We start from the raw sequence: 72,089 nt of genomic DNA, 5'->3' as shown, positions 1-72,089 counted from the left end.
AAGTTTGTATTGAAATACCTAAAAGATGGTAGTTTAAGGTTACTATTGCTGTAATGAAACACTATAACTAACCAACCATCCAACCAAGCGAACAAACAACATGAGAAGTACAGGGTTTATTTGGTTTACATATCCTGAATCACAGTTCACTGAGGTAAAGATCCAAGTAGGAACTCAAACTGGGTGGGAAGCAGGAGGCAGGAGCTGATGCAGAGGCCACGGAGGAGTGCTGCTTACTGGTTTAGTCCTCCTAGCTTGCTTAGCCTGCTTCCTTCTAGAATCCAGAATCATCAGCCCAGGGATGTGACACACGATCTGTAATGGGCTGGGCCCTCCCACAACAGTAACTAATTAAGAAAATGTCCTACAGGCTTGCCTACAGCCTGATCTTATGAAGCCATTTTTCTTAACTAAGGCTCCCTCCTCTCGGACGACTCTAGTTTGTGTCAAGTTGACATGAAAACTAGCCAGGACACATGGTCTAAGTGAACGTAGAGTCCTAGATTAGGATTTGGGAGCTTGAAAAAGGACAGGGCTTGCTTTTCTGTTAGTTTGACATGGACTCTAGAGGAAGGGCTATTGTGCGTGCATACCACTCTTCTCAGAGTAAAGAGCCATTGATGGTAACTGATCGTTCCAGCTGGAGGGGATTTCCACTTGCTCAGTCATCTAGAGCCCATGGTTCATAGCGCACACATAGTGTTGACACATGCTTTCTGGAGAGTGTTCTGGACGGTTGGTTGTCAGTGATTCTTCCTTCTCTAAGATCCTAGCTGAGGATGAGGCCATGAAGGCTGTATCTTTGACTTATTTCAAAATATCGTAACTTTCTTTTGCCTTTTTTAAAATTTATTTTTATTTTTTATTTTTTATTTTTTTTGGTGGAGGGCTGTCATACATTCTGGCAAATGACTCACACTGGATACCAGTATTGATAAGGTTTTGTTCATAAATTATGAAATAATAGCTTTGACTAAGTAAGCATCAAGGAAATATTTAAATGAGGGCTCTTAACTTGTTCCCTTATTTAAAATTTATGTGATCTGGGAGCCAGGCATCATGATGTACACCTTAAGTCCCAGCACTCAGGAAGCAGAGGCAGGTGGATCTCTATGAGTTTGAGGCCAGCCTGGTCTACAGAACGAGTTCTAGGACAACCAAGGTTATGCAGAGAAACCCTCAACAAAACAAAACACAACAAAACAAAACAAAACAAAACAACAAAACAAAACAAAATTATGCTTAGATAGATCCTTTCCCAAGCCTAATTGCCCCTTTTTCTTTTGGTACTTTCTTCAGTTGTAAATGTACACAATAAACTAGCTATCTGTGACTTCATTGTACTAAAAAGTTAGAGATACTTCTGAGACAAAACAGAAAGGTCTCTGACTCTACCACCAAAGCTTACTTCTCTGCCCTGCTTTGTTTCTACAGGACTTGTCCACAGGCAACCAGGTTTCAAAAGTACAAGATTCCTACAAAGAATTCAGAGACTTCCCCGCAACCATCATATGGACAGAAAAGCCTGGCTTACTCTGACTGTTACATGACCTTCTTGCTGGCAATGAAACCTCTGTCACTTCTTTACAAGTCAAGCCCAAACAGACTCAATATGCATATGCAAATCATTGCACCAAATACAGGCCACTAGCAGAGAGCTGGGATCAGATGTGAGATATTCAAAACTCCTGGACTAGCACCGTCCAAGATCACAAAGACTGTATCTGACACCCTCTCAGAGAACCCTTCCCTGTGCATTGCCTTCCTGTGTTCAAATTTAAGTCCAACAAAATTTGCTTTGATTGGTATTACTTGCCTCTTTACGAATTCTGCCTTAAATTAAGCAAAATTAATCCTGGGATGATTGACAACATTTTTGGTGACCCAAATGATACCCTCCATTTAGAAGGTCTTGAAGGGTAGACAGCAGTGGTGATTGGCACGGACTCACCTTGTTATCACAAAGTGGCATTCAAACCTCTGCGTCAGGGTCACCACAACTGTTAGGCTCTGCTCTGGCCATTTCCTGCTGTGCAGCATGTCCTGCAAGGCTTTCGTGTTTCCCCTACCTTTTATCCTGGAGTTAGTTTTAACGCCTTTCATTTTTAATAAACATTGCTTACCATTTAAACATTATGTATGTATGTATGTATGTATGTATGTATGTATGTATGTATTTAATTTCAAGTGTTTGAATGTCTTGTCTGTATGTATGTACGTGTGTATCATGTACCTATCTGGTTCATAGGGATGTCAGAAGAGGAAGATGGATCCCCTGGAACTGCAGTTACAGATGGTTGTCAGCCACCATGTCAGTGCTGAGAACTGAGCCTTGATCCTCTGCAAACACAAGCATTTTAAACTGCTGAGCCATTTTTCTAGCCTCTGGTTCACCATTTCAACTCTGGTGGTAATCTCTGATGCACCCCAGACACCTGTAGCAGGGAGAAATTGAGGCTCTGCAGGCCTGGCTTGAAGAGCCCTATGTTCTGGATTGCCAATCGGGTTGCATGCAGTCTCTTTGACAGTCTCTGTTTTGGTTTTGAAAATTTTACATTTTGGTATATCCCTTCTCTGGAATTATTTTCCTTCAGTTCTTTCTCTTGTCTTTTTTATATGCTCCCTGGCCAGTCACAGCCTCTTCCAGACCCCTTACTTTTGTCTCTATCTAGAATGTGTCTATACACTCTGGGAAGCGTCTCTTTATAACCTTAGGATTTCTACCTTTTCTATTTTACTTGCCTTATAAAGCACATTTACTGTGCTTTTTAGCTAAGCTGAATTTAGTAGAACATGAATTTGGTATAAAAAATTGAGATTATTAAAGGTTTCTAAAACGTTTGAAGATAGCACAGCATCCTGATGAGACATTTCTCCTCCTTCCTTTCTCTGATTTTGATCAATCAAGTTACCAACATCTCCACTCATGGGCTTTATGGAATCAGGAAAGGTTATATACCCCAGTAGGAGTCTCACGAGCTTTAGACCTATTACCCAGATCTCAAATTGTCACTTACCACCTCTCTAGACATGTGGTAGACCAAAAGACCCATCCAGTAGGGTATCTGATTACTTTGGGACCAATTTAAGCTTGGTGGTCTCAAGGAGAAAAGCACTAATTGTCCTTTTACAATATTGTCTTGCCTAAATGCAAGCTGGAAGACAAAGGGCATTGGTCCTAAACTCTGTGACATGTTATCTTCCAACCCAACCTGATCCCTTAGAAGAAATGAGAAGAAATCCTTCATTTTCATGAAGTTCTATCAGGAACCTGGGCTGCTGGACTTTGGCTGGGTTGGTGTGTCTACAGTTGCTAAGGCTCTAGCCCTATTGACCCTAACATTCTAATTGATTTCGACCTTTAATTCGCACTTTACTAGCAGCTTAAGCTTCAGAATCTCGGAACTTTTCCATTTCTGGCATAAAACCCCACTGAATTATCTTCAGTGGCATCTTCTAATCTTATACCAACCAACAGCTTTGCCTGTCTTGGCTCCTTTTCTGCTGTGTCTGAAGCAGAACCCTGCTCTTCCATGACCATTGGACTACTTACCCACTAATCCTGTTTTTAATGGGGCTGAGGTTATGAAACAAACTCGTGCTCTGTCTTAATCAAAGGGAACCATGTAGCTGTAGGAAGTATCAGCTGAAGGCAAAAAAGTCATTAGAGCATGTGTTCTCTTCTTAGTAATGGGCACAGCCAAGGGTAAGGAAACACTTGGCAACTTCTCATAGATTGTTTTCTGTATCTAACAATGAGATCCTTGAGTTGACTTGGAAGTATATTATTGTGCTACTAGCTCATTGTTGGATGACCAAAGAAGTAAAGAAAGATATATTAAAAGAAGCTCATGGACTAGAAGCTAGTGTCCAAGGCTGTAGTATTCATGATCCAAGGAAGATGTGGTCACTAACAGATATTTGCTGGATCCACAAATATTCCATCCTTAGGGCTAGAGTGGATTATCTTATAACTGTGTTTCTGAAGGAGTGGGAAGCTGCCTAATCAAACTTATCTCGTGATAAAGTAAAGGAGGTAACCCAAGAAAAGCAAGAAAATTATGTGGCATCCAACTGCTTTCCAGATGCTTTCTAAAGACATTTCCATTGTAATCATGGGGGAAAAAACCTTAAAAAGGTATAGACTAGAAAAAAAGAGATGTAGCTCTTGGAGGTGCTGATTTGACTATCACAATAGGGGAACCCAATATCCCCCAAAGATTACTCAGTGAGAACAACAATGCCTTCTCTGGGTCCAGTGTGAATACTGCCCAAAGGAAGGGCATAATAATAGGAACTTTCGCTGGTCCCAGCAAAGGCCAATGGAGCAACTCTGAGCCCAACACAAGCATGGCTCGTGGAGAGAGAAAGATCAGCACTGAGGATATATTGATGTCACATAGTAGAGCCCCAGGGACCCTTGGCATGGCAACAGGGAAGCATGATTTTTTCTGGGTAATGGGGATGCCTTTTGTCACCTGATCAGACTTGTTGGCCCTTTCTCTAATGTTGAATGCGTAGGTGTAGATGGGCAACCTAAAGTTCAAAATTTACCCATCCCCTTAGGTTTAAGATTGAGGCCACCACCACTACTCATTCCTTTCTCTGTGTTGCAAAATGACCTATGCTTTGCTAGGAAGGGATGTTTTTAGCAAACTGGGTCCCACCATCCTCTTCAAAGGAGAATATACATAGATCTTCATAAAGTCCAACCAAGAAAGATTCATTTGTCAGCTCTCCTTTGGTGAGTGTAGATGCCTTTACAAGATGTGAATGAAGATGGTTGAAGTTTAATTATATATATATATATATATATATATATATATATATATATATATATATATATATATGTATATATATATATCTATATGAAAATATCATAAACCCATTATTTGTATGCTTACTAAAAATTAATTTTAAAAAGAGGAACAAGAAGAATTATTTTGGCACCCAGAGTCTTTAGGAAAAGTCCAAAGGACAATTCAGAATATCAAAGATGTCTGACTAAACTGTCAGGAGACTCAATTTTTCTTGGTTCATTTGTTTCTCAGACCTCCGCATTGAAGTGGGATTAAAATGAACCCCTTTTGAGATAATCTATGGCAGGTCATTTGTCACTTATGACCTCTTAATAGATGACACCAGCTGGGTCCAAGGATGAATAATTAGTTGGAACCAAGTACAAAAAGCAATACAGGAAAGTGGGGGTGAACTACTCCTAGAAGGTACCATCCTCTTCCTAAATGCCTAGAAGTAAGGTCTTAGGACTTTGTGTATGAAAATGCCCCTCCCCCAGATCTGCCCTTAGACTTTAAATTCATCTAAGAGTATCAACCCAATAGCTCTACTTGCTTTCAGCCTCCTTCCTACTTACTGGGTCAAACCCTAGCAGCTCAGATTAGTGTTCCCTGTGGATGACAGAAGAGATAATTAAGTGGAGGCTCCCTCTACTGTTTTCTATGCCCTGCAGATCTAGGGTGATCATGGCATCTAAATATTCATTGCTAAGAGGAAGGCCCTCCATCTGCACTGTCTGCCCAGATCTTGGTTTGGGTAAAGTTTCTAATTAAAATGTTCAGTGGCATGTGTTCTCCTGGGATGTCCATATCTTTGTGGTCACTGTCTTAGTCAGGGTTTCTATTCCTACATAAACATCATGACCAAGAAGCAAGCTGGGAAAGGATTTATTCAGCTTACACTTCCCCATTGCTGTTCATCACCAAAGGAAGTCAGGAATGGAACTCAAGCAGGTCAGGAAGCAGGAGCTGATGCAGAGGCCATGGAGGGATGTTACTTACTGGCTTGCTTCCCCTGACTTGCTCAGCTTGTTTTCTTATAGAACCCAAGACTACCAGACCAGGGATGGCCTCACCTACAAGGGGCCTTATTTTATGATCACTAATTGAGAAATTGCTTTACAGCTGTATCTGATGGAGGCATTTCCTCAAGGGAGGCTCCTTTCTCTGTGATAACTCCAGCTTGTGTCAAGTTGACCCACAAAACCAGCCAGTGCAGTCTCTCATTAATCTTATTACTCTATGAGGAGAACTCCTGTTTTGTGTTTTTAACTCCTTACTAAGTATGAGCTTTCCACTACATAAATGACACAATTTTAGGAAAAAAAGCATTATTAATATGCTAGGACCCAAGGGAATAGATATCATTTGTCCTGTGACAAGAATGAAGAAGGTAACTGGGTTAATTCTAGCAGGAGTCAGGTACATTTGCTGAACCTATAGAGTTGCTTCATATATTATTAAGTCACTCTGAAAAAAAAAAATCTTAGTCCATAGCTAGCTATGTGGCCCAGATGACTGGAGAAACCCTCACTGAACTCTTTGAGTTACTAGAGGCTCTTGATTTGTTCTTGATAACCCTCTAGCTTTCGACTTTCTTTTAGTTTCACAGGGAAGACCCTTTGTTCTTATTAATATGACCTACTACACTTAGATAAACCATGTGGGATAAATGGAAGTAGGCAAATGGCTATATGCTTTTGGACAAGGCAACCCTATAGGCATGTCTTCCCAGGATACAGTCAGATTTTCCCTACCCTCTTTACCTCGATTCCTTATTTTCTTGGTTTCATTAGTAATTATACTATTGATAATGTTTTGTTGCTTCAGAATAGCATTTTGGTAATGTCTGTGTCTTCTAGGCTATAGTCCTTCCAAGCTAAAATGAGTGATTACACAATGCTTCCAATGCTTTTTTCCTGGAGAAAGTATGTTTATATAAGTCCCTAGAAAAGTCAGAGTTTTTCTTTTTCTTTTCAAATGTCTCCAAGAAATCATAATGTTGATATCCCTAATAGTTAGAAAAAAACCAGACTCTTACCCATGACCCCTTGAAATTAACAGGCATAAAATATTATATGCGGCAATGAGACACAATTCAGGTCTTGAATGTCTGACAAAGTTCACTTCCCTGATATAAGCTATTTTTACTGGATGTGTCCACAGGCAATCAGGCCCAGGAGCTGGTAGCTTCTTCCAGTGCTTGCCAAGAGACTTTTCCATGAGATTCATATTCACATAGGACCTGATTCAGCCACTAAATGACTTCTCAGGTGGGGTAGGTAATGAGTCTTCTGTCATTTATCTGTGACCCAAATATAAACAGGGTGAATACAACGAGAGACTTGGTGCTGAGAACAAAGATCAGATGAATCATGGGAAAGAATCCTAGTCTGTGTGTGGTGAGCTGTACTGTGCCCCTGCAGGCATGGCACCCAGACTATTAAACACCGTGTCTAAGGCCTCAGAGTGCCAATCTGAGAGCCAAACACAAGTTCCAGTAAAACCTTGTTTGGTTGGTACTGACTTCTCTTTTGCATTATGAGAAAAAAAGCCTTGGTCTGATTGGTAACACATTGCATCATATTTCGGTCGTTGCCTACATTCTGAATATCACTTGTCCTTATCATAACTTCTGAACAACAGAACAAATGAGTCTTGCCACTAGGTTTGCTTAATTCAGGGGGTATAGAGGTCATGCTACCATATATTGTTTTTTTTAAACAGTTATATTTCTATATAATTTGTTTCCTGTATATTTTATTTTATACAATAAAAAATTCTTTCCAGTTGTTACTAGTTCACTGAAGAGCTTATGCGTGTAAAAGATTAAGGCCTTGACCTGAAGGATATTAACTAGGTTACAATGGAATCGGCTACATAATTCTTAGAGGTCAAACAAAGAGAAAGTGCAAGGTCTCTTGGTCAACGAGTCTCAGGCAACAGCAGAACATTAAAACAAGCACAGAGCCCTGCTGAACCCGGGGCTTCATGTGACCCAGCGGGAGAGCATACTGGGAAGCTGGTCCTGCTTCCTGGAATTTCCAGAAGGCCAAAGGGCCTGGTTCAGTGACTGTACAATATTCAGATTGTGATGAAGAACTGTCTTGGTGGGTGCCCATGCCTCCCTGGCTGGGTACAGATGCTCCACTTTGTCCCTGTGCAAAGCTGACAGCAAATGCCAGACTTTCCACAGGCATATTCAGTGGACTTCACACAGTTGTGCCCAATGCCAGAATGAGCTATGTGCATCTCCTGGTTTTTTGAACCACTAGTTTCCAATCTAAACTTATGGGTTGTGTGCTTTTGATTGCTGAAGCCTGGTCCATAGCCAGGCTACCAGATGCAGGAGGCAGGGGAATGCTGGCCAAACATGCTTCTATTGTTGCTAACTTACATGGATGAAAATCTGTTCTGCATCACCAGGAAGGGAGTCCCTATGAAAGAGACCCAGCTGCTATGCATCCTGGGTGTATGAGAAATATCCCTGATGGATCCCACTCTCCGAGGGGGTCCTTTGGCTACTTTTGAAGAGTATGTATCTCCCTTTAGGTAGATGTAGACATTTGAGAGAAGACACCTTCTCTATGTGTGGAAATATTTTCTTTCTTTCTTTCTTTCTTTTTTTTTTCCAAGACAGGGTTTCTCTGTATAGCCCTGGCTGTCCTGGAACTCACTCTGTAGACCAGGCTGGCCTCAAACTCATAAATCTGCCTGCCTCTGCCTCCCAAGTGCTGGGATTAAAGGCATGCGCCACCACCACCTGGCAGAAATATTTTCAATTTCCAGAATATTTGGATGATTTTTAAGAACACTGAGAATACTTAGGGAGAAAAAAAAAGAAGAAGCTAAATTAAGAAAACTTGCAACCTGTGGGAACAGGACACTGAAACTTGATTTCTTTTTTATCTCCCACATCTCTGTGCAGAACACCAGGCAAAGCCTACACTGTCACAAACTGACAAGGTCTAATTACTACAACTGTTTTCTTGAAGCAAAGAATGTCAAGTTAATTTTCATGTCAGCAGTTTTGGTCAGCCAAAGGGAGCAAGGCTGGCTCTAGTTGTGAGCAGTTCTGCTCCAGAGGGTTCTGTGGATCAGAGGCTGGGTCTCTATCCTCAGCTGGTGACTTCAGGTTCTCTTGCACTTCAAACTGAAAAGCAGAGCAGCCAGGGTGACATTTGCTTCTCTCTCCCACAGTGGAGGACTGAGCAGTCCTTTAGAATGGAGTGCAGGGACCAAGCTGCCTGCAGGGGGCTGGGCAGAGTGCAAGCTCCCTTCTAAAAGTGGAGTGGAGAGGCCAGCGCTCACTGTCAGAGGCAGGAGGAGGGGCTCAGCCACCCAACTGCTCCTCAAAAGTTGGAAACACAGGGAGGCTATCTGAAGAAGTCAGACACATGCTGTCCTGTAGAGGTCCCACTGGCACCTTCTCAATGGGGTTGACTAAGCCGCCTGTGAAATGTCCTAAGAAGGAACCTACCGTGTACCAGATCCCTGAGGAGGTCCACTCTTTGCCTCACTGTCTCCTTTTCCCCACAGGACTGCTCAAGAGAGGCATCTTCATTCTCATCGTGTAGACTAGAGAGTACAATTCCCAGGTCTCACGTTCTCAGCATGTAGTGTGATGGGAGAGGAGCTGGCCACCACCTTTTGCTTGACCTCTCTTGGAAGGCTAGAAATAGTTATTTTTTCCCCATGTTCTTTTCTGGGGAGAGAAAAATAACAGTTATCCTCACCTGTGAAATAAAACCCTCTTCCCCAGCAGAAAAACCCATAAGAACTGTGACATATTATTTTTGCTTTTTAAAAAAAATAATACAAACTTGGGAATAATCTTAGACTTACAGAACAGCTGCACAGGCAAGTCCAGGAATCTTGTGTAACCTTCCCAAACATTCACAGCACAGAGTTGTTGTTTTTTTTAATGTAATGCCTCATAATTTTAGTTATCACTATTACAGTCATAATTTGTGTGAAGCAAATTATATTTAAAACTCAATTTCATTCACAGTAACATGATTAGGAAACAGTGAGGCCAGGAATCAAACTCAAAGGCGTCTGTCTTCAAATTCAGCAGTATTCTTTTGGCTACAGCAATGGAATGTACAGGTGGTTAATAAATACTTATTTACTTTCCAGGGCAAGAAGTCACTGTGCCCCTTTAAGCAGATATTCCTTTAGTTTCAGAAACCAATCACCTATACTATTTATTGAAATTTTTTTACACGTAAAAGTCTGTGCTTGATACAGAAAGAGGTGAGTAGAGATAAAAAGGAAATCTGAGTGCAAGAATGGGAAAAACTCCTGAGACCTGGAAGACCATTCCAAATTCATCTCACTGATTTGGCCACGACCGTGTGACCTCTTTGGGCATCAAATGACTTATATGGAAAGTGAGCAGGTGGGGATTAGCTGAACTCAAAGACTTCTGCCAGGTCTTTGATTCCCGGCCCAAAGCTTCATGTCAGAGATGGCACAGAATAAATGCCAGATGGCATCTCTACCCTCTAGGACCATGAAGCAAAACTTTCAAACCCATGAAGCAACAGGGGATGGCGGAGTGGTGAACCGTCTTCTCTGGGCTGTGGGCAATCTGCAGGCAAGTGTCTACTTGAACTTCTACATACTTGCCAGTTTCAAGGATAAAGACATATGTCATAAATTCTTTCATTAATGATTGTACAAATTAGTTGGGAAAAAAAAGGGCATAGAGAATTGGACCAATGACTAGTATAAGGCACTAGATAATTAAGGACCAGACTGTGATAGGCTTTCTGTGGTTTGCACATGTTCTGTGCAAACATGTTAGCAGCTTCTGGGCATGGTAAGGGCATGTCTACAATCCCAGCACTCTGAAGGTAGAGAGCAGGAGAATCAGTTGCTCAAGATCAGTGTGGGTTGTTTGAGAATCTTTTCCATAGCAAACAAACAAACAAACAAACAAACATTTAACACCTAATATAATTGACTTCGTTGGGTTTTTTTCTTTATTTTTATTTTTTATTTTTATTTTTTACTTTCTAATGGTAGAGATCAAACTCTGGGACCTAGGCTCATACTAGGTGATTTTTTTTCTAAGATTGAACTATATCCCCAGGCTTTGTACAATATATTTAAAAATCAGAATTAATGGGGCTGGAGAGATGGCTCAGAGAGGACTGGTTACTCTTTCTTTCAGAGGACTCAAATTCAGTTCTCAGGGACAACAGTACAACCTGGCAGTCCCAGGGGATGCCAACACCCTCTTCTGGACTCTTCTGGCATTGCATGCACGTGATGCACAGATATGCCTGCAGGCAAAAGCATCCTCACTTATAAAAATAGACACACATTTAAAAAGATCAGAACTGGTGCACAAAATTCACCCGAGAACAAATAATTAACCATAGAAGAAAAGACTGGATCATTATTACAGGGTTTTTTCTTTCGTTTCAAGCTCCAGTGAGGCTCAGTGCTGGAGGTATGCCAGCCATTTCACCTTAGTGTTCTGCATTATCTAACAGCCCTCTTGCCAACCGCTGTCATTCGAGCCTATTGTTAGTGTGATTTTTTTTATGTGTGAAGATGCTGAGGCTTGGAGAGCTCAAGTCAAAAGAGGGGCCAAAGGCAAGGCTCACTCCCTGGATCTTGCTCTCTGACACAAGCTATTAAACTCTGCCCTGTGATGGGGTCCCTGCTGACAGAAGGTGGTCCCTAAGTGCTGCTGCTTGGCTCAGGGGCCAGCTGGCTCACTCCCCACCCCATGGGTTCCACTGAGGCTTAAACCACGTCTGGGGTCCTACCCAAGCCACAGCTCTAGGGTGCTTCTCAGAATCTTGGGCCAGGGCTTCATTGATTGCAACAAGAGCTCTAGAGTGGAGAACATTCCAGCTTTGCTTTTTGCCTCATGGCACACACACAAAATCAGCCACTCTGTGGTGTTTACCGATATCTATAGCAAAGGAAACTGTACTGAATTCAGTGTATTTGCTATCCTGGGCCCCATCTGCAGTCCTGCGTGTTATTTCCGGAAGGAAGCAAAACCACAAAGAGAACAAAAGAGATGTTGATTTTCGAGTTAATTCTTTGTGAGACAGCCATTGTCTTGAGTGCAGTACATCTAATGAAATTACCAAATTAGGGTAGAGACACTGACCAGGGGCCCATCCAGCACTAAGCACTGCAACCACTCCTGTGCTCTGGGAGACTGGGAGTTAGATTTCTGAAGCCCAAGACAATTGATTATTAGTCAGAACAGGGGCTTGAGATAACTAGATATTTGACTTCAAAAAATATCAAGACATAATTATAAACAGAATGAGAACTGACTTTGGAGTTCATGTGGTTATTTCTTCATTTTATAGAAGAAACATTAAAAGCCCAGAGAAACTATGTGACCTCATGAAAGGACATGTGACTACTTTGTGGCAAGCATAAGACATGAAACGGACAAGAAATCATTGTGAAGTGGTCATTTTAACTCAGCTACCGGAAATTCCCACAATGCCTCAAACACATGCTTGTTTTATTGTTGTTGTTGTATATTAATTGTATAGAACAGTGAGCTTTGTTATGACACTTCACTGTACTGGTTAGTTTTTATGTTAACCTGACACAGGTTAGAGTCATTGGGAATGAGGTACCTTCAGTTGAGAAGGCATGTTCACCAAATTGGTAGGTAGGAAAAGCCTGGCGTACATTTTCTTGAGTGATGATTGATGTAGGGAATGGGACAGCTCATCTTGGGTTGGACCATCTCTAAGTCAGTGGTCCTGGGTGCTATAAGGAAGGCTGAGCAAGCCAAGGGGGAACAAATCAGCAAGCAGCACCCCTCTGCATCAGCTCCTGCCTTCAGGTTCCTGCCCTGTTTGAGTTCCTGTCCTGACTTTTCTCAGCAATGGAGTGTAACCTGAGAGTTGTAAGCTAAGTAAATCCTTTCAGCACTAGAAACCCTAACTATGATATGTGTATAAGATATTTTGATTATATTTGTCCCTCAGTTCTCCCCTTTCCCATCCTGATGGCTTCCTTCCCCCAAAATTCTCCTACCTCCATGCCTGTCTCCTTTTAAAACCAAGGTTTAATGTGATAGAAAACATGCTGAGTCTCTCTTATCTCACCTGATACAACGAACTCCAGTTCTGTCCATTTTCTTGCAAGTAACAAGAGTTAATTCTTCTTTACTGCTGAATAGTACTCCACTGTGCAGGTATGCAGTAGTTTCTTTATCTGTTCATCTGTTGATGGGCATGTAAGGCTGATTTGATAACCTGGTTATTGTGAACATTGTTTCAATAAATACGGTGTAAGTGTCTCTGGAAATAAAAAAAAGAGCATTCTTTTTAAGAGGACAATGAATAGTTTCACTCTTTTGTTTTGCTTATTTTATCCTGGGTTTCCTGGGAAAATTGTGGTCCCCTAGTAATACCTTCTGTGGAAGCCTGTATGTGTAATGATGACTATTTTTCCATGGCATAATATAATCTATGGTGTTGTAGATCTCTGCCTGAGTTGGCAATACTGCCCTTTTGTTTTATGAGAAAATTTCCTTTCTCATACTGTGGGAAAGGGAAACTATTTATTAAGCTTCATAAAATGCAGAGCTGGTGCATGCAGCATCTGAAGATCCCAGGTTTTCTGACAGTGTTGAAGGCTTTCTTCTTCCAGGATGGTGGTTATTTTTCTAGGCCATCAAGATGCTTATGATGGACAGTTGAACTTGTTCTCTCTGACCCTCATCTATTTCATTCATCTCCAAGATCTGAGTAATCTGGATGTCCTGTCTCATATGAATTGAAGAACCTAGAACAAGTGAGGAATTGATGAGAGAGGCCTATTTTGTGACCTATAACAAATACCATCCTTGGATATTTGATTGAAAAAATATTAGGTGAATCTAATGAACTTACAGAATAGAAACTGGAGGTTATAGGACTTTGGGGTCATGTATCAACTCCATTGTAGTAACTTTTCCATCATTTCTACAGGGAGTGTATGGTGTATTCATGCTACCCAATGTACACACTATATCTCCCTTGAAAACAATCCAGCACTTATGTGTTACTCTGATTTCATGCTGTTATTTGGGCCTGTGGCAGAGCTGTGTTCCTGCACAAACTTCTGTTACTGCTTTTAGCTTCACTAGCTTCTTAGGGTTCAGCTCAACTGTTTCCTATTTCTGGAAGTATTTCCTTAGAGCTTTAGGTAACCCAACTATTCTCTTTGCCATTGTGTGTCTGGGTCAATAACTCTAATATGGCTAGATACTCTTTGTTTACATCTTGTTACATGAGGACAGGATCATGTTGCATCTGGCTGGCTGTCCCAGAACCTTCTGCAGGGCCTAGAAGTTGAGCAGATACTCATAAGGTGAACTCTGTCTTCAGGATGCAGATGCTGTAGAAGATCTGCCATCATGGTCTTCAGTTATGGGATCCTAGGAGGGTCAGACTCTTTCTCTCTGTAATTTGGAAGGAGGTAGTTGTAGACACAACAAGCAGATTACACACACACACACACACACACACACACACACACACACACGTCTTGATACCTATAGCACCTTTTCTTCTAGCCTAGAAATTTTGTTAGCAAGACATCAGCACTTTGGACACTAAGCATTTGTGCCTATAGGCATTCATATCAACTTGCAGTTGCAAAAGAAAACTTGATTTTTAAAAAAATGACTTCCAGTTTCCTTTAATACTGTTCAAAAAAGTAAAATACTTATTGAGGTATAATCATTATCCTGTGTGGATTCCAAATTACCTTTTTATGCAGTTATCCCTTTCTATCTATATGATTTTATGCACTGACAACACATTTGTCAGTCCACAAGTATTTATTGAGAGCCCTGCAGGGTGTCTAACATAACATTTTTCATGCATATCATACTTTCTGTAAGTATTCTCCTGGTGTTATAACTCTGCTTCTAATGCAGTTTCAGAAAGAAGAATTATTTCACACGAAAGTATTTTGAAGTTTATAACCCAGAGATTGGTGACTTTGATGAGGAAAGGGCCAGCTATAATTTTTATGCCTACTGCATGCTGGGCATTATACCCTGAAATTGACAGGCATCGATCTCATTTGCTTCTTACAATCCTGCAGGCGCATGCTCTTATAACACACTTTAAAGATTAATTTTTCTATTGCTTCTAAAGCTTTTGTATCTGTGTAGATTTGTGTGGGGGTATATTCATGTGTGTGCAGGGTTCATGGAGACCAGAGGGACCAGCTCTCCTGAAATTGGAGTTAAACTGGTTGTGAGCCTCCTAATATGAGTGCTGGAATTTGAGCTAGGGCCATTCTACAAGAATAGTATGTACTTTTAACTGTCGGGTTGTCTTTCCAGTCCCTGATACTCAAGTCCCTTATACTCAAGGAAAGAAATTCAAAGCTTACAGTATCCTATGGTCTCAGAGGGTCAGGCCAGGGCTTGAACTCAGGCCTGTACAGCTAAAGCTTATACTCTCCACTATGTATTACCATCTCTTTATTTTAAACTACTCAAATGCTATTAAAAGCAAACATCTGGATGAATTAAATTGAAGGTATGTTATCAATTTCTCAAGGCTGAGATTTTGTAAAACTTAAATGTTCTGTTTGATGGCTCTGATATGTCTCTGTGTTTCTAGTTTTCTGTATTCATAAAGAGTTGGACTCACACTGAGACACTTCCTAGGCAAGTGAAAATGATGTGACGGTTTCACGCTCTCCCTCTTTCCATTAGTCACAAGGAACAATTTGCAGGACTGAATCCAGACTCAAAAGCTATGCAAAGACCTTGATGATTTTGGCCACATGCTAATTCTTTGTGCTTTTGCTTTGTGGAGTTGCCCTTTGTTTTATGAGTTTGGTGTGACTCTTTGTCTCTCTGTCTCAACATCTGTCTTTATTTCTCAAGGTCCTAGAGAAAAGCAAACACTGAATTTAATGTAATATCTGGGGTATGTGGTGGTCATCCATTTATTTGTTCATTCATTCATCAATCAGTTCTGAGTTCTTCCATGTCTAAAGGATGTGTGACAATGCACACCGCCCACCCCTGGGGGCCTGTTAGGCATGCATGCACACAGCTGACTGAAATGAGGTATGTATTCTACATATTTTGAGCAAAGGAATCCAAGAGATTTTAGGAAAGTAAGAAGTTAATTAAATGGGAGGAATGGTGAGAAGGAAAAGGACCAAAGAAGCCAATGGACCGAGAAATCTTAGGCTGGAGCTCAGTCAAGTCAGCAGCATTTGCTACTCTCGTCATGTGTGTCATTTGAAGCGTAGAAGTGCAAAGATGGAAATAAAGTCACACACCACACACCTCAAAGCGCTCATGGATATAAAGATGGGGGGAAGACCCAGAAGCAATCAAGGGGTTGGCACCAAGACCAAAATTTAACACCACAGCCACAGAGGCAAGGCGAAGACTCTTTGTGTTGGATCTTTGGGGAGGGTCAGATTGAGAAGGGTTGGAGATGGGTTTAGAGTGGTGAAAAGTTGCTTTTAGGGTATTTGTGAGGCAGAGTCAGCCAGCAGAGAAGCACAATCCAGCAGGAAACACTAAGCAAGTTCGAGGGTCAGGAATGAAGAGAGGGAGATGTGTGTGCAGGCAGCGGTGGAGGGTGGGTTAGGCTTGTGTGGAACAGGAATAATATTTGAATATATTTTCATCGAAGACATAAATAGAAGTAAAGGCTAACAATTGAAAATTTAACACTGTTTTTACGTATGTTATTAAGAAGTGTTCCTAAAGTATTTGTAATCACATATTTGAAAAGAAATACAAATGATAAATAAATGAATATAATTTACAGTTTGATGTGTTGGGATAATGATGCAGGTATAACAGCAACACAGAAAGAACTCACACATCCTTGTCCTGCTTTCTTCTGTCAGTAATATCTTATATAACTGATCAGGACAAAGACATTACTATAGCCAAGATAAGATTGCCATCAGTACAGGAGTCTTTATGTCAGCCTCTCGCATACAGATGCATGTTTCCTTCCAGGTCATGCCTTAATTTTGAAAAATCCGACTCTTTTTTGAGTGGCGCTTTTTGGTGTCCAGTCTAAGTGCAAGGCTATGGGACTAGAACTCCAGCCTAAGATGTCGTGTCTATTGGTTTCTTTGTTCCTCTTTTTTCTAACCATTCCTCCTGTTTAATTATTTTCTTTGCTTAGTCCTAGATCACATTTTCCATTCCCATTTTGTCCAAAAAATCTATAGGTTTATGTTTTTATTTAAGTCCAGAGTACGTTTTGAGTTGATTTTTGAACTAGGAGTGATAGGTGGGGTGAGGTTTTGTTTGTTTGCTTATGCATGTCTAGTTGCTCCTGGACCATCTGTACATGTTCCTTTTCTTTTCTTTTTATTGGTTATTTTATTTATTTCCATTTCAAATGTTATCCCCCTTCCAGTTTTCCCCTTCACAAAACTCCATCCCACCCCTCCCCCTGCTTCTATGATGGTGCTTCTCCACCTACCCACTCACTCACTACCACCTCATTACCCTAGCATCCCCCTATACTGGTCACTGAGACCCCCAGGACCAGGGGCTTCCCCTCCCACTAATGCCAGATAAAGCAATCCTCTGGTACATATGCAGCTGGGGCCATGTGTACTCTTTGGTTGGTGGTTTAGTCCCTGGGAGCTGAATATTGTTATTCTTCCTAGGGGTTGATTGCAAACCCCTTCAGCTCCTTCAGTCCTTCTCCTATCTCCTCCATTGGGGTCCCTGTGTTCAGTCCAATGGTTGCCTGAGAGCATCCGCCTCTGTATTAGCCAGGCTCACCCTTTTCTGAATTACTTTTGCAACTTTATCAAGTAGGAGTGGGCATGTTAGTGTACGCTTGTCTCTAGGTTCCTTGTCATGTACTTCCTCCCTCCAGCCCTCCCTCCTTCCCCCTCTCTGCGTCTGTCTGTCTGTCTGTCTGTCTGTCTGTCTGTGCCTGCCTGTCTGCCTGCCTGCCTGCCTGCCTGTCTGCCTGCCTGTTTGCCTGCCTGCCTGTCTGCCTGCCTGCCTGCCTGCTTGCTTGTCTGTCTGCCTGTTTGCCTGTCTGCCTGTCTGTCTGTCTGCCTGCCTGCCTGCCTGTCTGTCTGTCTGTCTCCATCAGTTGTCACTAACTTTGGTAGTTGTGTGATATTAGAATGAAGTAGATCGATTCTTCCTGCTTTATTATTTTATTTCAAAAGCAGTTTTAGTTATCGAATCTCCTCTGCCTTTCTCCTTTGGTTTTAGGATAATTTAGATATCATTTAAAATGTTGCTGAGATTTTGACAGGAGTTGTGCAAAGTCTATATATTTGGGAGAAATTGGAAGCTTCTTTTTTTTTTCTGAGTGTTCTAAACCACATATGTGTATATCTATTTATTTAAAAATTTTTTGATTACTTTAATCAGTATTTAAGCTTTAGGACACAAATCCTATACATGTTTTGTTTCATTGACATATGATTAGAACTAAGTGATTTGGGGGCTGGTGTAAATGGTGTGCTATTTTTAATCAAGATGTCCATGCATTCATTGCTAAGAAATGTAATGAAGTTGATCATGAGTCCTGTGGCATTTGTAAACACATGTTAGTTCTGGGATGCTTTTGTTTATTGGTTTCTGTAGTTTCCATGGAATAGTCTATGTAGGCAAAGATTTAATTAACAAATGGAGACAGTTTTATTTCACATTTCATCTTTTTTTCCTCTGTGTGCCTTTTATTTCCTTTGTCTTCTTACTTTCAAGAGTATGGTGAATAAGCATCGTGGGCAGACACCAGTCGGGCTTGAGATCTTAAGCTGGATTTTCACACTGAGTACAGTGTTTACTGTAGGGTGTTGGTAAGTTACTGAGCTGGGGTAGTGACTCTCTCTTCCCAGTTTCCTGAGAATCTTTGTCATACTACATGATTTTCTTCCTTCAAGTCCTTACACCCCCCCACCTCAAATCATTCCTGCCCTCTTCTTTAATTGTTGTTTAATGTGTATGTATGCATACACACATACACACACACATACATACATACACACATATGCATATGTGTGCACACACATGCCACACACCTGTAGGTGTTATTATACAATATAACATAATTAATGTAGAGATACAGCTTGCTGAGTTGTTGCTTGCAGGCACATATCAGGGCTGGCTACTTGCCATTGGATAACCAATTTAGAGGACTCTGTCCTGGAGGAAGATTACTTCTCATGCTCCCAGGATTCTTCAGTTACTGCAGTTCCTTGACTAGGAGTGGGTCCCAGTGAGATTTCCCCCTTCCATGATAGCATGTATAGCGGTACTGTCTTGTCCAGGTCTTGCTTAGGCAGCCATATTGTTGAAATATCATGGGTGTAGCTTCTGTGTCATTTCCAGGCAACACAAAAACACAACAGATATCCTGGTGCTTTACAATCTCTCTGCTTTATCTTTCACAATCTTTTCTAGTCCTTAGGCGCAGGAGTTATGTTGTAGCTGTATCCCCTGGGGTCGCACACCCTGCTGTCAATTTTTCTCCCCAGTTTGACCAGATGTAATTTTCTGTAGTAGTCCCAGTTGTAAAAGGAAGCTTCTTTGGTGGGAGTTAGGCACTATACTTATCTGTAGGTTTGAAGATAAGTGTTTAGAAAGCACTTAGAAATTACGATGGCTAAATAAAATGGCAGTTTTGTTACTTTCTAAATGTGGAAGAAGGCTTGCATCCCTAGAATAAACTCTACTTGGGTACAGTGTATAATGGGCTGTTATCTATTCATGAGTTCTGTTTTTTCAAGGGTTCTGTGTTTTTATCCACAAGGGACGGTGGTTTTCAGTTTCTCTTTTCTCAGTTTTTGTGCTCTCTTTATCTGGTGTTGGAATCAGGCTGCAGTGACTTCAGGGAATGAGCTGGAAAAGGCTTGCTTCTCTTCTATTTTCTGTGTAGAATTGGTATTGATCCGTTATCAAGCAGCTGGTACAATTCTCCTGTGAAATGATATGGGCTTGGAAAGTTCTCTTTTGGAAATTTTAAAATTATAGATTCAACTTCTTATAGAAGTCCACAGATAGGAAGTGACCTGCTTCATGTGGAGTGGGTTATGTATGGCAGGTTGTGTTTTGAAGAGTTGATTTATTTCTTAAATTTAAGCATATAGAATTATTTATGGGGTTTACTTATGACTTTTAATGTCTACTGGGTCTGTAGTAATATTCTATACCATCTGGACACTGTTAGTCATGTAAATGTATTAAAAGTTTTCCCTTCAAATTTCATCAGTGTTTGAAAAGTACCTGGTTTAATTTCTGAGTGTTCAGAAAAAAGTCCCCATCACTTTTTCTGTCATTAGAGTCCACTTAGAGACCACAGTGCTAAAAAATTCAGTGTGATTTTAATTCTTTGAAATGTGTCGGGATTTGTTTTTATGGCTCATGACCTGATCTTTGTTGCTGTGTGTTCTGTACACACTCACAAAAATTTCACACTTGGCTCTTTTTGGGTGTGTGCTTAAGCCATTGTTGTCTGATGGTCTAGATAAGCTTGTATGTGCTTGGTGGTCTCTAGGAGGCCTCTGAGCACTGCCGAGATGGAAGTGTGACTTTACAGTTATAGGTTCGCCTGGGTTATAGTTACAGGCTCTCCCGTTTAGCGAATATACGTTTAGGATTGTTCTGTCTTCTTAGAGAAATCACTCATTTTTATAATTATGCAGAGCCCTCTCTGGATCTGACATTCTTTTTTATTTTGTACTCTATTGGGCACCAACACAGCCACCCCGATTTTCATTTGGTTGATATTTGCATCACAGTTCTTTCCCCATCTTTTATGTTTCTGCTTGCATTGTGAAATTTGGAGTGAGATTTTGTACTTAGCACATACTTGAGTCACACTTTTAGTTACCTTTCCCAATATTTGTCTTATTGCCTATACATTTTGGCTGTCTATAGTTAGTATAATTATTGATAGCACCAAAGTATGATGTTACCTTTCTCTCTGTTCAACTTTAACATTTTTTCGGTTTTCTTTCCCTGCCTTCCTGTGAGTTAGTTGAACAATTTTAGAATTCCATTTTATTCTACTTGTTCATTGTGTATTTGAGTATATCACTTTGTGTAGCTTTAAATATAGTTGTGTTAGGATCATATTATATATACTATTCCTCTATTCCTTTTATCCATCCTTTTATATTTTGAGGCTTTGGTATACTTGTGATCAGCCACATTTGAAAATATCACATGGAAAAATTCCAGAAATAAGTGCTTCATAAGTTTTAAATTGCATGTTGTTCTTGATATCATGGTGAGATTCCCATGTATTTTTCTCTGTCATACTCAGAATACAGATTCCTCCATCTAATGTGTTTCTGTTGTGTGTGTTTCCTGTTAGTCACCTAATGGCTATCAGATTGACAGTTCCTGTTCGTTAATGCTTATGCTTAGGTAACTTTAACCTTGCACAACAATGGCCCCCAACACAAGACTAATGATGCTGACAGTTGCAATATATCTCCTTTAAGTGAAATATTGACTTAATAAGGGTAGAAAAGGGGTGTCGAGGTTAAGATCTTCACTAAGAACAAATATTCTGTGAAATATTAAAGAGGGAAAAGAAACTTGTGCTAGCTTTGCTGTTTTGTCTCTAACTGTGAAAGTTATGGCTGAAGCACAGCAAAGCTTAGATAAGATGGAAGTCATTGAAGTATAACCCAATGGTTAGCAATGTGTTTCACCCCAAAGGTTTTTATAAAACTTTCAGAAATGCATTTTCTGAAATGAAGGATACCAAACCACTTAATGCATATATATATATATATATATATATATATATATATATATATATATATATATGTATATATACATATATATATATACATATACATACATAGGATAGTCACACAGAGTCAGAAATAAGCTTGGACTGAAAAATGAAAATGAATGGAAAGTTGTAACTACCAATGAAGAAGCTGATGCACATTTCTAGGAATGTTGAAATTAATTATGGCCACAATATCATCCAAAACTACTCTTTAATTATTATTAAATTGAATTTCTTCAAAAGAAGATACCCTATAGATCTACATTCATTAAACTGTAAAAGAGGCTCCAGGGAGCTAAACTTGGAGGGACAGACTGACAGTAGTATGTAGCAACATTTCAAGACACAATAAAACCAGCTATAATACAGGGAGGAGATACCACACACACACATACACACTAAAACCCACTAAAATTACTTTTCTGTGTTCTGGCTTCATAATCAGATAATGTGGGTAGTAAACATTTTGCTTATAGTGATTCTAACAGTGCTTCATTCCAGTGGAAAAAAAATACCCAGAAATCCTAGGAGGAATTGGACTTTAAATTCATATTCATAATGGATAATGCTTTTGGCCATTCTGAATCTGTGCTATGAAAATGAAAATGTAAAGGATGTATTTTATGTCTCCAAGCAGAACCTAATGGATTCATCCCCTTAACCAGAACATCATTTGGTATGTCAACACTACATGTGTCTGCCAGGTACTTGGGAACATTTGATATAGACCACTTCTCTGAATATATTACAGTTCTGAAAACCATTCATCATTTCTTAGCCAATCACATCCATCAAATGGGTGAGTTAGAAGCAGAAGAAGCAAACACCTTTTGGAAGGACCTATGAATTGGAGTCAAGGATGCTTTCAAAGCCTCCTAAGGATCCACGGAATATAAGGAAAATCTTTCATGAAGCAAGACAAGTTGGTAGGGAAGGATTTGCCAACATGCTTGACAAAGTGGAAGAATACATTGAAGGCAATCAAAAAGTGTTAAGAAGTGAGGAAATGGAGTACTTGTAGAGTCATCTGCAGAGAAAGAGGAAATGATGGTGAAGAAGAAACTGAAATAGAGCCAGTAATGTAAACATCACTGATATTAAAGAAGAAAACAGTGAAACAGGGTTCTTGGATAGAGGACAGCAAGCGCTAAAGTTACGTGTATGGTCTCTGAAAGATTACATCCTCTGCAACTGCACTCCAGTGGGTTACCAAGAGACAGCTTTTCATTATCATATTCTCCCAGTAGATTTTAGGAACATGCAAGCCAGTGAGCAAAGCAAACAAATCCCTTCAACTAACAATGATCCTAACCTATGACAAGCCTCCCTTTGATGCATTATCAGGAGCTTGACATAGCCTAACACTGCACCACACACAGACAACCCATTCCCAATGTTAACTCATCATGTAGGTATTGGATCATCTCACATCACAAGTAGGATGAGATGGTAAAATAAAATATTTAGGAAGAGACCTACATACACTTACATAGTTTTCCAGTATATTGGGATAATTGTTCTATTTTATTATGACTATTATTACTCTGCTATCCTATCTAACTCATAAATGAAAGGAGTTATGTACGTATAAAGAAAAACACATTGTAAATAGGGTTTAAACCTATTCACGATTTCAGGAATTTCTCAGAATGTTTCTCCAGCAGGTCAGAATAGGTCTAGAGTCTATATGGCTTACCAAAGTCAGTTAACTCTCCAGCTGGAGTGAAGCACGTGTGTCACCTTCTCCTTATCCCCTTGCTGTTCCTCACTTTTTTTTTTTTTTAAAAAAAAAATAAAGATGTATTTATTTTATGTATATGAGCACACTGTAGCTATCTTCAGACACACCAGAAGAGGGCATCAGAGCCCATTATGGATGATTGTGAGTCACCATGTGGTTGCTGGGAATAGAACTCAGAACCTCTGGAAGAGCAGCTGGTGTTCTTCACCACTGAGCCATCTCTCCAGCCCCAACCGTTGTTCCTCACTTGTAATGGTCATTAACAACCCCTCCCTGCATACATTTAGAGTCATATTGCAATAATAATGTCTACTGCTACTAATAGAAATAATTTAGAAATTCAACAACTAGAAGAGAGCTTATTCTATTTATGTTTCCTGAAACCTTTCAATAGTCCTCCTCTCCTCAGTTATTAGAGTTCAGTTAGGATGCCGTGAAACCCAGTCCTTTGTCATTGGTCATCAGAGCTTAGTTCCAATCCAGTCCTTTGGCATAACCTGCTTGAGGTTACTCAGCTTCTTGTATCTGTAAGTTTATGTCTCTTTCCAAACTTAAGACACTGCCAGCCATTATGAATAGCTTTTATTTGCATACTTGCTTAGGCTCATAATACTCCTCCTTCTTAATTCCACTGATAAAAATATTAGACCTTAGCTGGGTATAGTAGCATGCTTTTAAGTTGGAGGCTGGCAGATTTCTGTGAGTTTAAGGCCAGCCTGGTTCACATAGTGAGTTCCAGGCCATCTGAGGCTACAAAGCAAGATCTTTCTCAAAAAAATAAGAAAAATTAAAAATAAATTACATCTTTTATTTTGGTCCCACAGGTTTCTACACAATTACTTTCCTTCCCTAGTTAATTTTTTTCTGTTGCACAGTTTGGGTAATTTCTGTTGTTCTGTCTCCTGCATTAATATTTGTTCATTTATTGAGCATTTAACTTGAGTTACTGTGTTTTCCCCAAACATTTATTTATGTATGTTGTGTGAGAGGGAGGGGTACACAAGCCTCAGCATAAATGCAGAAGTCAGGGGACAACCTGAGGAGTTAGTTGCCTCTCTCCTTTGACCATGAGGGTTCTGGGAATTGAAACTATATCATCAGGTTCAGCAAAGACATCTATCTGGCTCATTTTTATTTTGAGTTCTGTGATTTGTTTGATTACTCTTTTTCAACCTTTTATTTCTTTACAGGCTCTTTCAGTGTTTTTGTTTGTTCCACATGCGCTTGTAGTTGCCCCAGGCACTTTGATCATAGCTGCTTTAAAATCCTTGTCAGGCCGTTGCGATAGCTCTTTCATCTCAGTATGAGCGTCTATTGATTGCTATTTTTTTCATTCAGTGGGAGATCTTGTTTGTATGATGACTGAAACCTGAACATTTTCATGGTTTGTTCATTTTTTTTGTTTACATCATTTGAACATTTTGTTTGCTTTTCTTGGGACCAGCGTGGTATGGTAGCCGTGATGGAGAGACATTTCATTCCTGCAAGGTAGAGGTGAGGCCCAGGTGCGTCTCTTGTGCTTTGCTGGTAATGGACGTCTAAAATGGCTGCTCCTCATTACTGACAGGTTGAAGTGGAGCTCAGGTTCCTTGTATGGTTCCCATTGACTTTACAGGAAGCGTGGCCTTGATATAGCTAGGGGATGGTCAAGGTCCAGACCTCTGCTGGCCTCTGCTCTTACTGTCCCAGAGCCTACGGACGAGGCCTTTAGTTTCTGCTGGATGGAGGTGGAAGTCTAGGGTCTCAGACTAGTACCTATAACACCATGATCAGAAGGCATAGGAAACTTATTAGTGGCCAGCTAGGCTGAAAGTCCAGGCTCCCTGTTTAACCATCTCTGCTACTCCTTTATGCATATGTTGGGCACCTTGTTACAATCCCTCAAGTATGGAGAGCCTGGCTTGCACTTGGCCTTTGCTGCCCCTGAATGGAAGTGAGACCAGCTTTGTTTTTCTAGTGTTTGGTAGGAACAGAGTGATGACCGTGTAAGGTTCCCGATGTGCTAAGAGCGTCCACTATTGAGGTTTGTCTATATAGAGAGAAGGGTTGGTTGAGGGTGCTTTGGTCTGAGACTGTTACGCTCCTGGTTGCTGGTGTCCTCAGCTCCAACTGTGAGACCTGTGAAGGGTAATGAAACCCCAGGGCAGGGGTTCTCAATCTTCTTGATGCGGAGATCCTTTAATACACTTCCTCATGCTTCCTGCAATGGTGAGCCCCAACCAGAGAATTATTTTTGTTACTACTCAATAACTCCAACAGCTCTGCTTTCTTCTCTTTAATCTTTAGTGTTTCATATTCATTTATGTATCATTCCCAAGGTCTTTAAGTTGCACTCGGGTAGATAGGTCTAAGCACATCTCCCGCAGCCCGGGAGAAGTATTGCTGTAAAGCACCCTACCATTAAGGTAGAGCCTAGCGCTTACCTGCAAGTATTTAACATAAAATTCTCGTATCTAGTTAAATTTCATCTAAAGTTTTTTGGAAACTTAACATATTTAAGCATTTTGACAATAATAAAATGATCTTTGGTTTCGGTACTCAGTATTGATAATGGATATCTCAGTTTACTCACAAATGCAAATGTAATAAGAACTGTTTGGTGTTGCAAAATGTTATTCAACTGTTACCTGGATCTGTTGCAAATGTTGGGATAACTGTGACTATTTCTGGAACCCCGCATTAGACCAGAAAGAGAAGAAAATAGACACCTGGCACTTCCTGGGAAACAGTACTCTCTCATGCAAAAACTTTCACACTTACACAGTAGGGAGGGATTTGATGAATTAATTTGTCTCTTTTGAACAGCAGAGTGCTTCCACTGGGCAGCTTCTCTCATGGCTTAATGTCAGAGGGTCAGAACCTTCAAACCTTCCTGGCATTCAGATGTAGCTGCCTTCTGTTTCAAAGATGTGGGCAAAAGATGTAAAGTGTTTCCCCAGGGAGTGTGGAGGGGAATTAGAAACAGGAGTGGGTGATCAGTCCAGAGCACAGTCCTGGGTGGTGGACGTGTTCCAACCATCTTCAAAAAAGAAGTGGTGTTTGTGAAACACATGAGACCTTCTAATGGATCAGTCCAGGGCAGGGTCCCTGTTGCCTGGAGCCTCACGGCTGTGTTGTTTTCTACTGTGTGAGTTACTCAGCATATTTTAAAAGATCTTTCTCATCTATTTTCCTGTAATCTGCTATAAAACCATTAACAATGTAAGTGAGGCAAAACTAAATATTTCCACAATCAATTGAGAATTAATAGGAGGTAAACACAGATCAGGAGACACTGAGACATCTTTCTGTACAATTTATAGTATACTTTGAATGGCTGTGCGCCACTGGATCTCTGTGTAGAGACAACACGTGGGCAGAAGGGTATTTTCCCCTCTGAATTATTGGTGAAAGTAGCCTTTTTTTCCCCTCACAGTCAATTTCATTTTTCTAAGTAGAGTCAAATGCTTGATATGATAATTAAAAATACATCAAGTCACCCAGAGCTGTGCAGTTTTGTGTTTGGTTAGATGGCAGGATAATTGCCAACCCTTATCTTCAATTTTCAGACTTAAATCTCTTTCCCATTTAGTTTTAATTGGCTCCAGGCTTCCATCCATACTTAACTCTGAGTTCATTTGTCGCAATTGTTTTATATGAACAAAATCCTTTTCCAGGGGATTCAATACATCTAGGTATCTGACTCATCTTTGTTTCTCTGGTTAATATTTTAGAAGTATAAGTCCGGGCTCTTCAGAATGTGAAGCCCAGCCATAAAGGTCTGTTTCAGAATGGCATTGCCTGTGACTGAGAATTATCTCCTAGGTATCAACTTATTGAATCACATTTGAAAAATCTCCCCTCTCTCTGAAAAGATTGCACACAACTTTATTTTCTGTGCTCTTAAAACTCCTGTTGTTTTTTCACAACTCTCCTAGCAGGTATTTTTGAACATTTAGATCTTTTCCCAGTGATTTCTTCAGTTTCCCAAGCTACTGATTACTTGATCTGGCTTAAGGTGAGCTTGCCACCTTGGGCAGTGATGTTGATCCAGAACTCAGCATGGCCCTGAGCATTGGTTACCAAACAGTGATTAAAACACTTTCAGGGGTGGGAGTGGAGGGGTTGGGAGGAAGTTAGAGATGCCTGTAAATGTTGTGTATGAGCTTTTTCAGAAAAATGGAAAAAGATGCAGGGGGTTTGGTGAGATTGACAGATAGCTTGCAGAGGTATGTAGCTTCTTTGTGCCTACCACCCCAGGCTAAAACTACCTGGGTTAGACCATTTGGTGGCAGAGGCCTTTGTAAGAGTTATAGTGTGGTCAGAGTCTGAATTATCTACAGGATGAGTGTTACTACCACTGCTTTGCAGCAAAGGTCCAGATGTGGCAGTTTGTGTGTTAAACTAGGGTTGTAAATGAAGGACTGCAAGACAGAATATGCACCAAATGAGTAAGTGACCTTATAAAGATAAACAAAAGTTTCTTCTGTTTTTTGATGAGTAAGAACTAAGGTTCTATATAATAGCATCGGTAAAACAAACCCAAAGAACCTCCCTTTAACAAGTCTGTCTTTGAAAGCTCTTGCCCAAGGATTTTGGCCCTACTGAACACCTAGCCAGGCAAAGCAGGAGAGAAAGGTAAATGCTGTGAGGGAAGAGTGCAGAGGATTCCTGTGGGACAGTGGGAGAGAGAAGCCTCGCTGTTGCACATGCAGGCCTGGCCAGTGAGAAATCCCTAGAGAATGTTTAGAAATGGGGCAGCTAGGATCAGATGTTAGGTTGTCTGCTGTGGGTGAGAGAATGTAAGTCGTCCTCCATGACCTAAAAACCATCAATAAAAATTCTGCTAACGTGCCATACTTGTAAAAATGATTGCTTTTAGGGGAAGAGGATAGGACTGGGTGAAGAAGGTGCGAAATTATGGAGAGCAGGGAATAAGAATTCAGGGACGGCAGGAAATTGGAGCCAGGGGTGAGAAAAGAATACAGGTTCCCTAGCAATTTTCAGAAATCTCAGGGCAGGCATTTGAATTTTTTTTCCTGAGGTCATAAAAATGGGGGTTTGTGCCAAACAGAAGTATATTTCAAGGAGTATAATGACCTCTGCTGATCCCCGAGCAACTCCATTCTGAAGCATTTGCCTTTCTAGAGCTTTTTTTCTTCTTCTTTTTTTCTTTTACTCTGTCCCCATTGTTTGTTCTCTGTTGACTCTGGGCACAAAGGCATTGTGACCTTCAGAGATGGAGAGTGCAGACCTTTCCTTAGGCTTCTGAGGCAGTGACTGCCCAAGGAAAGGGAGGTCAGAGAGCACATTTAGATAAAGGTGGGGAAGGAAGGAATTAATGCAGCACTAAGAGTAACAGCGAGTAAAATAAAAATTTTGGTCAGTTGAAAAGTGTTTATGAAACTTCATTATGAGTCCCCTACTTGGTCACATGTAGTTCCTAGGTATAACAATACTGCTCTTCTCTGGCAGACAAGAGCCTATCACAGGATGTTCGGGTGGGAGGGGGATTCAGTGAGAGATGGGAGAAAGGACTGAACAATGGATACTGTTATAGTCACATGAGAATGGAGAGTCCTTGCGTGCTGTTGAAGACCAGATGGGTATCAATAGCTGCAATGCACTCTACATTTCAAAAAGCCTGAAGAGAGTGGTGGAGATAGTTATCTATTCATAAGCTGTTTTGAACATCATGCACACACAGGGTATGCATCCAGATAACTCATGGTAACTCGCTGATACATATAATATCTGTTTGTATGTCTCATGTAAAGATAAATTTAAAAATAATTTGAGGCTCAGACAGGAACATCAGTGAGTTTGAGACCAGTCTGGGCTATGTTGTGAGACTCTTATCTTGAAAGCTAATTAATTAAAAATTTAAATATATATATATATTTTTAAATAAAGAATATCCTGAGCTGAGCTGAACCCTCGCTTCTTACAGGAATGTGAGGCTCTGATTTTCAGAGAATGTGAAACATGTTTTTGCCTAGTAATGTGACTGGGCAGAGGTGGCACAGGGGTGGGGCGGGGTGAGGCAGGGTTGGGGCAGGGAAGTGGCACTAGGTTAGTTCCTTCCTTTCACCTGGTGGCTAGCTAGGTTTGGCCCTGGGATTTAGTGTGTAGAGTTTCACTGTTTTAATTGAGAATAGGCCGAGGACAGCCGAGCCCCCTCACCTCCCACCCCCCACCTCCCCACCCCTGCTTACTAAGTATACTATATGTGTGTTTTGACTCTGCACAGAAATTCCTTCCTGAGGAGCTCTTTGGTGCTTGTTAACGGGACTGGGGGGAGGGAGGGGTAGACAGAGAAGGCTAATGCAGAGCCACAAAGGGAGGAATGAGTGTTTCCAGCTTAATTTGATCTTATAGACCAACATTCCCAGACTTTTGATATGAGGTGGACTCTGGAGGTATGTGGTGTCTCCCTGCAAGGTGGGAGAAGAGGGAGCTTTACGTGAAGACCATACCAAGTCTTATATTCCACTGGCAGTGTCTGTAGGGCTGGGGGATGCTGTGGGAGTTTAGGAGAGGGGAAGCAGCATCTGAAGGTGATGACTGTGTGTGGGAGCATCCTAATGAGAGCCTTCCGCCTGTAGTGACTCGTCTACCGAGCATTTATAGGGTGTAGGTAATATGCTAGGTATTGTGAATACAGAGATGAAAGTATGCAGACCCTGCAGGGATGGTGCTCACCACAGTTTTATTCTGACTGTTAGTAGATTACACATTCTGCAATGGCTTTTGATGTTCACGTGACTTGGTTTCATGACTTCTTCAGTGCATCAGTTACTTTTTCCAGTGCTCCTCTGCGCCTCAGACACGCTGGCCTCTTTGCTGTCATCAGAACACATCATCACGTGCTCCCTTCAGGGATTTTGGCAAAAATGGTCTTCCTCATGGCTTTCATTTACCCAAATATTACTCTATTCTGTTCTATTGAAGGTGCAACTGGCCCTCTTCCAGTGTTCCCGATCTTCATCTTACACTGTATTTTCTATACTAGCTTTGTTATCACCTGGTAGACTATAAGGCCCAAGAGCATAAGAAACATTTCAAGCACCTACCCCATGAAGTATAACTGACAATGGCATTGAATAAGTGAATTGACTAAAGTCATTTCACACAGCCCCATCCGTGTTCCAACAGGCCTTTGTCTGGCTTTGATTGAGCTGAGCTCTTCCACCCTGCCTTGAACATCGCCCTTAGCCTTGCATCAGGAAGCCCTGCCAGGGCCTCCAAGGGACCCTGCTGCAAGGGACCCTTCCTTCCTGTGCTGCTGCTGGCAGATCAGAGCAGCCAAGAAGGAGTCGGAGAGCGGACACGTGGCCTTGGTGGCAGATATTTCAGGAACATGATTGTCCTGGCTTTGTCACAACTGAGCAAAGGGAAGTTCTTAAGAGAGTCTTTGTCTTTTGTTTGGGATCCTGTTTGTAGTCTTCCAAATATGGCCTGAACTCCACCCAAGCATTTAGTTCTCCTGCTCCTTCTTGGCTTCTAGATACATGCATGTGGCCACCATCTGTGCAGTCCAACCATCTGGTTTCCCTGTCTTAATGGCTCAGGAATTCTGCCTCTCTCCTGGGTGTCTCTGCAAGTCCCCATGAATGATGAACACTTTGCATTTCACATCCTCAGGCCCTCTCCTGTCAGGTTTGGTTGTTTTGCTGGCCAACCACCTCTGGTCTTGTCCTAATAATTTCTCTAGAATTTCCACAGAGAAGCCACAGTCTGGACTTCCCTCAAACAGCTATTTCAGGGCCATATACATGTAACAAATTTTACTGAGGACCTGGTCTGATCACAGGAAAATTACAACCTAAAAGAGAGAAATGTAATGCATTAGTCCATCATCAGGGTCTATTGATTGTTCTTCTTCATGGGTGGGTGCTGCCTTTAGTTGGTCACCTGTCTTCTGAGGCCCAGCCTGATTCATTACTCCAAGACTGGATTCTCTGATCTAGTTTCTTCTCAAATCTCAGCATTATATGAAAGGATCTTGTTCTATTCCTTTATCATAAATTTCTATTTAGTTATATGAGTCCATGCCTCCAACATGACTGTGCTTCGATCACTCTGAGCTAACAAAAGTTGAAACCATGTCTGCATTATGGCTCTAAAGCCTTTAATATTATTGCTGGCACATAACTGTTTCCTAGTAGATACTGCAGGATGAGTGGATAACTCAGATTACATCTGAAGGACATGCTTTTCTATATTTTCTATATTTTATGAATTTTAAGAATCTAAGCCATGTATAATGGTGTACTTCTTTAATCCTAGCACCCATGAGGCAGAAGCAGGTAGATGTCTGTGAGTTTGGGGCCATCCTGGTCTACATAGCAAATTCCAGGACAGTCAGGGCTACATAGAGAGACTCTGTCTAAAGGAAAAAAAAATAAAACAAAACAAGAACAACAACAAAAATCACACAGAAAAGCAACAACAACAAAATAGGAAATAATCCAAAATAAAAACAAAAAATTTGTATGTTAAAGAACATTTCTCAATGTGACAACTAATTTAAAATTCTTAAGATGTTGTATGATTATATAAAACATACCTCAAGGATTCTGTGTGCTCCACTTCCAGCCTGGGGTCATCACTGTAGGCCCATCTCAGATACTATGCTAAGCATCTTGGAAGTGGAAAGAAGGAAAGACCTTTGAGGGGAAACTGATGCAACAGGAGAGAGGGCCATCTTTTGCTCACTCCCCCAACGAGCCTCTCTCCTTGATAATGTCTTGGAGACTGACCAGGATTTTAGGAGGGGATAGGGCACCAAGGAAGACAGAGCCCTAAATCAGCATTCTGGGGCTCTCATCCCCCTGTAACAACAAGTTGTTTCAGAAAGGTTAGAACCAAGAGGCCCTGGAAGAAGCAACTCCAGAGCCCCATGGACAGGTGTGCAGCTGTGACTGGAGGGAGGGGACTCATGGTCAGATTATTAAAAAAGTATACAGGAGTATTGAATTGTACTGCTTTTTGAGAGTTTGCACCCATGGCACTTGGCACATACCGCCCAGCATCAGGATGAAGCTAAGGTGTCAGGAGACTCCATGGGCCTGATGAGGGACTGTCAATGCCAACCTGATAGCCCCTCTGCTGTGACCTCAATACTAACAATGCTTGAAGGGAAGCTCCTGATATCTGGGCCACAGCACTTGACCCCTTTGTGCTCTGTGTGTCTGTTTCTCAGTCTTCCTCCTTTCTTGCCCTCCCTAGGGAGATGAAAACCAGTTGGTTCCAGCCAGCAGACAATTGGACCTTTCATGAAGAGGATGTCCCACAGACAGCAACCACGAACTACATGGGGATTACTGCTGCTATCTAGAAGTTTCTGGAGGAGCAGTCACAAATGCACCAGCCTTTTCCCTTGCTCTTCAGTCTTCCGGTCATAACTACAGAAATTCTAACTGCTTATGCTTGGGATTTCTCTGTGATGGAACAGTGTTCATTTTCCTGAGGGAGGTGCACGCATGCGCAGACTCTCCCTCTCCCTCTCCCTTACCTCTCTCCCTCAACCCTTCCCCTGTCCCCAGCAAAGCTCCTGCCATTGTCTGGGAACAAGCAAAATGGAAGGGTCATTGTCTACTTGAGCTGTCCCTTCTTCAGCATTTCAAAAGCCTTTCTCACTGTGCATCCTCTTCTTGGAATCACAGAGTGAGACAGGGTAGCAGGGAAGGACTCCCCCAGGTTTATTTAGAAATGGGCTGATAAGGAAACAGATCTGAGACCTTGAGGCCTTCTTTGTCTTAAACACCAGTGTAAGGCAAAGGACTTGAGACCTTATAAGGACTTGAGACCTGATCATGGCAATCACTGTTTTCAAGGTAAGGTGGACTATAATTTGGACACATCTGGACATCTCCTGCAAGTTGGTCCCATAAGCTAATTAGGGACTCAGAAACCCTAGCCCAATACCTCCTAAAGGAGCGGGAAGCAACTACCACCATCTTGGTCCAGAAATCAGCCTAAGACTTTGGAGTCAAAGTGTCTGTAGTATAGGTTTGCCCTTGTCCTGGCCTGGTATGTCAGAAGAGAGGAGAAACATCAAAAATGCATGTAAATTCCATAGGACATGAAGCATATGACAGTCTAGAAACACCTCATCTTACCATGTAGGGAAGGAGCCATCTCCATATTTTGTCACAGCCTCCAAATGCTCCTTGGTGGTGGTGGTGAATGGCACTGGAAGGAGCAATGGGTGCTGATTCTGGTGCTGGGGAGCACGTATAGGACAGCTCCTGAGGACTCCCAGTGCTCTGCTTGGTGGATTTTGGTGAGCTGGGCATCTGGAGCCTTCTAGCCATGAGCTTTACAACAGGTACAGTGGTAATCTCACCCCTCCTTTGTATGCTGGGATGGACTTTATAGGATTTGCTAAACATGTTCTTATTTGCTCCTCATAACCTCCCACAAACTAGAAGCAAGCACAGCGATGCTTTTCAGCACCAAGAGGGATTAGGCTTGCCGACTTCAAGGCCACTTCAGCTCTGTCATCCAGGTTTTGGAACTTAAAGGTCCAGTGTGGGCCGTTAGTTGGATATGCTTCTGAAACTGGCAAGTCAAGATGCATACATGGCCAGGGGCTTTTCCCTACCAATGGCCCTGAATAGGAAACAGGACAGTTAATATGGAGAAGAAAATCACCTTTGTTATTTTGTGGTACGAAGTCAGAGACATGGCTTATAGTGAGAGATGAACGGCCCTACTTTAGGAGCACAGAATTGGGTAAGCCTGCTGGTCTACTTCAAGATAGCATGGCTGAAAAATTTTCCAAATAAAACTTAGAGAATAAAATTACAAAAGAAAAAAGCAAAGGGAAGAAGCAAAGCCTGGATGACTGTTAGCAGCCAGGGGAGGTTTCACAGGGCAGGCTTTCATTTCTAAAACAAAATACTATTTTATTTTAAAGAAAAGAGATTTAGTTGACTCAGAATTTATGGGTTGAAATTCCAGATGATATCAGGGAGATTGTGGCAAGGGTTCTCTCTTAACCACATCTCCTCATGGTGACTGCAGTGGGGGCATGTCTGCAAGTGGGAACTAACATCATGCTGTGGACAGGAAGTCAGGGAGAGACTCCCATCTCTTTCAGTTAATTTTTTTTTTTTATTGCTGAGATGAGCCACCGTGACCAAGGTAAATTGTAAGAGAAATAATTTAATTTGAGGGCTCACAGTTCCAGGGGTTAAAGTCCATGACCATCACAGCAAGGAGCATGGCAGCAGCAGGCAGGCCTGGTGGTGGAGTGGTAACTGAGAATCCATGTCTGACCCTCAAAGCCAAAGCAGAGGGGGAGAGGGAGAGGGAGAGGGAGAGGGAGAGGGAGAGGGAGAGGGAGAGGGAGAGGGAGAGGGAGAGGGAGAGGGAGAGGGAGAGGGAGAGGGAGAGGGAGAGGGAGAGGGAGAGGGAGAGGGAGAGGGAGAGGGAGAGGGAGAGGGAGAGGGAGAGGGAGAGCCACAACTGGGAATGGCTTGGGCCTTTGAAACTTCAAAGCTCACTCCAAGTGTCTCCTCCAATAAGACTATATCACCTAATTCTTCCCAAACCATTCTATCAACTGCAGAACAAGCATTCAAACATGCCTTTGGGTTCCTTCTCCCTCCAACCACTAAGGTCTCACAATTCCTTTTGAGGGCGTAAGCTCAATGACGCTAAGACCTAACTCATCAGATATATTTCTTAGAGACTCACCACCTCAGCAATGATACAGGGAGGACTAGGTCTGTGACATCCTCGTGGGCATCCAAGAGCTATATCAGGTGTAAAACAGCTGCCCTTGTAAGGGCCACAGGTTTGCCCTCCAGAGTTCAGGTATCCACTGCCAACTGATATATGAAAACTTCAATGGCAATTCCTCAAATAAACAACTCATCGGTTATAAATAACTTACATTTCAATGTAGTTCTCTACTTCACTATGTTACTGTTGTTACCCTATTACTGTGTCTGATTTGTCAATGTAACTTTATTGTGGATATTTATAAATATGAGAAACAGTATATGTAGGCTTCAATACTGTAGCAGTTTCAGGCATCACTGGGGGGGGGATCTAGGAATCCTAGTCCCTGTAGATGTGGAGGGAAGGTGGGGAGGGGAGAGAGAGAGAGAGAGAGAGAGAGAGAGAGAGAGAGAGAGAGAGAGAGAGAGAGAGAGAGAGAGAGAAAGAGGCTGTGTGTGTGGTGAGTATGTGTGGTGCGTATGTATGTGTATGTGGTGAGTGTGAGTGGGTATGTGGGTTTTTATGTGTGTGAAGTGTGCATGTGTGTGTGTGTGGGCACGCGCGCGCTGAAACCAAGACAAAGCTGGCATCTGATGTGGTTTTTGATTAGTTGCAAACAAGTATCCACCATCATGTGCAACAGTCTATGTGGTGGAGTGTATGCAGGAAATACCACATTGCACTTGTTTTCTAGTGGCTCAGGCATAGTATGATGAGTGAACTCAAGAAGACAGAAGCACAGCACTTCCAGTGTTTGCAGAAGGTTGCTCCTGGAGGCTCGGTTTAAATATACTTGAGTGAATAGAATTTTGACAAGCAAAGATTAAGAAAAAGATATGCTAGGCTGCGTTATATTTGAGATATGTTGATAAGTCTGGCCTTCCTAATGTTCTTTCTCTCCCTCCTCTTGACCCATCCCTCCCTTTTCTCTTTGTGTGTGTATGTGTGTGTGTGTGCACTTGAGCACGCGCATGAGGATGCCTGTAGGGGCTTTCTGGGGGACTTGGAGGAAATAAAGAAAAAAAAAGAGACAGATCAATTGAGCAAGATAAATTATGATTACCTTGGGAGAGGCATATGGCATTAGGACTTCACACAGAAGATAATGGTGGATGCCTGACTGCCTTTAAGGAAGGGAGGGGAAGCTTGGAGTTTGAAAAATCCTTCTGGCAATGCATGAAGAATGGACTGAAAAGCAGTCAGAGACTTGTGAAAGAGTCTTGGTTCTCGCTGGATGAGGACTGATCCGTTGCAGAAGAGCCGGAAATGAATGTAAGAGGATTCATTTAGGAGAGGCAGAACTGGATTCCAGGCAGCAGAAGTCATTTTGGCTGGGAAGGGAGAAGTCAATTGCATGTTTGCTTGCACTCCTCTATTGCAATAGCAACTTCCCTGCTGTGTCGGATGCTCATCTGTCTTCTGCTCACCTCTGGTTTGTTGAAAGCTGAGTGTCAGAGCTTTCATTTCTGCATGCTGGTAGATTTAGCCCTGCCATGCGAGGACAGTACTTAAATGTCTGTGACAAAGAAGTGATCCCTAGAGCGTGGGCTGTGGTATGCAAGCTGCAGGAGGGACTGTCAGTTGCTGTGTGGTTCTGCCTAGTTTAGAAGGGAAGCTGCAAAGTACGTGTGTGTGTGTGTGTGTGTGTGCGCGCGCGCGCGCGCGCGCGCGCGCGCACAGCTAGAGAACCTATGTGGGAACCTCAACTGAGAGCAAGATGTTGGTGAGCAGCATCAGTGCCAGCTACTTGCAGAGGGAACCCTGTGTAGTCCTGAGGTTGGGGAGGACAGGGGAGATCCTCTGCAGCTGAGGAGACATGAAGTTAAGGATTCATGTATCTGCTGCCTAGCGCAGGACTCCTACTGTCTCCTGCCATCACAAGAATCACAAAAGTATGCATGTAGAATTCATCATAGGTTAGGGTTATCAACAGGGGCACGTGTTAGACATGGGATATATATTCATATATATATATATATATATATATATATATATATATATATATATATATCCCATATATATATGTGTGTGTGTATGTATTATATATATGAAAACCAAACAACCCTATTAAAAAATGGGGGTACAGAGTTAAACAAAGAATTCTCACCTGAAGAACTTCGGATGGCGGAGAAGCATCTTAAAAAATGCTCAACTTCATTAGTCATTAGGGAAATGCAAATCAAAACAACCCTGAGATTTCACCTTACACCAGTCAGAATGGCTAAGATTAAAAATTCAGGAGACAGCAGGTGTTGGAGAGGGTGCGGAGAAAGATGAACACTCCTCCACTGCTGGTGGGGTTGCAAATTGGTACAACCACTCTGGAAATCAGTCTGGCGGTTCCTCCGAAAACTGGGCACCTCAATTCCAGAAGATCCTGCTATACCACTCCTGGGCATATACCCAGAGGATTCCCCACCATGTAATAAGGATACATGCTCTACTATGTTCATAGCAGCCCTATTTATAATTGCCAGATGCTGGAAAGAACCCAGGTATCCCTCAACAGAAGAGTGGATGCAAAAAATGTGGTATATTTACACAATGGAGTACTATTCAGCCATTAGAAACAATGAATTCATGAAATTCTTAGGCAAATGGATGGAGCTAGAGAACATCATACTAAGTGAGGTAACCCAGACTCAAAAGGTGAATCATGGTATGCACTCACTAATAAATGGATATTAACCTAGAAAACTGGAATACCCAAAACATAATCCACACATCAAATGAGGTACAAGAAGAAAGGAGGAATGGCCCGTGGTTCTGGAAAGACTCAGTGAAGCAGTATTCAGCAAAACCAGAACGGGGAAGTGGGAAGGGGTGGGTGGGAGAACAGGGGGAGAGAGGGGGCTTATGGGACTTTCGGGGAGTGGGGGGGCTAGAAAAGGGGAAATCATCTGAAATGTAAATAAAAAATATATCGAATAAAAAATCCAAAAAAAAAAAAGAAAAGGGAATTCCATGTAAAAACTATAGAGTATTTAAAAATCTACACAATTATGGAGAGATAAATAAAAACAGTTACCCTACCAGTAGAGACATACTGCCGTGTATTTTTGTGATTGGAAGGTAAACTGTTCTTTGCATGTATGTGTAAGGGGCACACATGAAAGTCGTGCTCTAGACACCATACCATCCCTCATCAAATGCCAAACACATGGTACTTTGTGATTCATTAGGTCATTAGGATTCCTATTTATATTAATTTGTAGATGTTCAGAATTTTTTCCAAGCCCTACTTCTTCCACCAGACCAGGACCAATAGGGATTCAGATCTATCTCTAACACAACAAGTGACAAAGTCCAAAGGGAGTCCTGTCTTTCTCTAACATAGCAGATGGGGCTGTACAATCTGGGCACTTGTTTCTCTGGTGACCACATAGTGTCACTTCTCAGGTCTAGACTGTCTTTATTTCCCTTAAAAGCAAGCAGGCTTGGCTGTAAGGGAACAGACCTCTCTCTTTGCACACTTGCTCTAAAGCACTGTTTCCAGGACACTGCTATTGTCCTTGTGGCCGCATTGTGAGGCGTGAGCTGCTTCATGAGCTGTCTCAGAACAGGTCTAGCTGTGAAAACCTTACACCCCAGTCAGGGCCCAGGTGACTCTGGAATATTCTATGGCCACAGAGTATGATCTTTAATTTCCTGTGACTTTTCATTTCATCAACTCAACTGGAGGAAGAAACTCCTATGACATTAAAAAATGGCACCTTTTGAGTATGTCTGAGGGTTGTTTCCAGAGAGGATTTAATTGAGGGAGGAAAACCTGTCCTTCAAACAGGTGGTGCCAATTTCCTATGCTGGAATCCTAGTCCTGATGGTGCAGCGGGGATGTAGAAATGACAGATAAATAACCATATTCTTCTTTGATTATTGATCCATCGAGATGTGAGTAAGCCTCTGCTGCACTGACAAGAGCTGGTCCCACTGGCATACCTTTCCCACCAATATTAACTCTATCTTTCATTTCTTTCTTTCTATTTCTTTCTTTTCTTTTCTTTTTTTGGAAGGTCTTTGTTCACAGCATCAAGAAAAGTAATTAATGCATTTTAGTTACTTTTTGACTGCTGTGACAAAACACCATGCCAAGGCAACTGTACTGGCTGGTTTTGTGTATCCACTTGACATAAACTGGAGTTATCACAGAGAAAGAAGACTCCCTTGAGGAAATGCCTCTATGAAATCCAGCTGTTAGGCATTTTCCCAATTAGTGATCAAGGATGGGAGGGCTCATTGTAGGTGGGGCCATCCCTGGGCTGGTAGTCCTGAGTTCTATAAGAAAGCAGGCTGAGCAAACCAGGGGAAGCAAGCCAGTAAGTAACATCCCTTCATGGCCTCTGCATCAGCTCCTGCTTCCTGACCTGCTTGAGTTCCAGTCCTGACTTCCTTTGATGATGCACAGCAGTGTGGAAGTGTAAGCTGAATAAATCCTCCCCTCTCCAACTTACTTCTTGGTCATGATGTTTGTGCAGGAATAGAAACTGACTAAGACAAATTGATAACAGCATAGTGGGGTATTCCTGTGACAACCTGACCATGTTTTAGGGGGGCTAGATGAGCCATTGGGTGTTAAGAGCTCTGGGGGATGTTTAGTTGGAGCTTGGAAGATAATGTTGAGAACAGTGCAAATGATGAAGGCCTGTCTTATAAAATTTCAGGGCCATTGCTATTTTGATTGTGAAGATTCTGTAGTTTTGGTTATCTGGGGCTGAAGAATCAGCTGTGATTAACAAGATACAAGAATTACTAAAGTGAAGCCTTTGCATTACTGGGACTATTGATGCTGGTTAGCTGGAGGTAAGAAAGTAGTGGTGATTAAGAAGAGATCAGTATCATTGAGGTGAAATCTTATGGGAAGTGTTTTCTGAGAGCACAAAGAAGCTATGTTCCAGAGATAGCCAAGATTGTATCTTGTGCTGAGGCTGGACTCGGTAATGTGTAAGAGTCACCCTGGTGGTACTGCTTTTGAAGGTATGAAGGGGTCATAAAGAGCAGCTGAGGCTCAGCTCTATGAGAGGCCATGGAAGACCTGGTGAAGGTGCAGCCTCAGTTGCAGTTGATGGTCCAGTACTGAAGGGATCATGCAAAAGATTTGAGGCCTGGCACCATGAAGAGAGGCTATTGGTGAAGCCTAGTTGCAGTGGAAGACTCCAGTATACTGTAGATGCTAGTACCAAGAATACCAAGTTCTCCAGTATACTGTAGATGCTAGTACCAAGATGATCACCAAGAATAGCAGCAGCAGCAGCAGCAGCAGCAATGGAATGGATTAACCTGAGCTTAGAGTGCTACAGAGGGCAGGGCTGGAGAAATGACCCAAGCCCTTGTAGGAGTCCAGGAGATTGTGAGTGTATCCTAGACACTGGATGGCTAGAGTTTGATTTTGCTTTTGATTGTGACTGTATCCTGATATTTTATTTTTTCTCTCTTGAAGGAAGAAAGTATTTTAGTGGAGCCCACAGTTCAGAGACTTTGAATTGTAAAAAGACTTTGAATTTCAAAAGAGATTGGATATTTAAAAGGGATTGAAATTTTAATATGTAAGAATTTGTAAAGACAGTGGGACTTTTAAAGTTATTTAGATCTTAGGGATGAATAAGAAAGTAAGGGTTGAAGCATGATAGTGATGTGTTTATGTGTCAGGTTGACAAGAGGTCAATTGTACTGGCTAGTTTTGTGTATCAACTTGACATAAGCTGGAGTTATCACAGAGAAAGGAGCCTCCCTTGAGGAAATGCCTCTATGAGATCCAGCTGTAGGGCATTTTTTTCAATTAGTGATCAAGGGTGGGAAGGCCCATTGTGGGTGGGGCCATTCCTGGGCTGGTATTCTTGGGTTCTATCAGAAAGTAAGCTGAGCAAGCCAGGGGAAGCAAGCCAGCAAGTAACATCCCTCCATGACCTCTGCATCAGCTCCTGCTTCCTGAACTGCTTGAGTTCCAGTCCTGACTTCCTTTGGTGATGAACAACAATGTAGAAGTGTAAATTAAACAAATCCTCTCCTCTCCAACTTGCCTGTTGGAGTTGCACAACTTGATGTTTGTACAAGAATAGAAACTCTAAGACAACATCTTATGAAAGAAACCAATTAACTTGGAGCAAATAGTTCCAGAGGCTTAGAATCTATGATCATCCTAGTGGGAGCATGGCAGCAGGCAGGCAGGCATGGTGTTGGAGTGGTAGTTGAGAGCTCACATCTCCATCCACAAGTACAAGGCAGAGAACTAATATGGGCTTTCTTAAGTCTCAAAGCCTACCCCATGATACACCTCCTGATCATTCTCAAATCTTTGTATGCTCTTTCTAATAACTGCGAACTATGCATTAAAATATAGGAGCTTATGGGAAACACTCTCATTCAGACCACCAGGTAATACATGTTCCTTCATTTACATATTGGGAGAATACTTATAAAAGTGTATGTACTTCCTCCCTAGGAGATTCTGGTTTCCTTCCATGAATTGGTTCTACTTCCTGATCCTTAGCAGATCTTTAGCAAGTGCTACATGTGAACTATAGATGACTTGATTACATTGCTCCTCAAGAAACACATCAGAAAACCAGGATCTTCTGCAAGATAGTGAGAAGGGCAAACCCTGCAGAGAGCAGTATGGATGAGTAAAGTTATTGAGTATGTCCACCTAGGTGGAGAAATGGGAGGCAGATTTAAAAGGCCAAGCATTGCCTCTCAGGGCATTGATGAAGACCCCCAACTTAGTTCTTTTTTTTTTTGGACCAATTAGATTTAACAGATATATATAGAACATTCTATCCTAAAACAAAAGAATATACCCTTTTCTCAGCACCTCATGGCACCTTCTCCAAAATCGACCATATAATTCGTCACAAGACAGACCTCAACAAATATAAGAAGATCGAACTAATCCCATGCCTCCTATCAGATCACTATGGAGTAAAAGTGGTCTTCAATAGCAACAAAAACAATAGAAAACCCACATACACTTGGAAACTGAACAATATTCTACTCAATGATACCTTGGTCAAGGAAGAAATAAAGAAAGAAATTAAAGACTTTTTAGAACACAATGAAAATGAAAACACAACATACCCAAATCTATGGGACATAATGAAAGCAGTGCTAAGAGGAAAACTCATAGCCCTGAGTGCCTCCAAAAAGAAAATGGAGAGAGCATACATTACCAGCTTAATGACACACCTGAAAGCCCTGGAACAAAAAGAAGCTATTTCACCCAGGAGGAGTAGAAGGCAGGAAATCATCAAACTCAGGGCTGAAATCAATCAAGTAGAAACAAAGAGAACCATACAAAGAATCAACAAAACCAGGAGCTGGTTCTTTGAGAAAATCAACAAGATAGATAAACCCTTAGCCAGACTGACCAAAGGGCACAGAGAAAGTATCCAAATTAACAAACTTAGAAATGAAAAGGGAGATATAACAACGGAAACTGAGGAAATCCAAAAAATCATCAGATCCTACTACAAGAGACTGTACTCAACACAACTGGAGAATCTGGAGGAAATGGACAATTTCCTTGACAGATACCAAATACCAAAATTAAATCAGGACCAACTAGACCATCTAAACAGTCCCATAATGCCTAAAGAAATAGAAGGAGTCATAGAAAGTCTTCCAACCAAAAAAAGCACAGGACCAGATGGTTTCAGTGCAGAATTCTATCAGACCTTCAAAGAAGAGTTAACACCAATACTCTTCAAACTATTCCAACTTAGTTCTTTGAATCATCTGTTTTACAAGTGAAATGCTTCCAAATCTCAGAGCAAAGGACTGCATTTGAATAACAACTTTGTATATGTAGTAGAGCTATGGTCCTTTCACCCACATCTCTCAGCCCATCACTTCTCACCTCCCAGGCCCAGATCACCAGAATCTCATCCCGACATCTGTAATCACCTCAGCTGTCTTCTCTAGAGTCTCATCCTCGACCAGCATCCAAAGCCAATCACTCACAGTATTTCAATACCTTTGGAAAGCACACTGCAATGAAGTCCATGCTCCCTTCTGTGGATTCGAAGCACCTCACCTTGACCCCTAGGCATGTCTCCAATCTCACCCTTCTCTTCTCTACTCTACTCCAGCTACACTACCTCTCTTGGTCCTCCTCAAATGCCTGCTTCTCCTTTCAGACCTTTACATAAGCTCTTTCCCCACCCCTATCTAGAACATCTCTCCTCCATTTCTTCACGAATTCATCTTCCTTCTTCCAAAACCCATGATTTTAGAAAGACTGTAAGAAATATAGACTGCTTGCTGCCTTCTCCTCCCCATCATATTTTATCCCTGAATCTTACTAATTCCTTCTATTTACATCTGACATTTTATACATTAGTTTTGGAGACAATCTCACTACCCAGTGAGGCTGGCTTTGAATGCCCAAGTCTTCTGCCACAGTTTTCCAAGAATTATAGACATGTGTCATCACTCCTGACTCAAATGTTTATTTTTTGTTGAATTGTTTCTTTGTATGCTCTTTCTTGTTCTAAGATCATCATGCCAGCAGGGACAGGTCTTCCTTTTCTGTGGCAGAATCCCCTGGACTCATAATGGTGTCTGTGAATGCAGTGAGTGAATGTTGTATTTATGCATGGATGAACAAATGAATGAATGAATTAGGTTGTTTCTCAAATTCATGGAGATGGAACACAAGATGTAAAATTGCTCTTTGTCTTATAGAGTTGGATCTTTCCACTACTGGGTACTTCTTGGTTATTTTCTGAAGTTTCTAGCACTGAATTTAAAGAAGACATTAAGCATACACACAAACTCTCTCTCTCTCTCTCTTTCTCTCTCTCTCTCTCTCTCTCTCTCTCTCTCACACACACACACACACACACACACACACACACACACACACGACCACCACCACCACCACCACCACCACCAGCAATGGCATCATGAGTATAAAGAGACATAAGTAGTTTTTTTTTATTGTAACATTTAGTAATCCTAGTAGTGTTTGGCCAGATGGTTTTGTTCCCTGTGACATGGGGTGCGCCCATTCTGTCACCCACATTCATCAGGTACCTATGAGAGGCTGAGCTAAGCAAGGCTTCACTCACTGGTCTGGTTCCTCCTCTCTCTCTCTCTCTCTCTCTCTCTCTCTCTCTCTCTCTCTCTCTCTCTCTCTCTCTCTCTCCCTGAAACATTCCCAGTTCCATACAGTTAGCTGAGCTTCCTCTCAGCATGGTGGCCTCAAGGCAGCTGGACTTTCTGTGTGGAAGCAGGCTTCTGGAGGAATCCATTAACTCAATCCCTGAGTTCTAATCTTGACACTACAACTCATTTTCTTTGTGATACTGGGCAAATTACTTCAGTTCCTCAGGCTAGCCTTCACTACTTGTAAAATGGCAACAATAATATACACTCCACAATGTCACTGTGAGATTTTAAAGTGACTCTTGTGTGGGCAGAGAATTAAATTCCAGCTTATATGACACATGCCAGGGACATAGGGAGAGTAACTTTTGACTCCTTCCCTTCCCACGTACAGTGGAGAGGAATAGCTGAAGAGAAATGTGATCTGGGAAAGATGCTGGAAAAAAAATCACCATATTGGCATCATTTCATAACACATTTCATATTGTTTAGGGTAGAATCCACATGAGCATTTCAAATTAAAGGGCTTTTAATGCCTGTTGCACGTAAAACCCAGGAGAGACAGTATGAGACAAAGAGACCTTCGAGTGTCCTGCATAATGAAGCAATAAAAAAGCATTCACTTTAGCCACAGAGTTCAGAGAAAATAGCAGGAGAGAAACTGTACTGTGAGAAGCTGCAATACCAGGGATACATCGATGTGAACTAGGACCTGGAAGAGAAGGGCCAGATATGCTTTATGTGACAGTAAATGTCAGTCAGCTTCCTCCTCTGCTGTCAGCAGACCTTTAAGAAAAGGAGTTATGTTGGTGTTACAAGGAGGCCTAATGAGAAAGCGCCATGTTTAACCTTTAGTGGGAGAGCAAAGATGGTACCACCGGGAAGAAGGTGGAGGAAGGAGCTGAGACATGAGAGGACCCCAAGGACTTGAAGAACATTTGAACCTACCTTAAGACACACAACTTGTTAGGGTGATTGGAGGGGTGGCTCAGGGGTTAAGAGTACATGTTGCTCTTGCAGAGGATCTAAATACAGTTCCCAACACATTCTAGTAGTTCAGAACCATCTGTGACTAACTCAGTTCCAGGAGATCCAACGCCATCTTCAGACCTCAGCAGACCCCAGGCATGCATGTGGAACATGTGTATACATGCCAGCAGCACACTCGTACACATAAAATAAAATTTAAAAATCTAAAACAAACCTCTTTTTAACTTAGTATGTTAGGTGTAGACTCCAATTATTTTGTGGAGTGAGGCTGACCCTGGGAGGTTGGTAGAATTGGGGTTTTTCTGGAGATGTGACAAAAGAAATCAACTCATTTACAGCTCTCCATAAATGTTACTGTCTACTGTCATTATTTGAAGTTCATGTACTCATCAAGGGAAATTAAGCCTAGCATGGCAACTAGTTTTGGAGCTCAGACTTGCCATGCTAGTTCTTAAGGTCTTTATTCCCAGAACACCACATTTCCTTCAAGTATGGAGTATTTGGTACTAATAGTTTGTTTAGAGTGTTAAAGTAAACCTGGAGGCAGCTTGCAGCCAAATTAAATGATCACCCACCTTAGGTCAGTCAAAGCAAACCAGGGGTAATTTTAGGGCTGGCTAAAGATTGCCCAAATGTCCTTTGCCTTGATTATTTTGGGGTCAAGTCTCTAGGCGTCAGCAGCCTGTAAAGTCTTTTTCTGTTCCAGTTCTTTAAAAAACCTGTTTATATGCTAATTGTTCTCCATCCTCAGCTGAGGTCCTATCATCTCTCAAGTAAATAGTGACCATAATGAGAAAAGAAAGCAGAAATGCAGATGAGAGGCAGCCAGGTACTGGTGAGCAGGAGCCAGCTGAGCAGAAACATAAATTCCTGCTCAGAGCCACGTTGTCTCATATCTCAGCTCACACCTTTATTTTTATTTGCTCAGGCATAAGAAGCTTTTCTTGCATTAGTAATGACATTGTTAATGTTTTATCAAGTGTAGAAGTCATGGTCACTTTGAAACTCCTCCCTGGATAGATGGAAGACTTGTAAGTCTAGCAAGGAGCCCTGAGTTTGAGACAGGCTACCATCTGTCATTGTCAAATGTGTTGAGAATCCCTTGGGGGTGTTGCTAAGTTAGTTGGTAACACCCAATCATCCGTGTCCTCAGAGAGCAGAAACCTCTCAATTCCCTTTTCTTAACTGAGACCTGAAATTCTCCCCCTCCTCTGCTGTCCTCACCAAAACGATGGCCATTCTTCCACACTGTGTGACACCTGCCCAGAAGAACACCTGCTGCTGTCCTGACGCTACTTGCAGACCCTCAACACCTCTTGTGGCAAAGGTCTTTGTCCCTCCAAGCCACATGGCCCACTTAACCCCATGTGTTACTCTCCTGGTCACTGACATCTGCTCATTTCCTGGTTGTTTCCCTCCCTTCCTTAGTCAGAAGACTGCTTTCCTTACCAAAATAGAGCCCCAAAGGTAGCTCTTTACTCTTAGTCTTCTGATATTGTTCTGTGTGAACTGGAGCTTCTCATCATGATGGGAGTAGAAGATTGGTTGAGGCTGCCAGGCATTTTGGAATGCACCTGAGTCTCAGAGTTGTAGCTAAGCCATCGGTAACTACTCCTTGACTTAGATGATGACTTAGTCTCCTTATTCTTCGTGTTACATTTTATGTTGCTCATCACAAAATTGTTCTAAACATTGCTGTAAGTTTTCCTCTAGACCTTGAGGGATCCCTCTACTCCAGGCTCTGGATCTTACTGCTTCCGACCTTCCTGGATCTTGTTGCATATTCACTCACCCCTCTCCAGCCTGGGTTTTCTACCTCTCCTGGAAGTCTTTGAACTTACTCAACTTGCCTTCAGGCCTGAAAGCTTTCCTTGAGCTTAAAACGTCTACAAATTTCAACAAGTGTCTCTTCTCCATTCCTCAAGTAAACTTTTTGAGCAGACCTTTCTGATTCTTTCTGATTCTACTTCATTTCGTTTTTTCTTTTCAACTCACTCTGTTTCTCTGACCAGTGATTTTTTTCACCGCTGCCTCAATCGGGATGTGTAAATCTTATTGTTACTGTACCTCTGCTCTTATGATGGAAGTCATCTGATATCCAGCAAGTAAACCTTCAAGCAGCATCCATGTTCTCCACATTCTTCATTATCCTCATCTTTGTAATTCTTTTTTTTTTTTTTCTGCTTTTCTTGTCTCTTAAATTTTGGGGTTGTTCAAGGTTACACCTTGAAGCTCAGTTGGCTTCTTCTCATTCTGAGTATTCACCTCACTGGCTTCAATTGCCCCTGGCTTGCTGATTATGATGTCCAAATTCCAGGCCTTTGGCCAGACTTGCAAATTCTCTGTGCAATGACTGAGCAAAAGCTTTACACCAGGAATTCACTCAGTTTCCTCAAACATAGTATGGCTTTCGCATCTTTCCCCCAAAACTTCTTCTTTTTAATTCTTCTATTTGTGGCCTAGTCACCTGCTAATCACTTAAGAAGGCACTTGAATGCTTGAGGGCCATTGTGAACATTAACTTTTCTTCCTGACTTCTCATTCAGCTCACTGCCACATGTGATTGTCTTTTCCTCATACATAGTTCTGAATTCTACTCACAGATCTTCATTCCCAGCTGCCCCTATCCTGTGGGCCCCCTTACCTGTCTCTTAATCACATGATGATGCCATTATCACTTTTTATATCTCCAGTCTCAAATGTCTCCAATGCATGTTCCACACAAACAATGGAGTGCTTCCCTTTCACAAGAAAAGTTGATAATGATATATCTATGGCTGAATTACAGCAATGGCTTTCCAGGTTTCTTTAAAGAGTGAGTGAGTGTATATTAATACAGCATAAGAGTTTTTCACCAGAAACAACCCTTCCCTCTAGTTTGGATATTTTATTTGTCTCACAGAGTTCATATGTTGCAAGTTTAATCCTCAAATTCGCATTGCTAGTGTTTGGAGGTAGAACCACTGGGAATTCGTGGAACCAAAAGGCATTTGTCTTCCTGAATTGATTAATTAGTAAATTAACGACTTACTGTGGGAATGGTTCTCCCATAAAAATGACCTCTCTGTGGCTTACTTTCTCTCTGTTTCACTATGCAATGCCTTCTGCTGAGCTGAAGTGTAGCAAGAAAGCCTTAACCGGATGCTAAACAAATTCTAGCACCATGCAAGTGAGACTCTCTGCCTTCAGGATGTTAACCAGAGATCAAGGGCAGAACCATGAACTAAATAAACCTCTATTCTTTATAAATGATTTGCTCTGTGGCATTCAGTACAGCAACATACAATGAATGAAGATATTCTGGTTGCTTATCTGTGTTCATCTGCTGTAATCTTGTCTCACAGTTTATTCTTCAGCAAAAAGTAGTGGGTTTTTGTTTGTTTCTTATGCCTACCATCTAATTCATTTATCAACACACAACCACACATACACACACTATTTGCTCGATCTAATTCTCTAAGTTGGATGCTGTTTCTTAATTCTATTACAATTCTCTGTCTTTTGAGAGACATCTTACGACTATTTGGCTGTCACTTATTAAGTCATTGTAGAGATGTATTTTTTAGGTGTGTGTGTTTGTGTGTGTGTGTCCTTGAGTGCATGTGCCTGTGGAGGCCAGCAGACTACGTTGATTCTTCTGAAGCTGATGTTTTAGATGGTTCTGAGCTGTCTGATAAGAAAACAAATTCCAGGTCTTCTATAAGAGCAACGAAGTAACTCCTAACCACTGAGCCATCTCTAGCCTGTTTTTCACATCCATTAAATGAATGAATCAATAAGATAAAACATTTTCTCAGGGGAACTCCAGATCCTGGATTTGTCTATAGACTGGGCCTCCTTTAATTTTTGAAGCAGGACCCATGTCTTATGCCTACAAAGTTCTGATGCTGTGTTTCCTATATTGTCATCATTCTCAACTTGTTTTTTTGTAGCTTCTGGTATGAAGGAAAGTCCCTGGTGGAAACCTCACCTCAAGTTGAACCTTCTGTAAGGCTGGTTTGCTGATTACAACATTGATGATTGTGGAGTGTTTGCAGTGCGGCCTGTCAAGGACCACATTAACTCGAGCAACCTTTGGTTCCCTTAACAGCTGTTGATTATCCTTCTCTATCTGCACACTAACATCTTCATGACTGTTGGATAGATCCTTTGAAATGCACAAACATAACCCCACCAACCAAAAGCTAAGAATCAAGTCAGATCACGTAGCATCTGAGGCTACAGCTGAGATTTCCCTAGTTGTCTGGAACCTACTTATCTGATATTTTCATCAAAGTATTTGAAATGTGTTGAGCAATAGCAATTGTTGTTGTTCTGCCATGTTAGAAACTTGATGAAACTGTTAATAAGTTGGAACATGAACTGTAAGATAACCCAAATCTGTCTGCTCAGGCCATGGTCATATCTGGTTTAAGACTAAACAATCTTTTATCCTTTTTGAGGTGAAAGTTGTATTTTTTTGTGTTGACACTGCCATGGGAGCCTAGACAGATTTCTTCACATGGAGGAGATAGTACAAGGTATTTGTGATTCTGAGGTTATTTGTCAAAAACCAAACATGTATAAACAAATTGTGCTATTTATTTTCAGGCCACCATGGATGTTGTTTCTAGTTGTCTTTTGTCTCCCTCCATACATTACCTATTCTCCCTCTCCTATTACTTATGGTTGCTGAATGGGAGCAATACCCCATCCACAGAAGAGAAGTTTTGGATCTGCAGGAGACTGCGAGATGAAGCAGTCACTGTGAACTTTGCTGCTTCTTGGATTTCAGAGAGTCTTGCATAAGAATAGAATCTTTTGTCTCCTGAGTTTTTAACTTTAGCCATTCTGACTGGTGTGAGGTGAAATCTTAGGGTTGTTTTGATTTGCATTTCCCTAATGACTAATGATGATGAGCATTTCTTAAGGTGCCTCTCAGCCATCCAAATTTCTTCAGGTGAAAATTTTTTGTTTAGATATGCACCCCATTTTTTGGATGTGGAGAAAGAGGAACACTTCTCCACTGCTGGTGGGATTGCAAGAAGGTACAACCACTCTGGAAATCAGTCTGGAGGTTCCTCAGAAAACTGAATGTGACACTACCGGAGGACCCTGCTATACCACTCCTGGGCATATACCCAGAGGATTCCCCGGCATGTAATAAGGACACATGCTCCACTATGTTCATAGCAGCCTTATTTATAATAGCCAGAAGCTGGAAAGAACCCAGATGTCCCTCAATGGAGGAATGGATACAGAAAATGTGGTATATTTACACAATGGAATACTACTCAGCAATTAAAAACAATGAATTCATGAAATTTGTAGGCAAATGGTTGGAACTGGAAAATATCATTCTAAATGAGGTAACCCAATCACAAAAGAATATACATGGAATGCAATCACTGATAAGTGGATATTAACTAGCCCAGAAGCTCTGAATACCCAAGACACAAGTAGCATATCAAATGACTCCCATGAAGAAGTAAGGAGAGGGTCCTGATCCTGGAAGGGCCTGATCCAGCATTGTAGGGAAACACCAGGACAGAGAAAAAGGATGGAGGTGATTGGAGTATGGGTGTAGAGAAGGCTTATGGGACATATGGGGAGGGGGGAACTGGGAAAAGGGAAAGCATTTTGGAATGTAAACAAAGAATTTAGAAAAAAAAAGGAATAGAATCTTTTCTGGTCTGGAGATGGTCCTACCTCTGTCCTTCCCTTTACTACATACAGCTGCCAGGCTTGCAACACCTAACTAGGACCCTCTCTATCCTTTTAAACACATGGGGAAAAGTGAAAGTACGCTTAGTTCTGGACAAAGTAGAATACATGGATTCATGTGCCTTGTCTTATGACCTCTTCATTCTCCCTGCAACAAGAACGCAGAAACTTCTACCAGTAAATTAGTCTCAGATTTTCAGATAAAGATGTGGGAAATAGGGGTCTGGTGAGATGGCTTAGCAGGTAAGAGCACTGACAGCTCTTTCGAAGGTCCTGAGTTCAAATCCCAGCACCCACATGGTGGCTTACAACCATCTGTAATGAGATCAAACACCTTCTTTGGGTGTGTCTAAAGACAGCTACAGTATACTTACATATAATAATAAATAAATCTTTAAAAAAAGAAGTGGAAAATATATGGGAAAGGGGCCTTTTGTTTGTAAATGACTTCAGGTTACATTAGAAAGCAATTTTCAACTTTCTTGTTTATTAGGACAGGGAAAAATTTGTCTCTAGAAGCAAGTTTCAAGAGTTTTCTGACATCTTGCATATTTCTTTGCTTTTCATGATCATGAAAATTTCTCAAAGCAAACAGAGATGGAGGGAGAGGTAGTGGGAAAAATTAGGGTTTTTGCTTGTTTGTTTCAGAAACATTCAAATGTAGCTGCTCATAAAGTTATGGAATAATTTAAACTGGAAATGACAGTGTCTGAGGACAGGGACACGAGGGATGCTCGCTAACCAGGGGTAGATGTCTCTTCCCCTTTTTGCTGAAGGCACATGAGTCAGAGCCATGCCTTTCAGAGAGGGCCTCAGAGTCACTTGCTCATGCCTTGTGTGCTTTATCAGGTGGCCTGAGTGTCTTCGTGTGCTGTCCATCTCCTTTCTCTCTACTTTGGGGACATTGAAATGCGAATGTACAAAAATGTACTGTTATAGACCCTAAGGGTCCTAGGCAAGGTTCTCTCAGCTACAGGTTAAAAGAGTCAGGGAAAAACCAGTACTGGAGACTGTGTAGGTAGGAGTGATGGGAAGAACAACATCCCAGATATACAAGGCTGTAGACATCAGAATGTAGCCAGGAGGTAAGGAGTGGGGTGGGTCTGAAGGTGATATTTCTTTTTTCCTACACTTCTTAATTTGTCTCATTCCTCTCAATGAGCTTTGGAAATTTCAAAGGTGAAAACATGGGGTATTCTGTCTTTGAAAGTAGGAAGTCATAATGATACAAAAGTGTTCAAAATCTGAGTAAGTCATAAGTAATAATTTCCTGTATCCCTGGCTTATGAGGTCCATAGGTTCTAAAATGGATTAGCAAACTCCCTATCCCGTAAAGCAATTATAATTTAAATTTCAGTATTTTAGCCAAGAACTAAAATAAAATCAAGTTGAGACTATTTTCATCTATTTCATTCCAGTCATTTATTCTAAATAAAATATTAGTACAAAGAGAGACTAGTTAATAATTAGCCAATGGCATTGTAGAAGGGAAATGGGAGAAGAAAATAAGACATGAAAGACAAGCTCTACTGAATTCATTCCTTGGAGGTCCTAGTGAGAAAATTGAATTGGAACATGAAAGGGAATAAAGCTGCAGAAAAATATGAAGCTATGTTAATAGACTGAGGTGGGCATAGTGGAATACACCTTTAAATACTAGTGCTTGAGAAACCACAAGGAGAACCACACGTTTGAGACCAGCCTGGTATATACAGTAAGACCATAATTAAAAAAAAAAGTCATAATCGATGAGACAAGATGAACCTGAAAACCAAATACTAGCTTTTATTGTGTTGGTGTCTACCAATTCACATGGAAGTAAAATCCCAACAAACTAGTTAAGCATAAAAATGAATCAAGAGTATTTAAGAGTTAAATTTCTACAAAGTTAGCTACTCAAGAGACCTGGGGTATAATCTGTCTCAACCACTCACTTTAGATATGCTGCTTCTCTGTGAAATGAAGTGGCATTTCTACAACATCTATTTTCAAAATCAAATGAATGTTCATCACCCTAGGGTTTTGTTGAAATTCGGGGGCTGGGGCAGGTTTGAGAGTCAGATTTCCAATAGGCAGGTAAAGCTAATCCAGTGTTACTAATCTATCAATTAGATTGTAGATTACTTTGTTTGTTACTTTATGTCACCATGATTGAATACCCAAGAAAGACAACTTAGAAAGAGGAGAGATTTATTTTGGCTCACTATTTCAGACGGATTAGTCCATGCTCATGTGGCTACACTGCTTTAGCCAATGGGAAGGCTGAACACCAAGGCAAAGTGTGCGATGGAGCATGACAGCTTAGCCCACAGTAGATGGGAAGCAGGGAGTCAAGAGACAAGATAAATCCTCTCAGGGCATGGCCCCAGTGATCTCCTTCATCTAGATGCAACTTACTAATGGCCCTTCCAGGTTTGAACTCATCAATTCGTTAACTCACTCAAGTCAGCATCTGTGTGTCCCAATCACCTTTTAATAGCACCCATTATCTGGGCACAAAGCCTTCAACACATGAACATTTCCCAAGGACACTTCATATCTGAACCATGCTGCACACTTTGAGTGGTAAGGGTCTAGGTCAGTGGTTCTCAACCTGTGAGTGTGTATGTGTGTGTGTGTGTGTGTGTGTGTGTGTGAGAGAGAGAGAGAGAGAGAGAGAGAGAGAGAGAGAGAGATCAAATGACATTTTCACAGAGGTCACCTAAGACCATCAGAAAACACAAATATTTACATTGCAGTTCATAACAGTAGCAAAATTATAGTTATGAAGTAGCAATAAAATTAATTTTATGGTTGGGGAGTCACCACAATGTAAGGACCTGTATTAAAGGGTGGTGGCATTTGGAAGGTTGAGAACCACTGGTCTAAATGATTTCCGTGTCTCTTCCAATTCAATTATATTTGGTTTCATAGACAAGCAGTTAAAACATCGTACTGTAAGAATGAAGGTGAAGCAATTACAAGAGCTTTGTAGTGATTACAAAAAAAAATTAACAGATGTTGGGGCAGTCCATAAAACAAATCTAGCTGTGGCACACTGAGTAAGAGACCTATAGCCAAGTTGAAACAGGGGAGCAAAGGATGTGTCCAGGGAGAGGGAGGCTCAGGGGTAGGAGGAAGGTGACCAGGGACCCCGTGAGAGTAGCAGCACTTAATGAAGCACCCCTTAATACCACAAAGAAATGAAAGGAGCCAGTGCTCTGTTAGTGCTGTTTCCTTAGCTTTCCCTGGCTTTATTTTGAGAGCCCACTGTCACTGTGTCCCATACCCCTTCCTTCGTTGTTTGTATTTAAAAATTCAAAGACAGCAGCGGGTACATGTAGATCAATTACAGTTACATCTGAAGAGCCACTCAGAGGTTGACTGATAAACACCCTAGTGTTGAGTTTGGGATTAGACATAGAGAGCAAGCATATATAAAGACTTGGGGGAGGAAGAAAATGATGGGGGGGGGCACCCAGCAAGATGAGCAGTCAGGTGACCTTCAAAACCAATGATCATCCCATTTATTCAACGGAACACTGCTTTCAGTTTCATGTCAATAACTATTCAGTAAGCCCTTTGATATTAAGACAACATTGAATGCCCTTAGAGGCATTGCAGGTGTGGCTCCTGTGTCACATGTGTGTCAGTAGCTGGCAGAGGCTATGTCTATGCTCAGTGTTCTGATCATGAACATCTGAATGATTAGTAGCCTAACACTCTGAAAAAAAGCAAGCCTGAGACAAGCACCCTTCAGTTACTAGGGGCCTAGCCTGAGATGACCACCAGTTGAGCACCAGGCAGGCCCAGATAAGCTCCCAGGATAGGAAGCAAGCCAGAGACTAGAAGAATGTCACCTGCGACCACGAGCTCCTGGAGAGAGTGAGCCAGAGACAGACGACCCTTTCAAAGGGGCCACTCATGTGACCAGGTGAGGAGCAAGCCCAAGACAGCCACCTGACCAGCACTCTGGGGCCCGCCCGGGCAGGGAGCTATCCTGAGTAGACTGAGATGATCATCAGTCTGGTGCTGTTCAGGCCCAGGGAGCAGGAGACCATGCCTAAGATGACCCCCGCCTGACACCATGGCTTTGCACTTCTGGGACCTCTCCTGAGACAACCTCAGACACTCAGAGACCCTGCACACCACTAAGAGGAATAAGTAAGTGGTGGAGAAATGGGAGAGAAAGAGAAACAGAAAGATGTGGGCACAGTGAAGAGAGGCAGAACTTAAGACTCGAGGGTAGTGAGGAACAGCCTGATGTGAGTAGCCAGTGATGTCTCCTGGGACCATGGTGGGTCCCTGACCTGTGCTGCCATCAGGGTCACGTCTAGGTCCATGACCCTGCAGCAGTAGGTGCCTGCTGCCACTAAAGGCCAGGTGGATATCCCTGATCTGGGATGCTACCTGGGGACTTGTTGAGGTCTGAGGGCTGTGCAGAACTGGGCCTATCCCTCACCTGGGCTTCATGGAAGAACTGGTCCTAGAGACATGAGAACAGGAAGAGCTGGCCCTGGAGACATAAGAACAGGAGACCTGACTCTGCCCCTAGCCAGCTGCAGTGTTTGCTGGTGATTCAGCCCACTGGCCCTACCACTCCTTTCCAGAGTGGGTATTGTGGACAAGGAAGAGATATACTGACTCCCTACTTACCCCTTGCTACCTGTGGCAGGCAGGAGACCTGGCCCTGGGGTCATGAGAGTTGGAGAACTGCTCCCCCATCAGCTGCAGCACTCTGGAAAGGGACAGTGGGCCCTGCAACTGGCCTGGGCATCACAGTAGAACCAACCCTGGTGGTGGTGATGGGGCCTGGGTTAGCTGGCCTTAGGTGATGAATGTAGGAGAAGCCAGCTGTGACTCTTCTCTGCTGGGCAGTGGCACAGATGAGGGAAAAATAAATGGCCTACTGAATTGGCTGTAGTGACAGCCATCACCGCTTCTTATACATTTATCCTTTCTTCTTTTGTGGTAGATTTTATTTTCCTTCTCGGAATCCCTCACGCCCTCAACCCTTGCCATGGATGACGGGCAGGAGAGCTGGCCCCAGGATCATGAGAGTGGGAGAATTGGCCATGTCCTTCACTTGGGAAAGTGAGCCCTGCACCTTGCCTGGACGGCAGGGTATTTGCTGGTGAGCTGACTCTGAGGATAGGAGAGCTGATGGTCTAACAAGCTCAGATTCCTCTTAGGTCCAGATTCAAGGCTCGGAGTTGGCCCTCCCCAACATCTACCCTATGGATGAACTGCTGGAGTACATGAAGAAGCCAGTCCTACAGATCCCAAACTACAGGATCTCCATAACACAGGGCAACAGCAGGATATCTGAGAGGAGTCCCAGTGAGGTTCCAGTATTGTCAGAGTAGCAGAAGCCAGAGGCCTCGTTCCATACCCAAGAGCCATTGTGATGAACATTTGCGAGGACAGATGTGTGGGGAAAAGTTGTACTTGTGGGACACACTGTGACAGACTAAAGCTTCCACAACAAGATTATTTTTTTCTGTTGGCCGGGAGGTTGTATGGGTGGAGGGTGGGTATGAGGGGAGGGGGAAAATGGGATTGGGGTGCATGATGTGGAAGTCACAAAGAACCAATAAAAAGTTTTTTAAAAAGGAAAATTAAAAAAAAAAAAAACCCGTGACAAACATCACTATTCAGTGACAAGGAAGATCAAAGTCAAGGAGTCTGAGATCACCTAGTGACTTAGTGTTGGAGGCAGGGTAAGAACTCAATTCTCTTTATGCTTATAAGTTCCCCTTCTAGCACTGTATACATTTAATTGTATTGAATCATGGCCTTTTCCTCACACTTTCCATACTTGGCCACACAATTCTTAGATTCTATGCTTCATTATTTCATACTAAGATGTTTAGAAAATAAATGCCCTGTTAACAACAGCCATTACTACGTCTTGCATATTTATCCTTTCTTCTTTGGTGGTGGATTTTAGTTTCCTTCTTGGAATCCATGTTTTGTTTTTGTGTTTGTTTGCAGGATCTGGGTCCCTTTTCAGACTTTATCTTGGCCACTGAATCTTGATTGGGATGAACAAATCAAAACCTGTGAGTAGGTGCTGAGAGTGTGTGTTTAACTACGTCTCACAGGACAGGAAGATGCTGTCACTTTTACAGCACACACATTACACAGATAATACCGTTTCTGCCACGCAACCTTGTGAACTATAGGTGAACTGAGGCTGGAAACAGTTGTGCCATCTTATATTTATGAACAGATGACATTGGACTCAATGGGAGTCATCTGGAGGGGAAGGAAACAAAAGCACAAACTTGCTGATGTCACTGAGGATCAATCAAGCTCTTCCTCTGATCCTTTATCTAGGGTTTCATTTAGAAACATTTCAGTAATGCAGAGCATCTGGGATTCATTCTATCACACTACCCGCCAATCGCCTGAGTTGGAGTCAATCTCAGCTGTAGTACCAGCCAGCCCTGTAAATGGAGATAATAAACTATCCATTTCACAAGGTGAAGTTTTAACACAAATCACAATGCTCCTGAAAATGTTGTCATTCCTGCCGTATTTGTTACTATTATGTGATATGTAAGTGGCAGTGCCCTCGTCAGGCTCCACAGGCACTGAACGTGCAGTGAAACCTCCCTGTGCTTCCAGGAGAACCACTACCCAGAGACTTGTCTTTCCTTTTGTCTTCTTAAGAGCACACGGAAAAGCGCTGAGTCCAGCATAGCCATGAAAGAAAGGGACAGCATGACATGGTTTCTTGGCCCTGAAACAGAACCAGCAGGGTGTAGGTCTGCTTCCAAGAGTGGCAGTGGTTGCTGTGGGTGTAAGGCTTGTTTGTATACTTTGGGTTGGAGAGTTCCTTAATGGAATGCAGAAGTAACATCTTTGATAAACAAATGGAAAATAATCAAGTTACTTCTGGGGCTAACATTCCACAAAAGTGTTTCTAGCATTCCAGTGCTGCTTATGTGACTGCAACGTGTGTGTGTGTGTGTGTGTGTGTGTGTATGTGTGTATGTGTGTGTGTGTGTGTCTACCAGGCAACTCTACTTCCCTTTGCATTGAGCTGTGGAACACTCTACAGATTTCAGGTGAAAGGTCCTGGCTCTGATGTATGAAAGAGAAATAAATCTAAGAGGTAGACTTGTACTGTAATATGCAGCCTTAGTTCCCCAAGCAGAGCTCTGTGAGGCACCTTTATCTATTCCACAGCATTCATCTTCCTTGGTGCCTTGTACAGGCAACTCTCTTTGAGTTGCATTGAGAAGTGTTATGGACTCAGTGACGTCTACACAATAGGAATTTTCATTTGCTTCCTAATAATTACCTTTAGCTTTTGCAAGGTATAATCAGTGAGGGGATAGGGGTTGAGAGATTTTTTTCTTCTTCATCATTCCTCATGCAAACCCAAATTTAAGTTCTTTGGAATAACACAGGCGGTGGTAATTCTCTCATCGTTTCCCCTGTATTTTTCTATTCAATCTTGGCAGCTACAGTCAGAGAAATCATTAAGACACTTCCTCTCACTCCTTGACACACCTATAGTGTCAACCTTAGCACCAGACAGGTGTTAGATACATCAGACATTTTCTTTTTGTTGTTTTTAACCATGGGGGCTTCTGCATAGAGATACTCTATTCATTTATTAGGGATATAGCCATTTTTCTCCAAAAGAATGCAATAAATGATATCACATTGGGGGTTAGAGTTTCAGTGTATGGAGACACAAAAACACTTAGTGCTGTGCAACCCTTTCATAAGTTTCTTCTAAGCACTATGAGGCTTTCTTGGTTTTCAATCACAGCCAAGTTACCTCCCTCTTTCCCGGTTGTGTTGCAAGAGCAAGGGCCAGAGGAGTTCTGTATTTTGCGTGCATTTGTAGTAGAGCTGCTGAAATAAAGATGTTGTGATCCTGATGAACGTGACACTTCAGGAGCCTCTCCTGGCTGTTTGTTGTGGAAGCCCTGGAGAGGCCAGCATTGGGCTTAGACTATAAGAAGGAGGAGAAGCCCAGGGGACTCTTGCTTGGCCCGGTTCCATTCCAGAGCTTACTAATTTTATGGAAGGTCAGGAAAGGAGGAGCTGAGCCCATGGACATCTGCCTGAAGTAATATTTTCAAATTGGTCTTTCTCCTCTAGAGGTTCATTTTCAAATTTAATTAGCTGGCTAATGATGGTAAATTATCAAAATTAATTGATGGATGCAGAAGTGCTTTGACTATACAAAAAACACTATGCATAATTTCTAGGGTAGTTAATGTCTGATCTAACTTTAAAGACTAATCTAGGAAGAGATTTTTATAGTAGTAATAATAATACTTTTTTTAATGACTTGAACTGAGGTCTTTTATTGGCCAGGAACATTGCCGTGGGGCAGCATCTCCTACAGTCTCTAGATTCTTACTTAGTGAGGAACTTCTCCTTTTGCCAGAGGCATCCCTGGAGGAAGAAGACCAGTGAGAAAATTGTAAGCTTATCTTTATGGTCTGCAAAGTAAGACAGGAAAATAAACAAGCTTTTATGGTTATCTAGGGAGATGGGTGCTGTGGTGGGGAGAGGCTGAGGGGGACGGATCTGGAAATGTCCTCTTAGGAAGAGAGCTGCTTGCTGAGTTGAGGCTGAGAGTAGCATTTGCTTATGAATATAAACAAAAACTATTAGAAGGAAATTTAATATTGTGTCATCTTAGTTAAAGAACAGCATTCATCCCTCCCCCAGGCTTATGATTTCCTTCAGAGTGGGATTTTGGCCAGGCTGATAGTACCAGGTATGGAGTTCTTTCTGTGGAGAGTGGGCATCAACTCCACTTGCAGAGTAGTTGGCTACTATCCCCATCATAACAATAAAGCCACTATTGTACAAGTGGGCACTCCTTTCCTGACAGGTTAGTCTTACAGCTTGAAGGATTCATAGCTCTCCACCACAAGTGACCTCTTTAAAGATATTTTATTACTGTAGAGGTTGCAAGGTTTAGGCATTCTTATGTCCAAAAATCGAATTATATTTTATAATATCCTACTTGTTGTAAGAATCAGGGTGCAAGGGCGAAGTGATACTTTTTTTTTTTTGATGGATACTCCAATACTGCATCAATTCAAAGAAGAAGAAGAAGAAGAAGGAGAAAAAGAAGAAGAAGAAGAAGAAGAAGAAGAAGAAGAAGAAGAAGAAGAAGAAGAAGAAGAAGAAGAAGAAGAGGAAGAGGAAGAAGAGGAGGAGGAAGAGGAGGAGGAAGAGGAGGAAGAGGAGGAAGAGGAAGAGGAGGAAGAGGAGGAAGAGGAAGAAGAGGAAGAGGAGGAAGAAAGAAGAAGAAGAATCAACCTTTGTGACTCAAAGTTCTGTATTCACTCATTTGTAAACATTAAAATGAATTGGATATACAGTCATATTCCAAGTATCAAAGCTTAGAACTCCATCTTTGACAGGCAAGAGGCCCTTTGCTTCTAAGAGTTTCTTTCCTCAAATATTTCTAGGCCTTCCTTGTCTCATAGCTTTTGTTAGTAGATCTCAAATATTCCCTTAGTTTGGGGGAATCACCCTAGGGAGGCAGCAGTTTCTCACAGTTGTGATCAGGGCCTCTGCCAACAGTTCTGACAGGCAAGGTCAGTAGCCAATGTGGAATGCTGTGCATTCCTCCAGCTGACCTGTGACCTCTGGCCTCTGGAAGGCTGTTCCCTGAGAATGCCTTTCTCTTCCGACCAGATCTTTTGGAATTGCTCTACATGACTGTACTGCTGAGCCTCTCCTTTGCCCTGTTCCCCATGCCTTCCAGAGTGGATATCCCATCTAGGATGGGTTGCTGGGTATTGTCACAAACTACATTCCACTCCTCTGAAACCTGTGATTCTCTGAATCCTAGGCTTTTACCAGAACCAAGTTCAGAGTTTAGCACTCTTGGTGGACTCTAAACATGACAGTATTTCACTAGACAATTATGTGAGCTCTTTCGAGGAGAATTCCTACCACCCAAATCCTCTCGTGATTTGGATGGAAGACCATCCAGCTACTCCCTAACCCATTAATAGTTTCCTAAGAAGTTTCCAGAGCTAACTCAGAGAAGACCAAGAACTTTTGGATGAAACAGAGTTGGCTGCAGTATGCTCATGTTGGTTAGAGATTAGGAGAGGAGGATACATTTACTTGTTACTGACTGATATAAAGAGAAAATTGTTTAAAAGATTTCTTGTATCCTAACCTACTCCATGAGATGAAATGGAATCCATACCTGATATGCTTAAGATATATGCCAAGATATGGCAAGAACTTGAGACTAGATAGATTATGGACCCTATGGGAAAACCTACTACCATTATTCTGCTAAAGGAACACAGCCACAAAATGTCACTCCTAACAGCATATTTCTATGCCCATAGATCAGTGTCTCACTCAGCCCTCATCGGAAAATGGTCTTTTTTCAACAGATGCTAATTAACACAGAGACTCACAACTGGACATTGTGAGAGACTTTGGAACACTCATTCCTACATGCGAGGTCTTCATCAAACCATTCCCTTCAAAGCTCAGGGATCAATGTGGAAGAGGAGGCAGAAAGATTATAAGATGTCGGAAGTGACAGATGGTCAAGGAAACTGTCTTCCAGATATGATAGGACTGATGTTCATAAAAACCCATGGAGACTGTGGCAGCCTGCATAAGACCAGCGTGCGTCCATACCAGATAAAGTCCCAGCACTGAGAAGTGGTGGACATAAAGTCCCACCCCAAACCAAGAGGGTATGTGTAGTTAATGCCTGCTGAAAAGTGGAAAATCATTCTTTCCCAATGAAGTGTCACTGAGCACATCCACCACACTGTGTGTGTGTGTACATGTGTGTTGGGGAAGGATTTTGTTTGGTATGTTTTTGTCTTGCTGGGTTTTTCTTTGTTTAATTTTTAATTTCCATTTGTTTCTGATTTTCTTTTTGTTTCTTTTGAACAATAGTGAAAGAAAGTAAAGTTGGGTTGGTTGGGAGATGGGGAGAATCTGGGAAAAAGGAAATAATATGATCAAAATACACCACATAGAGAAAAATTTTTGAACCAAAAATCTTTAGAAAAGATTTGTTTATGCTTGGATGTATGTGTATGTGTTTGTGTGAACATACCTGCACATTTGTATGGGCACACATGTTTGTATGTGTACAGAGCCCAGAGCGAGATTGATGTCCTGGTTTATAACTCTCCTCTTATGCCTTTGAGGCAGGATATAGGACATGTATTTTCCTAGCTAGGCTAGAAGCTAGCAAGCCCCAGTGATCCTCCTGCCTCTGTCCTTTTTGGAGCGCGGGGTGTTTACAGGTATCTTCAGGGACATTCAGCTTCTTATACCCAGCACCAGGATATGAACCCTGGTCCTCCTGCTTGCGGACCAAGCCCTCTCTACTTCTAAACTATCTCTCTAACCCATATAATTTTCCTTTAGAATGCTAATGTTTTTAGTGTGGCCCAGAAGGGTGCACTGGAGGAGGAGCTGACAGAAAAGAGAGATAGAAAATCATAGGGGGTTTGTGTCAGAACTTTTCAATTTGAGCCATCATCAGTGGCGGTGGTGGCAGCACAGTTTCATCAGCTTGGATTGTTAAATGGCAGGCTTACTCCAGCGTGCTGGAGAGCCTCAGCCACCTGTGGCTTTATGTCTGATTTGTCTTGCACTGCTGCTAGGTGTGTACTGGACAGAAGAGAGATGTATGTGACAGGGGATGAAGGAACAAAGTATAGTTTGGTGTGAAATAAGGAAGTTGGGAGATGAAAAAACTATGCGGAAAGACAGTATTATTGGTGTTATTTTGGCTTTCTACACCACTCCCTGCTTGGGATGTTGGGACTCTTTTGTTTTGGCACAGAGCAGTCTTCTCTCTATTAGAAGCTCAGCTTTCTGGCCTTTCTCACACTTGGACCACAGACATATGATTCACAATGAATCCAGTCTACTAGAGTGGATTTTAACTTGAAACAGAGGAGTAAGACCCAGCTAAGGCTACACAGACTCCATCTGAAGAAGATACAGGACAATGGTAGCTAGCTATATTCAGATTGATTCTGACCCTTAAGAGACTCCAGGAACAACTATAAAATACAGTCCCTCATATTACATCTCTGAACCCAGATACAAAAGTAAGCAAGCAAGCGAGCAAACAAATTGGGATACAACATGCTGGGAAAGGAAGGGCATTCACAAGTCTCTTGTTTCAACAACAACCAAAAACAGTGAGCGTTTTCTTGATGGCACAGTTCTGAGGCATTTCCACCGAAGTCTAGATGTCATGTGGTCAGAAGAAAATTAAATTGTCAAACAATTTTGGAAATTTTGGAAATGTTCTGGGGAAAAACATAAAAGTAAAGTAGCTTTCACTACTAGAGAACTTCTTCTGAAAAATCTTTTGAATGTTAACAGACTCAAAAAGCTTCAAGACAGAGATAAACAATTAACATTTTCTCCATTGCAGGAACACTTCGAGGGCTTTGGAGTCACATGTGATGCCGAGAAATGCTGCTTATCCTCCCCTCCCCCCATCCAAGGCATCTACATAATGGTAATCCCAGAGCACATTCAATCCTGTCCCTGAATAGACTTGGCACAGATGAATCTTCTTTCTTTTGGGTCATCACGTATTAGCTTGAGTTATTCTGGTCAGGTAGTAGCCCCTGCTCTGAGCCAGCAGATCCCTTGGTATTTAGTCTTTCTTTTTAAGATTTATTTATTTTTTATTTATGTTAGTACACGGTCACTGTCTTCAGACACAAAAGAAAAGGATATTAGATTCCATTACAGATGGCTGTGAGCCAGCATGTGGGTGCTGGGAATCGAACTCAGGACCTCTGGAACAGCAGTCAGTGCTCACAGTGGCTGAGCCATCTCTCCAGCCCAGGTACTTAAGTCTTTGTGTAGATTCTTTCAGATGCAGAATGTCAAAGCTTAGAACAAGGGTTAAGACCTCCAAACCCTGAAGTGAGCTTAATTTACTCAGACATTTCCAACTACAACATATATTCAGCGTTTTATCTACCTTATAGCTTAAGGATGAGTGCTCTCAGCATGATTTGATGTAGACTATAAAAAAAGAAAACCCAATTTTCTTCAAAGGAAGAAACTCAGAATGTTACCAACTACAGCAGGGCTTGTCATGCAAATGGAGACTACATAGCCTCCTTGCTCCCAATTATGCCCAGTCGGAAGGCCAGAGATTTAGAGATATTTAACTCAAGGGAAAGAGAAATAATGGATCATCCATGGACCACTGGCTGTTAAATGAGAATTAAAGCCTTTTCACTCTATTTTTTTTCCCACCTGCTGAGCTGGCATTGGAAAATATGACACTTACTGATAGCTGTGGCCCAATTGTGGTACAGACCTCTCTGCTGGTTGGAACATGGTGCTGAAAAGGTATTGATAGGGATCTGCACAGAATTTACATTTATATTATCAATTTATGATAATGTTCATATTCAGAGAGGACAGGGACTTTTGTTCACCACCAAAGCTGCAGGATGTACAATAGTTGTGCTAGAAATGTTGGCTGAATTACTGTTATCTGTCTGGAGAGGAGACCTGGCGTGGCTGGGCCCCACACAGACTGAACCTGTCTCGTCTCCAGAAGCCTGAAGTCTGCTTTTGTGTGTGCAGGCATGTAAAGGTAATGACTGTCATATTTTCTTACATCCCCTGGGAGAAGTCAGGCACTGATTTCTGCCTCTTTCTATTGAGAAGGAATTTATTCTGACTCCTTTGCAAATTCAGAAAATGAACAGCTCTGTTTCTAGCACAATGATGGCTAAGTACCTGGAACAATTTTCCTAACAAAACAGCAGAAAAGCTAGCGAGTGCATAGACTTTAAAAGTCTTAAGTCATGGATGAATTTTGTAAAATATGCCAGCAAATGTTTAGTGGTTCTTATCTAAGAGGGGATGGGAGCCAAGGGCGGCAAACTGAAGTCTGGAAACTTCTTTACCCTGAGGGTGGTTGCCAACACAGCTACACTTGATCTTTGATTTTTCTCTCTTTTCTTTCTCCTCTCCTCTCTCTCTCTCTCTCTCTCTCTCTCTCTCTCTCTCTCTCTCTCTCTCTCTCTCTCTCTCTCTTTCTCTCTCTGCTTCCTCCCCTTCCCACTCCCCATCTTTCCTTCCTTCTGTCTGTCTGTCTTTCCTTTCCTTTCCTTTCCTTTCCTTTCCTCCCTCTCTTCCTTCCTTCCTTCCTTCCTTCCTTCCTTCCTTCCTTCCTTCCTTCCTTCCTTCTTTCCTTTCATTTTTTCAGGATAACAGCTCTGTGTGGGAGAAAGAAAGAAACACAAGGCAGGATTGGGGGAGAGTAAGATGCCTATTCTAATTGTAATGTCCCCTGGAACTAACACCACTTTTATCCCTTCTACACACAAACTCTGGGGCAATGTGTTTAAGTACAAAGCAAATCAGGGGTTAGAGACTAAAAAGCAAGTCTTTTGATAATTAAAAACTTACTTTGCTCTTCATGTGGATATTTAAGTCAAATTCATGTGGTCTAGGCAGTCCAAAATACTTTAAGTTTTAATGTATTCCCAGAGTAGCACTATCCCAAACATCTGGTGAAAATAAGCTTAAATACAAAAGAAAAGAAAAGGAAGAAAAGAAAAGAAAAGAAAAGAAAAGAAAAGAAAAGCAAGAAAAGAAAAGAAAAGAAAAGAAAAGAAAAGAAAAGAAAAGAAAAAGCTCATGTTCACCCAAGGCCTTGAAGAATTCTTTTAAGAAGGAGGACAGTTAATATACACTGTTAAACCTATAGACAGAAGAAACAGCTCTGCACAGACTTTAGATACCATAATGACCAAGTTCATAATCCAAAATAAATATGATTACCATGTTTAAAGAGGAGCTTAAAGTTTCTGTAGGGAACATAAAATTAAAATGAGGGACTAAGCAGATTTGAAGAAGAACCAAATGCAAATTCCAGGAGTGAATTTCTAATAAAAATTAAGACCCAGAGTGTGAATAGACTTAATGTCAGTCAGAGAGAGGTGGGAGAGCTTGGGGACCTGGAAGGTAATCCAGCAGAGTATCAGGGGGGCAGCACAGAGACACAAAACAGGAGACACATGAGGACACTGGGAGGAGCTCACATGCCCCTGAGATCAGCACAGGTGAGAACACACAGAGAGCATGTGTGAAGAGGTAAGAGCGGAGAACCATTGGATAACCATTGAAGAGTAAAATCTTCAGGTTCAAACTCCTTCCCAGCCTCTGGGAAAAGAAATGTGTGCACATCCAGGCATGCTGTAATGAAAGTTTAGGACATGGAGGAGAAAGAAAATTCTAAAAGTAATAGCATACATGCTATCACTGTTGTGACAGACTGGAGAAAAAAAAAAGCTTCAGGTGGAAAGTGGGCTTTGAAATGTTGTAAATAGAAAATATTTTATTTATTTATTTTGTTGAGAATTTCGTATACGGATATTTTATTCAAACCCTTTCCCTTCCCTCTCCTCCTACACCTTCTCCCATCTCCCTCTTCTCTCCTCACATTCTTGGCCTCTTATTCCTTAATGATTCTTGTTAAACATGTGCATGTGCAATTCATGCATGCACCTGTTGGGTTCATTTAGTTTTGCTCACATGTTTACAGTTGATCAGGTGGGATTGTCTCCAGAGAAGACTGACCCCTCCCTCTCAGTCATCCATTGCCTGGAGTTCTCCATCTAGGGGTGGAGTCTCCCACAACCTCTGCCATCCACTGGCAGCCAAATAGTATAGTATTGTCATTGTTCGGGGCTTCTATTGCTTGCCTTGGCTGTTTCCAAGGTAAGTTTGATGCAGGATTTTTTCTTTTTTCTTCCCCCCCCCCCCCAGTTCCCTCTGCATAATGCCTGTGCCCAGCTATTTCCCTGTCTTGAGTTGCTTCTCCCCCTCCTGCTGTGATTCCCTCTTTTGTTCCTCATCCCTTCAGTTACTCCAGGTTACATACTCACATCTAAAGGTTCAGAGCTGGGATCCACAAATAAGGAGGAATATGTGTTTATCTTTCTGGGACCGTGTTATCTCATTCAATATATTTTCTAATTTTTCCACTTGCCTGCAATTGGCATGATTTTATTTTAGAGTTGGATGATATTCTATGCTGTATATGAATCCCATTTATATTATCCATTCCTCTGAGATGGATAATATAAATGAGATGACTGAGAGGCATTTAGGTTGTTCCCAGGTCCCAGCTCTTGTGAATAGAGAAGCAGTGAGCAGAAGGTGTGGCCTTGCTGCAAGTCCATCACTGGAGGTGGGCTTTAGGGCTCTAAAGCCGTAAACCACTTCCACTTCATTGTTTCTGCTTCATGCTTCTAGTTTCCTGTTACAGCCACCATCCATGCCTGCCACTTAATGATATGTCTTCTTATTATGAGGGACTCTAATCTCTCTGGACCCATAAACCAAAACAAACCCTTCCTTCCACAAGTTGTCTTAATCAACGGTGTTTTATCAGAAAACAGTTTTAACACCAAAGTAGCTGATACAAATGAATTAGTGGCCAGCCTGTGCTTCATAGTCAGACTCTGTCTTAATAAAAACACAATAAAATAAAATAAGACCAAGTGAAATAAAATAGAATTTAAAAATAGTATAAGTTTGTAGAAAGATGAATGTTTAGAGTAGTAGGAAGTCTATGTGTTGCCCTACAAAGAGTGCTCATTAAATTTATACTTTAATAATTAGTAGCACATAACTGAAAGAAGTGGGAAATAGTTACAATTTCCCACAGAGTACAAGAGGAAAAAAAAGATCTAAAAAAAGAAATCCTCATTTAGTTACAACAAGATCAACAAGTGGAGCAAAACCAGGAAGCACAAAATAATTGGGGCTGAGCATCTCAGAGGTAAAGAACTTGAGTGCTTATGAGGACCTTACTTCAGTTGCCAGCGCATACCAGCTAGCTCACACCACTTCTGGTTTCAGCTTCAGGGGATCTGACACCCTCTTCTGGCCTCTGTGGGTGCCCATACTCAACACCCCCATACATAGGTAGACATATATGCACATCACTAAAAATAAGCGAATAAATAAAAGTAGAACTATGTCAGTAATTTTATTAAATTAAAAGGATTAAATGAAGTTATTTAAAAGACTCAGAAAATTTAATAAGATATCAAGTGAACTTTGGCTTACATATCCTGAATAGTAATAATGATGATGATGATGATGATGATGATGATACTACTGCTACTACTACTACTACTACTACTACTACTACTACTACTACTGATAGAAAATGGGTAACATATATTAGTTATTTTTCTCCATTCTGTGATAGAATAGCGGGTAAGAAGCAACTTAAGGGATAAAGGGTCTATTTTCTTCCTTATAGTCGCAGAGGATACAGCCTACCATGCCAGGTATGGCTTGAAACAGCAGGCAACTGGGCACATTGTATCCCCAGTCAGGAAGCAGCGAACAATTGGGTGTTCCTGTTCAGTCTGGCTTCTAGACCAGCAGTTCTGGTCCTGTGGGTTATAACCCTGTTGGGGGTTGTCCAATGACCTGTTTACAGGGGTTGCCTAAAACCCGCAGAAAACACAGATATTTACATCATGATTCCTGACAGTAGCAACACTGCAGTTATGAAGTAGCAACTAAGTAATTTTATGGTTGGAGTTACCACAGCATAAGGAACTGTATTGAAGGGTCACAGTATTAGGAAGGTTGAGAACCACTGTCCTAGGTAGTCCAGACTCCCATATCACACATTGGTGCCTCTTACACATGGATGGGTCTCCCCAGTTAACCTCAGTTAGATTATCTCTCCCAGGCAAGTTCAGAGGATTGCTGGTTCTAGAGTCTACCAAGCTGTCCATCAATATTAACCTTTACAGATATGAAGAGACATCTCATTGAAGAAAACAAGCTAGTTAGAAATGATGCTCTGCCTTCTTCGACATTAGAGAGCTGCAAATTAAAACAAGAGAATCCTATTAGACTCATTTTAGCATGTCCAAAACAGAAGAAAACACAGCCCCCAACATTCCTCAGTCTTCTTAAAACAACAAAATAAAATAGCAATTATAATACACAATACAGGTAAGACTCAACACAACAAGAGTTCTCAGACATTCACGAATTGCTGATGGGACCGTAAAAGCATACAGCTCCATAGGAGAATTAGAATCACAGCAGGGTTCTTTATAACCACTGCACACTAGATACAGCCAAGATTTCCTTCAACAGGGATGTGGATAAGCAAATAGGTAGTATATATTGTATAGTTTTTAGTCAGTGATTAAAAAGAAGCAAGTTATCTAGAGACTTTACAAACATCCTTTGAAATGAAAGATGCCATTCTTAAAATTGTGTGTGCTCTTTGATTACCACTATACAACATTCCTATGAAACAAAGCTACAGACAGGAAGACCAGTGGTTACCGTGGAGGGAGCAGAGGCACAGAGGAAGGACAGATGATATTCTGATATACGGTCCTCTCTGATGGTGGACATGTAACTTGATGTTTTTATCAGAATCCATGGAACATTATAGCACAGTGAATCTCAGTGCATGTGAATTAAGAAAAAAGTCATTTAGGTTGTTGGAAGAATGCAAACTGTGACAACAGGATCTCAGACTTTACCACAACTGTGCTTCATTTTATTTACTTATTATGATTTCTTTTGAGACATGTTCTCATATATCCCAGACTGATTTCAAACAGGTTGTGAAACTAAAGGTGATCTTGAATTTCTAATTCTCCAAATGATGAGATTACAGGGTTCTGTCATCATACCTGGTTTGTGTGGTGCTAGGGATTTAAATGGTTTTAATTGTTTGACTGTTTCACACATTCATTAAAATGAATTTTAGTAATTTTCAATACACTCTGCTTTTTTCCTCTTCCTCTGGAACCCTTGGTCACACCAAGCGGTCTCCTATTTTTATGTATTCTGTCTCTCTGTCTCTCTGTCTCTCTGTCTCTGTTTCTCTCTCTCTCTCTCTCTCTCTCTCTCTCTCTCTCTCTCTCTCTCTCTCTCTCTGTGTGTGTGTGTGTGTGTGTGTGTGTGTACTCCACTGAGTTTAGGGAGTTCCTAGCCAGATCATGGGTGGAAGGTTATTTTCTGGAGCAAGAGAAACTTCTCAGATGCTAAGCAACAGAAGTAAGTAACATTTCTTCGCCTAACAACCATTAGCTGCCTATAGTTCTCAGAGAGGGTGGGGTCTCATGGGTTCCTCCCCTTTCCTTCCATAATGAAATGTTGATGGGCCTAGACTCTAATGTAGTGAATTCATGAGTGCACTGGCTGTGTCCTGTTAAGAGGACATCATTGCTGTATACATATTCATATCTTTTGACTCTTGTTGGGGTTGGGAATTGAACCAAGTGCTTTCTGTGTATGGGACACGCATTCTATGGAGTGATATTCTGAGCCCTCACAAATGGATTCTAAAAAGCTTTGCTGCAGTGTGGAGGTTGTCAAACAACCTTTTCACAATGGTTGTCTTCGACAACTGGAAAACACAAACACTTACAAAGTGATTCCTAATAATAGTAAAATTACAGTTATGAAGTAGCAACAAAAGTAATTTTACGGTGGGGGGCAGGTCAGCACAACATGTGTACAGGAGAAAAGATGCAGGCAAAACATTCTAGCTGAAAATGAGTCCATGCAGGTATAAAGAAACTAAATAAAAATGATTATATATTAGATCCAGAGAGATGACTCACCACTGCTCTTTCATGGGGATGAGTTCAGTGCTGAGCACCAGTGTTAGGTGGTTAAATGGTTCACAAATGTCTACAACCCCAGCTCCTGGGGATTCAATGCCTCTGGTCTTTGTGGGCTCCTGTACTCATGGACATATGTATACACACACACACACACAAACATACACACACCAGAGAGAAAGAGAGAGAGAGAGAGACAGAGAGACAGAGAGAGACAGAGAGAGTTACATATAATAAAAGACTTTATAAAGTTTTAAAAACAGTTGTTTGTGAGTTACTACACAAACATTTACTTCTCTTCATTAGCTGAAAGTACATAAAAATAAGTGACATCCCAGAAAGGATGAACAGATCTTTGCTTATAATACCACTAACCTAGAGTAGCCATTAATCCACTCAGACAAATGGCTGACTCTGGGACTGGGGTAGGAAATATATGAGTACAGGACATCCCTCAGGTACAGGCAGTGTTCAGAATGTGCCAAGCAGATGCCAAGTGTTCACACAGCAAATACATACAAATAAAAACTCCCCAGCCATGTAGGCAGACCAAACTGGTATAGTGATCAGCAAGAACTCCCAAACCCCAGAGACAATACAATTTGAGTAAGAAAGTTAAAATTAATATTGGTTTATAACCCAAAGTACAAAATAAATGCCCACAAGCCTGTAAACACATAAATAAATTATTGAATGAATAAATAGATGAGAGATAAAGACAATTTTCTCATCCAGAAACATATCAAATAATTTATATGGTGTTTTTCCTCCAGGGAGGTGAGCTATAATCTTTATTGCCTAAATGTGGTTTGCGAACAGTGGCTTCCATTCAAAGAATGTGGTATGGACTTAGGGAAAAAAAGAGTAGCGGGGAAAACCTGTCAGAGCATTTCAGCCATCCAAGTAAGGTCAACATCAATGAATGAAAATAACATTTTGCTTCTGTGGTTTCTGTTCCCCAAACAAGTGATCCAATTCTAATTATGAGAAAAGCAGCAGGTAAATCCTGACTGTGAGATAAATCTTCAAAAACATATGACTCTTAATCTTCAAAATTGTAAAGGCAATCAAAACCAAAGAAAACTAAGAAATTACCATAGCCAACAGGAACCAGAAAAGACATTATGACTTAGTGGGGTGTTGGATCCCTTGTTAAAGCACTGCTTTCAAGCACAAGGACCTGAGTTCCCTGAATACATGTCAAAAGCCAGACAAAACCAGATGTGCCCCAGTGTAGAGGAGAGAGGAACAGCAGATCCTTGGAGCTTACTGGTCAGACAGCCTAGTCTACTTTGGGAGTTCCAGGTGAGTGCGAGACCATGCTTTTTAAAAAAAAAAAAAACAAGGTGACTTGGTTTCTAAGGAACACACACGGTTATCCTCTGGCCTACACACACATGCACCTGTATGTGTCCACACACACACAGACACACACACACTGATGAACACACACACACAGAGGAACTAGCACATGAGCATGCACTAACACAGAATTTTTTGTTGTTGTTGAAAGAGGTAAATATTGTTATTAAATGTAACATATCCAAGTTAGTACCTTTATGTAGAAAAGGGAGATTAGGTGACAACTAAGAAAACATGATATTAATAAGTAAAAAGAATGCATCCACATTGCTTCAATAATTCTTACAATAAACACAGTAAATTC

The 72,089-nt window shown here is 41.6% G+C and overlaps 1 long non-coding RNA gene and 1 pseudogene across 2 annotated transcripts; one reads left to right on the top strand and one right to left on the bottom strand.

The window, feature by feature from the left end:
- Window positions 1-29,965: 29,965 nt before the first annotated feature.
- Window positions 29,966-36,561, bottom strand: LOC127697779 (uncharacterized). 2 transcript variants are annotated; one of them, XR_007980529.1, is made up of 4 exons: window positions 36,070-36,561; window positions 33,398-33,890; window positions 31,843-32,107; window positions 29,966-31,098 (listed from the first exon to the last, which is right to left on the bottom strand). It is a non-coding gene; the product is annotated as an uncharacterized LOC127697779 (long non-coding RNA). The 2 variants fall into 2 exon arrangements; XR_007980528.1 differs by having other exon boundaries at window positions 31,843-31,917.
- Window positions 36,562-54,379: 17,818 nt separating this feature from the next.
- On the top strand, window positions 54,380-54,501 carry LOC127697954 (uncharacterized; annotated as a pseudogene).
- Window positions 54,502-72,089: the final 17,588 nt, after the last annotated feature.

Source organism: Apodemus sylvaticus, chromosome 12 (assembly GCF_947179515.1).
Source record: "Apodemus sylvaticus chromosome 12, mApoSyl1.1, whole genome shotgun sequence".
In the NCBI taxonomy this organism is placed as follows: domain Eukaryota; kingdom Metazoa; phylum Chordata; class Mammalia; order Rodentia; family Muridae; genus Apodemus; species Apodemus sylvaticus.
This window is presented reverse-complemented; position numbering and strand designations above follow the sequence as displayed.